At 40.6% G+C, this 72,089-nt stretch overlaps 4 protein-coding genes across 4 annotated transcripts; 1 reads left to right on the forward strand and 3 right to left on the reverse strand.

The window, feature by feature from the left end:
• Positions 1-8,134: 8,134 nt before the first annotated feature.
• On the reverse strand, positions 8,135-9,265 carry LOC119725244. Its single transcript, XM_038196590.1, has 2 exons — positions 9,157-9,265; positions 8,135-8,800 (listed from the first exon to the last, which is right to left on the reverse strand). The coding sequence occupies exons 1-2, from the start codon at positions 9,184-9,186 to the stop codon at positions 8,396-8,398; spliced, it is 435 nt and encodes a 144-aa protein (XP_038052518.1). The 5' UTR covers positions 9,187-9,265; the 3' UTR covers positions 8,135-8,395.
• Positions 9,266-13,472: 4,207 nt separating this feature from the next.
• On the forward strand, positions 13,473-14,231 carry LOC119725968 (ficolin-3-like). Its single transcript, XM_038197594.1, has one exon. The coding sequence runs from the start codon at positions 13,473-13,475 to the stop codon at positions 14,229-14,231; it is 759 nt and encodes a 252-aa protein (XP_038053522.1).
• A 5,625-nt stretch (positions 14,232-19,856) lies between these two features.
• Positions 19,857-43,255, reverse strand: LOC119725969 (MFS-type transporter SLC18B1-like). Its single transcript, XM_038197595.1, has 14 exons — positions 42,926-43,255; positions 31,197-31,454; positions 29,426-29,521; positions 28,794-28,867; positions 27,605-27,758; positions 26,542-26,610; positions 25,992-26,079; positions 25,359-25,501; positions 24,930-25,028; positions 24,309-24,400; positions 23,909-24,004; positions 23,385-23,459; positions 22,175-22,318; positions 19,857-20,710 (listed from the first exon to the last, which is right to left on the reverse strand). Exons 1-14 carry the CDS (start codon positions 43,253-43,255, stop codon positions 20,632-20,634), a joined length of 1,797 nt encoding a protein of 598 aa, XP_038053523.1. The 3' UTR covers positions 19,857-20,631.
• Positions 43,256-47,503: 4,248 nt separating this feature from the next.
• On the reverse strand, positions 47,504-51,689 carry LOC119725970 (angiopoietin-1 receptor-like). The gene is made up of 9 exons (XM_038197596.1): positions 51,509-51,689; positions 51,290-51,400; positions 50,782-50,948; positions 50,311-50,424; positions 50,059-50,129; positions 49,382-49,422; positions 49,131-49,227; positions 48,148-48,253; positions 47,504-47,585 (listed from the first exon to the last, which is right to left on the reverse strand). The coding sequence occupies exons 1-9, from the start codon at positions 51,687-51,689 to the stop codon at positions 47,511-47,513; spliced, it is 963 nt and encodes a 320-aa protein (XP_038053524.1). The 3' UTR covers positions 47,504-47,510.
• Positions 51,690-72,089: the final 20,400 nt, after the last annotated feature.

Here is a 72,089-nt window from a genome sequence, read left to right on the forward strand (position 1 = left end):
TAGTGAAATCTTGCTCCAAGTATGCCACTTTTAGTCGGTTGATGCTCACTGAATCTCGCTTGCCATTTACCTCAAGAATAAAATATTTATCTGTACGCTCCAAAACCTTAAAAGGACCTTTGTAAGGCGCTTGCAATGGTTTTCGCACTGAATCCACTCTTACCCAAACATGACTGCACTTTTTAATATCTTTGTCTATGTAAGATTTGGCTTTCGTGGGTCTCGTTAGTGTGCTGGTTGAAGTTTAACCATGCGTTGTTTCAATTTATCAACAAAATTGCTAGGATCTGGAACAGTGTTGTCTCGTGAAACAGTGATCAATTCGCCGGGCAATGTAAGAGTAGTGCCAAAAACCATTTCAGCGGTACTACAATTAAGATCCGCCTTGTGTGCAGTGCGAATGCCTAACAAGATCAATGGTAAGCTGTCCACCCAATGATTTGGATCATCAGTAGCTTTGATTGCTGCCTTTAATTGACGGTGGAATCGTTCTACTAAGCCATTGGCTACAGGATGGTATGCGGTGGTTCTTATTCGCTTTGCGCCTAGCAGTTGTGCAAGTTGATTGAACAGGTGTGACTCGAATTGTGAACCTCTGTCTGTGGTTATAAATGCTGGAACGCCGAATATAGCAACCCATCTACTGATGAAAAACTTAGCGACTGTCTCGGCTGTGATGTTAGGGATTGGAATAGCTTCTGACCAACGTGTGTATCTATCAATGATAGTCAAAATGTAAGCGCAACCATCGCATGGTGGTAAAGGTCCTACAATATCAATATGGATATGACTAAAGCGTGAATCGGGTTTAGCAAAAGTAGCTATCGGAGCTGCAATGTGTCGATGAATTTTAGCTTTCTGACACGCTAAACATGATCTAGTCCAATCTCTCACATCTCGATTTACACAAGGCCAAACAAATCTTCTTGTGATTAAATGTTGTGAGGCACGAATACCTGGATGTGATAGTGAGTGCAATGAATCAAATACCGTCTTTCTGAATTTGCACGGTACATAGGGTCGAGCTACACCAGTTGAGATATCACAAGTGATCATTTTCTCTGAAGTATGAGAAGGCACATCTACACATTGAAGGGAAGTTGATTTTCGAAGTTTTTCCAACTCTTCATCCCCTTCTTGTTCATCCGCAATTTGGTCCAAATCAATGATGTTGGAAGGTTCCACGTTCAATGTGTCTATCACACAACGCGAAAGTGCATCTGCGACTACGTTTTTTTTTTTCCCTTTATGTGACAAAAATCAGTTGTGAACTGGGATATGTAATCTAGATGTCTGATTTCACGTGGAGAGTACTTGTCCAGGTTTGTATTGAACGCGTGGGTTAGTGGTTTGTGGTCAGTGAAAACACAAAAATCGCGACCTTCCAACATGTGTCGAAAATGTCGCACACTCAAATATACAGCCAACAATTCTCTGCCAAAAGTGCTATATCTTGTTTCTGCAGGTTGCAACCGTTTCGAGAAAAACCCGAGTGGTTGCCAAGTGGAGTCAACTAATTGTTGCAGTACGCCGCCTACAGCTGCATTGGATGCATCAGTAGTGAGACTCAAAGGAGCATTGTGGCTAGGATGTGACAACAGTGTAGCTTGCGCAAGTGCGGCCTTACTGTTGTCGAATGCAGCAATTTCAGCGTTTGATAATTGTATAGCCTTGTTGTGCTTCTTGCCTTTGAGAATATCCGTAAGTGGCTGTATAATGTGAGCACACGACGGAATGAATCGTCGATAGAAATTCACTAAGCCCAAGTACCTTCGCACTTGTCGAAAGGAACTGGGAACTGGAAAGTCTCTGATGGCCTTAACTTTCTCTAGTATGGGAGTGACACCTTCGGCACTAACAAAATGCCCTAGGAACTTTACACTTTCTACCCCAAATACGCACTTGTCTGAATTGATAACTACGCCAAACTCATCTAATCTTTGGAACAGTTCATGGAGATGAGAACGATGTTCTTCTACTGTACTACTGGCTACAAGCAAGTTGTCAATGTATGCATATACAAACGGTAATCCACGTAATACTTGATCAATGAAGCGTTGGAATGTTTGCGCCGCATTTCGAAGACCAAAGGGCATTCTAGTAAATTCGAACAGACCAAATGGTGTTGTTATGGCCGTTTTTTGAATATCGCTAGGTTCAACTGGTATTTGATGATACGCTCTCGCTAGATCAATCTTGGAAAATATGACTTTACCATAAAGGATGTGGTGAAGTCATGAATGTGAGGAATTGGGTAGCGATCAGGAATAGTAGAACTATTAAGAGCGCGATAATCGCCGCAAGGACGCCAATCTCCAGTTTTTTTCGGAACCATGTGCAAGGGAGTAGCCCAACTGCTTTTCGATGGTCGAATTATGCCTAATTGGAGCATATGGTCAAATTCCTGCTTTGCAATTTTCCAACGAGGTGGTGCTAAACGACGTGGACGGGCATGAACGGGTGGGCCCTTTGTACGTATGTGATGGGTTACGTCATGCTTGACGTCGGTAGTACAGTATCGTGGTTTGGTAAGATTAGGGTACTGACTTAGCAAGGCGTGGAATTCTGATTTGCTAGTATCGATACTGAATGATGGACTTGGCGTAGTTGTTGACGAATAAAAACCTGGAATTGAAAGTGAGGTAGTAGAGTCAACAAGTCTACAGCGTTTTATGTCAACCAATAATGCAAAATGATCTAGAAAATCTGCACCTAATATGGGCTGGCTAACATCCGCTATGATGAAAATCCATCTAAAAGTACGTCTTAGTCCCAAATTGAGAGTCAGTGATTTTTCACCGTAAGTCATAATTGGTGTCTTATTTGCCGCTTGTAAGTTACATTTAAAAGGTCCATTTTTCTTAGAAATCGGAACTGGAAAAACGCTTACATCAGCACCGGTATCAACTAAGAAATGAATGCCAGTAGACCTATCTGTGACACTAATACGGCGACTTGCTCGATACTTGCCAGACAATTCCGCCGTTGTTAATTGTTGGCGTTGTCGTTTTCCTGCTTTTTGTAAGTACACGGCTGATTGCACTTATGGGCTTTGTCGCCGTAACGCCAGTGGTACCAGCAATGCTCACCTTCATGAGAAATTGGAAGGGGCGACCTTGGGCGACGTTCACGGCTTTTACTATCGCGGCCACGGTTGTCACGGCTGTTTGAGCGGTTTCTAGATTTGCTACGAATTCGGCTTTCTAGAGCTTCCACCTGTTTTGTCAGCTGTTCTACCTTTTCTCGTAAATCTGTTGTTTCAGAGGACTCAGAAATATCGGTATGTTTAACAACTGCCGCTGTTGCAATTTGCCCTATAGCTGGTGTGACTTCCATTATCTTATCTGCGATAATGGCCAGTTGATCGATTGATACTGTATCACCTGTGGGCGCGAGGATAAGTTGCGCATTTGTAGGGAGCCTCTGCAAAAACAACTGTTTCAGAATGCTCTCTTCTAATGAATGATCACCTAGTAATTGAAGTTGTGTGGGTTTTCGGTCGCCTAGCTCTTCTGATATTAGAAGTTGATGTAAGCGTTTTTGCTCAGATGCCGAAGTACGTTTGATTAGTTCTTCCTTTAACTTGTCATAAGGTTGGTCACCAGGAGCTTGTAAAAGTAAATCTCGTACTTCAAGGGCTATTTCTGGCTGCAAGGAAGACACAACATATGCATATTTTGTCTGCTGTTGTGTGATACCACGCGTCGCAAATTGCGCTTCAACCTGGGCAAACCAAACTCGCGGATCATTTGGCCAGTAGGGCGGCAATTTTAAACTAACCGCGTATTGTTGATTGCCGAGCTGTGCATGTGACGAATGAGGTTTCTCCTCCTCTGTCGCCATAGTCTGTTGCCTTAGATTTTATAGAAACAAACAAACAACCCTGCTGAATATCTGATTCAAATGGTGGAACAGGAATTTCAAAGTAATCAAATACAATGAATAGCACTATTGTGGCGCGTCTAAATGCCTTAGCAAAGTATGCGCATCCAATTCAAAGGATCGAAACAATTCGTTGTACCACTTCTTTTTTCAATGTGGATTTGGCATGCAGGCCGTCATACAATTGTGAGAAGTCGTTGCGTAACGATGTATTGTGATGACCTGATCTATTTTTGCGCTTGCTTGGCTTTCTGATAGAGGTATGCCACGAGAGTGTACGTGTGCTAATTCCTAACTGTACTTCGTTGTTGAATTCTCGAATACGTGTGTTAGCTTGGTCTAATAAAAAATCCAGTTGTTTTTGGTTATAGCTCAGTTCTTCAACAGACAAAATGGGTGAAGATAAATGCTTACTGGCCTGAAACTTGGCAAAAGATGCTGAGGGAATGGTAACAATTGAAATTACTGTTGTTGGCCTACAAGCTAGAATTTGCTGTTTATAGCGGTTAAACTTTGCAAATAAACCATCCAAAGAAAGGTTGGATTTTTGTAAAACCTTAGTACGAGAATGGGCACAATGCACAAATTCTGTAAGATCGTTTATACCGGCAGCTAGCTTTATGATAGTAAAATAAAAATCACCGAAACTACGCATTTAGTCAAAGTTGGTATCACAAGATCGTCAAGTGTGGCACCACGTTGAATGACGAAATCTATACTCAAATTACTGAAAGCAGGTCTTATATACTGATCAAATGAATAAGCCCTAGAATCAGCAACAAATAATTGACGAACTTGTGTAGGCATAATTATACTTCTTGTTCGAATGTCAGGGTCACCAATTTTGTGGGTGCCAAATTAGAATAATAAATTGAATAATTTCTGTGGCTAACTTTGCCAAAAAGATTACGTTATGTGGCTAACTTTGCCAAAAAGGGAAATAAAATTTGACAGGCTTTTGTCTATAAATTATAAGATAATCTGGGCAGTATTTTCTTGCCGATGAAAATTAAATAAGGTTCGTATTTACTTATAAATGCTGAAGAAAAAAATAAAAGGAACCACCTGGGTTATCGGTAAAGGTAATAATTAAATGCGATGTCACCGTAGCTCACCTATTAGCTGTATGCTACTGCCAAACCGGTTCACTACGGCAACGAAGCAAAAACTCACGGACTAAATATGAATGAAATAAGAAGACTTGAATTGCGGAGCGTGACGATGTAGGCCTGTCTTGCTGCCGGTTGAGCTAACACGGAACTGGGGGCTCGTGCATGGAACCAATGCTGCTTTATAAGACAAAGGACACGCTTGGCTACTCGCGTTGCGTAAGTGCAGCTGCCAATAATAATACAAGGAATTCAGGCTACTACACATTTAAGCCCAGGTGCTTTCGGGCGAAGCGAAGCCGCTTGTCGGAATCCTCCCCTGTGATGGATTTGTAAATATACATAGCAACCCCCTCAGTCTTTGCCTCAACGTGCTTCGTGCATTCCGCCAGGAGATTTACGTAGAGCTGCTTCTCCTTCACGTCTTCTGCCGTGAGTGGCCCAAATTCCTCGACGTACTTCCGAAGCAAAGACATGACGTAGGCTACGTTGCTATCGTATCCCGTCTCAGTACAGGCTTTCAGTAGCTCTAGTCGCCTTGGTCTGTGCACCTCCAGAGCTGACTTGGCCTGAATCACAATTGCCAAACGAACCGTAATCACTCCCTCCTCATTTATTACTGGTTTTTTGTTGTATATTTATTTTTTTCCGTGTTCTTTTCTTTCTTACTTCCTCTTTGCCTGCTCCCTTGGTTCGCATGTCTTAACCCTTCTCTTGTGTACTCGTTTTCCCTTTGCTAGCCCCGACCACCGCAATCCGAAGTCGCTAATTAAACCCCTCAAGTCTTCTAAACCATTCAAAACGGAAAAAAACCTCTAGTTTCCGGGGTTTTGCTTTATAAATAAACTCGGATTAAAAAATATGGCCGTGCCTGGGGAACCTGAGCCTCACAACGTTTCACCTTCGAACTGTGGTCTCTGGATTTTCCAAATAACACTTGCGTTTAATAAAACATAAACAGCCTCGAGTCGATTACATGCACATTTACAAAGTCAACGCCTTTTTTTTTTTTTTTTCCCCCCAAATGTATTTACATCATATATATATATATATATAAATATATATGTCATTTCAAACGCCTGCGATTTAACCACCTGGAGCCTGTTTAAACGTTCTTCACGTTCCCTTTCTCTTGACCAAACTTCGACTCCGTCAATGCTCTGCCCTGGCCAACTTTGCGGTGCTCACACTCCTTAGGACTCTCCACTTATCCACCGTCTTGAAATAAGATCCGGATCTATTCATCACTTACTAACCAATTGTTAAGCCTCATGTTGCACGCAACTTTAATAGCTTCACACCTCATTTGATGATTACCCAAATAATAGCAAATAGACGACTTTTAGCCCTTTAAACGCTCTCCGGTCGTACCTGCCCGTGTTACCCCAACCAAACTCCAAATTATATGCTAAACTGAAATATAGTTTTCCTTGGACGACTTTGAGCGTCCCCCGTTTGTTGTTTTTTGCACAGCCTTGAGCCTATTTTTTGCTCCGCAGGCTCCTCAGATGCGTCATCACCAGGCTTCAAACGTGCGATCTTACTTTTCAGCCAAACTTGTTCTTTACATGCCCTGAGCCTTTAACTTTCACGCTCTTCAAGCTTCGTTACGGATATTTCGGTCTGTATGACCGTACTGCACTGTACGCAAGAGTGACTCGTTTTGAATCAACTAATAAATGTCATGCTGCCAACTAAAATTTACATTTTTTTTTTTCTTCTTCTTCTTCTGGTTAATTGTTGGTTTGTTTTAGTAAACCTGGAGCCCTTTACCGTTCTTCGGATTCCTCTGGTCACTTTGGTTTGTTTCTAGTCAACCTGGAACGCAGATACTTCAGCCTCTGGCCGTTTTGGTTTGTTTTTAGACAACTCGGAGCCCTTTTACCGCTCTTCAAGTTTCCTGGTAGCTTGGTGTGTTTTTAGTCAACCTGGTGCACTCTTACCTACTTCAGCCTCTGGTCGTTTTGGTTGTTTTTAGACAACCTGGAGCCCTTTTACCGCTCTTCGGGTTTTCTGGTGGTTTGGTTTATTTTCAGACTACCTGGAGCCCTTTTACCGCTCTTCAGGATTTTCTAGTCGTTTGGTCTGCTCTTTAGACAACCGGAGCCCTTTTACCGCTCCTCGATTATTCTGATAGGTTGGTTTGCTCTCTGGACAACCTGGAGCCCTTTTACCGCTCTTCAAGTTTTTCTGGTATTTATTTATTTATTTATGTATTTTTTTTTTTCCCCCCTTCATTTTTTGACAACCTGGAGCCCTTTTACGCTCTCCGATTATTCTGGTAGTTTGGTTTGCTCTCTAGACAACCTGGAGCCCTTTTTACCGCTCTTCAGGTTGTTCTGGTAGTCTGGTCTGTTTTTGACAACCTGGAGCCCTTTTTACCGCTCTTTAGGTTTTTCTGGTAGTCTGGTCTGTTTTTTGACAACCCGGAGCCCTTTTACCGCTCTTTAGGTTTTTCTGGTAGTCTGGTCTGTTTTTTGACAACCCGGAGCCCTTTTTACCGCTCTTTAGGTTTTTCTGGTAGTCTGGTCTGTTTTTTTGACAACCCGGAGCCCTTTTACCGCTTTTCAGGTTTTTCTGGTAGTCTGGTCTGTTTTTTGACAACCTGGAGCCCTTTTTACCGCTCTTTAGGTTTTTCTGGTAGTCTGGTCTGTTTTTTGACAACCCGGAGCCCTTTTACCGCTCTTCAGGTATCCCCAGTCGTTTGATCTGCTCTTTAAACGACTCCCGGACTCATGGAACACTCTTTTTGTTCTCGAATTGGCCTTTAATCTTAGTTCATTTGGACTTTGTATGGCTTTTCTACTGAGTCTTGCACTATTTAAACACACTCCGAACTATTCAACCATGACAGACCCTGGCAAACCACGCCTTGCACCCAAACCTTTCCTTTAAATTACTTGTGTCCCGCTCTACAATGTATTTTTAGACCTCATAAAATTCGAACAGGACGACCCATGCATACACTCCTATCCACACCGACACTTATGGAATATCTCTTATAATACTTAATGCTCTGGGCTATGAAAAATAATTGTGTTCCATTTTCGATTCGGAAAGCTTTCTATCTATGGCGCATATACACGCTTTATTTTACAATAAATTATTGTAATTAATTTTTTTTTTTTTTAATATATAAACATTTTGCCTTATTACTGTCCATTAACATTAATATAACAATGATTATCAGTATATGCTAGCATATTATCCCAACTGCCACTACCAATATGATGATGGAAAGTATGGCTAATATTATTACTCTCATCATTTAATAATATTATTGTATGCACAATTCAAGGCTCTCCTCTACCTAAACTGCCCCAGAATCAAGACTAAATCTATGGACCCTGATGCGCAGTCCATCAAATATTATGAATATCTATTGAACTTTGAAAACTATGACGCTACATTCGTGAAATGTGTGTGGTTACCTGAGATGTCGTTGGAGCCGATGAAATCGGGTCCGGTTCACTGCTCGCCGCTGATGCAATCCCAGCTTCAGGCGGGGGCTGTGCTACGTCCACAGAGGCGATTTTTATTCTCTTGACCTTGGGTACTGCCGCATCAAGTGGCCCAGCATCAACCCTTTCCAACATCATCTCGATGTTACGCTTCTGACCTCCATTTGGAGCTAGCGCTAAAGCATGATCTTTCCAACTAGAACTCATATCTTTGAACTGACTCGGGTCGTCCCAACCGTCCTCTACTAAACACTCAAAACATCGGGCAGAGATTTTGTATCTCGAGCAGAGGCCACGAAAGATCTTTGAGCATGGCTCCCCTGCTGCACCGTACGCCTCCTCGCTTTCCTGGAAAGAGTGTCAAATCAGAACTCATCTAGTTAAACTGAAAGGGAGATAGATACCTTTACACCAACATGTGTATGTCTTCATGTTATTACTGGTGTGTGTTCTTCCTGTTAATATAACTGTCGTTATATTTATTTTTGCCATTGCCGTTATATATGTATTCATAACATAAATATCGTTATAAAACACTTCGTGAACACTTTTGTGTTTTTCCCCAAGAACTGCATCCTAGAGAACCTACTATGATTTCCGTAATTATTTAATTTAACCCTGCTTTACTTAAATCATCACTAAACTCCTTCAAATGCCCTTTAAAAGATCTGTGGTAATGTACATCAAATAGTGGGTCGGCTCACCTCTACAATATCGTATGCTTCGCTCATCATGGAAGGAGTAGAACTGTCTTATTTCAAACTGTATAGGCTACCTGCCCACTACAGAAGCACGCCTATTCTCAACGACTCAATGCTCACGTATCGCTCTGCACTATACGCTGTACGCCATGCATGGCATTTACAGGTTTCTATGAAAACAAAAACTTGAGCCCCACCTTTGTTCAAAGGCTAAAACCCGGATAGGCTGATTTACAACCAGGGCCTATATACCATGCCCGCTCGAGCGTGGCCCGCCAGCTCACACGTTGGTTTGCAATGCCCACTCCCGATCGACTTGACAGAGACGCCTTTGCGACAGCCATTACAATATTTTCTGCTTACATCTATGCTTGCGCTCACCCTGTCCGACTTTTAAATACTTAACCTTTGCAAAACAAAGGCCTACATCTGACTAAAATGAGCCTACCGCCATAGCTCTTCGTTCAAGGGTTTCCCTGTGCGCCATTTGACTATGATGGCGCTAAAGTAGATATCGCACTACCGGCATCCTTAAAATGAGGCCAATCCAAACCATACCTTCAAATCCACGAATTCAGGGATGTGGAATGCTATTGTGAAAAGAGAACCTCACCAACGTATAGTGTCCGTAAACTGAAAACCCTGATGCCCATTTCCATGCGTTTCGTATATGACTCGGAGACAGATCTATAGGACACCCAGCTGCGGTCCCGCCAGAATCGCGACTGATATAAAATCATTCGCCCTCTACGCTAGCAGCGATGCAAATAGTATTACTATATATACCTCATGAATATTCATCGTGCAGCCTTGGCATTTCATTTGTCCATTCCAGCAACTCAACTGTGTGAAAGTTTTTACTATTTCCCCGCCTCTCCGCATGCGCGCGTGACGCGCAAAAACTATGGAGGTACCGGTACTATCACACACCTGGGTCGCAACCTTAGATTTTGTTCCAGTGTAGTACAGTGTTTTCTTTTACCAACGACGCCTAAGCTATAGTCTGTGTAATAGAACACGGCGAATTCCGTGGTCACGCGCTTTGTATAATGTTACGTGATATGGGGCCGGTTGTTGTTGTATTACAATGGAGCTATTAAACACTCCATGGTATTACAAAGCACTGCATTCGAATTGACCAATCAAACCATTTAGTCCTGATTTGGGAATGAAATTACGTCACGATTTAGTCAAGTCAACTTCGATTGGCTTGTGCGCGGCTTGAATAAACTTGCACGTCAGGAGATGTCAGACGTTATACAGGATTTGGCTCCGTGGATAACGGGTGATACTCAGACTAGGGCTTTATGTGCGTACCCTGGAGATCGCCGGTGAGGACATCCAATTGTTTGTGCCAGTCTAGTCCAAAATGATCCCATAGCACAGTGGGCGCTGCCTATCAAAATGGCGACCGGTGGTGTTCGCTTTGTAATTTCTAACGAGGAAGAACTGGATGAAATAATTAAAATAATGACACAATAACAATTTTCTATTCTGTTTGTCAATATTTCAGTTTTTTTCAAATACTGCAAAATCAAAAACATGGTTGAATGGACCAATGAAATATCGCAGCTGCCTGATGAATATTTATGAGGTATGGTTAAACAGAAAAGAGGCAATGATAGTTGCTCTCTACCTGTTCGACTGCAGTAAATTCAGTTTCAAAGACTTTATAGGGCTCTGACGATGAATACATCGGTATTTCAATAGTAAATTTCGCGTACGATTTATACTTTCTTATAACTATTCAAGTACAATTCACTCTTACTAAGTAAAATCATTCAAGTTTTGACGGTGATATTTCTTTTCATCTTAAATCACATTGATTTTCACATTGATTTCCAAGTTTCAATTTTGTTTAATTTAGATATTAATACATCTGAATTAGATGTCCTTAACTTTAAAACGTGTGTCAATACGCACGTGCTACTCGATTATTTCCGAAGAATGAAGGGACCAGACGATTTAGAATAAACATCACTCAAATTTTAGATTGAAAAAACTCTGACAAAATAAACCAATCTAGTCGAACTCTAGAGGAAACTCCATCTATTCGATTGAATGAGTTTCAATCACTAGCGTCTGTTTCAGGCGCTTGGAGCTAATGTTTACTCGAATACATGTGCATTTGTTTTCTTTGAAAACCGTCGTCTACGTTTTCACGAAGAGCCACATATGTCAACAAATACCTTTTTTTATATCGATTTGTTCGCTGTTTGGATTTAAAACATTGTACTTAACCATTTTGACATTTTCTGTAAGCAAAACATCGTTAATTTCCAAATTACATTAATGATGCAAGGGACAGTAATCTCGATAATTGCATTGTGCGTTTTCACAAAGAGCCACATACATTTTTGCCCCTTGAACACGTTCAAAACCTATTGCACGGAAAGGCGTAAAAGCATGTCAACTGAAATTTTCGTTATATCTTTGTTACATTCTCAGCTTTGCGTGCGTACACACTCGCGCCTAACCTATGGAAAAGCACGTTGAACCGAAAGGGCCAAAATGTCACCGAAAATGTAGAAATCTTGAATTTTCGTTTTCACGAAGAGCCATATATCTTTACTCATAATGTTCACAAAATAACTACTGTATTAATTATAATCACTGTGATCACGTAACAATTCAGCTCTCATAGAATTATATGATGGTTTCAATACTGCACAAAGTTGTTGCAAAGTAGTATTTTTGGCAGTTTTAAAGTAGGAGAAACTTCTTTTGCGATTATCTCGAAAACGCTTTTTCTTAAAAATCCACATAATGTGGATCTTCGTGAAAACAGGGACGAAATGAGAGTACTCTCGCAATGTAAAATAGCAAAAACTCACTCAGTGCACTGAATGTAACAATATTGCTGGTAAATTCTGTATTAGTATAGTGCTTGCATCAAGTGCCATTATTTTTAAATGAGCGCTAGATTTCTAACTTTGCCTACCTGACTTTAGAATCGTCAGAAGATGACAGCAAAACGCGTTGTTTGTAGTTCATTGGCGGAATGTTTTTATGAGATATTTCAGCCATCTTTATGAAGAGCAGTGCCTCTTTTTAAATTAAAATGTAGCAAACATCATATTCTGGTTAAAGACATGTAATAAATAAAAGGTAAATGTAGGAACATACAATGTATGTAAACTGTGCATGAGTAACTGGAGAGGACGAGTGCAGCAGAGTAGTCTTTTCTTTTGAGGTAATCATTTGTTAACCCGTTGCTATGGTTACTTGCTCAAAGATCCAAGTTGATCGATACATTATGAGAACCATCTCCATAGAGGTACGAACACAAACGGGACAATACATCAATGCACTCACTCGTATACGCCACAACACTATGTCTGGTGGTTTGAATCAAGTTTATTGTTTCGGAACGTGCCCGGAGACGAGGAGTAATCGAGCGAGCCAGGAGCGTTGAAGACCGGTGGCTGTCAATATTACGACCAAGGTTCTAATAACATTGATTTATGCCATGGAGATACCTTCACTTGGAAATATTATGCTACGTGTTTCGCTGGAATTCCAACTATCACTTTGCGTTGACGTCAAAATGGAGGAGGTTTGGGTTTTGAGTCGCTCAAGTAGACAGGTACTTGTCACCTGTCTTTGGTAGGAGCATAAAATGCATGTAACTGTGCATGAGTAACTGGAGAGGACGAGTGCGGCAGAATAGCGTTTCCTTTGAGGTAATCATTTGTTAACCCGTTGCTATGGTTACTTGATCAAAGATGAAAGTTGGTCGATAAATCATAAGAACCATCGCTACAGCTAGAGGTATGAACAGAATCGGGACAATACATCATTGTACGTATTCGTATACGTCTCAACGTGATCAATATGTGTGGTGGTTTGAATCAGGTTTATTTGTTTCGGAACGTGCTCGGAGACGAGGAGTAATCGAGCGAGCCAGGAGCGTTGAAGACTGGTGGCTGTCAATATCACGACCAAGGTTCTAATAACAATTGATTGATGCCATGGAGATACCTTCACTGGGAAATATGCTACGTGTTTCGCTGGAATTCCAACTATCACTTTGCGTTGACGGCAAAATGGAGGAGGTTCGGGTTTTGAGTCACTCACGTAGACAGGTACTTGTCACTTGTCTTTGGTTTTATACTTTCTTTTTAAGCTTGCCCACGTCTCAAGGTACCTCTTGTGGTCATGCACTCTCACAGGAATTCAATGCTGCTGAAAATCGAGCACTAAGAAATGCCACAATTTGGTCGGGTAGAGTTGGTACTCTTGTCGGCTGTGTGAGCCGGTGCCACTCTTGGCAAGCTTGCAAATCAGTCAATTACTTCAAGAACAATCGCAGGTGTGATATGAACAATGTTACGGGAGTCAATGTGCCAAACAATTTGGTTGCAGACTACGGGAGCGTGTACTTCGATGGTCATGGAGGCACACCTGAGGTCTCCGTAGCGGCTTACAGCGATTGCCAGAGTTTACTGAAGGCAGGTTACAGCGTGAGCGGTATCTATACGATATTCCCTGCGGGATTCGCAGATGGTCTAAGGGTGTACTGCGACATGGAGACAGACGGTGGAGGCTGGCTTGTCATTCAGAGGCGTCAGGATGGCAGTGTCGACTTCTACCGCGGCTGGGCTGACTACCGCGTGGGCTTTGGGGACTTGGCTGGTGAGTTTTGGCTCGGAAACGACAACTTGCGCACCTTGAGTAATTCTACTGGATCTTGGGACCTTCGAATCGATTTGGAGGACTGGGATGGCAACACGGCCTGGGCCGAGTACGGAGATTTCCGGATCTTAGGAGATGATTACAGTCTGAGTTTTGATTCGTACAATGCGGACAGTACGGCCGGAGACTCACTGACATTCCACAATCATTGGCCATTTTCAACGAGGGACAACGACAATGACTTGGTATCGATCATTAACTGCGCAGAGGACGTGCATGGAGCTTGGTGGTATGTGGCGTGTTCTCAGTCAAACCTGAACGGTTTGTATTTTAACTCATCATGGGAACAGAATGGAGATAGGCGAGGCATAACATGGGTTTTATGGAGGGGTGAACTTTATTCCTTGAACAAGTGCGATATGAAGACTCGATTAGCAATATGAGATTACTTAAACGCGTTATTTCACTTTGACCGTCAACCTAAAACGACGTGATATATATCCACATTCATTAACAACACCAAATTAAAACAAAAACGCGTAAAGCGTGTCTCCGAATTCACTGTTGTTACCACTTTGAATTTTTTTAGGGCATTAAACTTTAGTCAAGATGTGACATGAATGCAAATGCGAACAACCAGCAATTGAACATATTTTGTATGCTTATTATCACGATAAGCACTTAGCAAACAAGATTGTATCAGGTATTCAAACGTTTTTCCACTAATGCCAAAGTTCAGTTGCTTGAGCATGCATTACTCGAAAAACAGATTACTGCTATAGACACATTGATGGAGATGTGACTGAAACTTAATGAATCTGACTATTTTTTTTTATCGGACTTATTTGTTCAGTGTCAAAGCAAAACACTCTGAATTCTCTCAAATAGCGACCGGATTCAATAAGACAGTTATACCAAAATGCTGTGCAATATATATCGGTGGAATTCAACTACAAGCCGGGACATCGCTTTGGCAAAATCTCTTTACTCTGATGATTAGTTGAATGCGGTGTATAATGAATTCATTTTTTTTTTACGATTGATTAGTGAAATTACTAATCAACTATTGCTTTAAAATACTCATGTAACAACAGACTTTCGACGTATGAAAAGCGGCTTATAAAAAGCGACAGAGAACAAATATAGTGGCCAAAAAGGAGACCACTCTGGTGGAGAACCGACGAGTTGGAACTCTGAAGGACGGAGGTTCGACACCAGCCGTAACTGAACTAGAATAAAGGTTATTATTCATTTGTCTGTTTTGAGGTAAGGGTGGACGAGTTCATCCAAAAAAAACCAACATTTTTAGCTAAAACAAACTAACTTCAACTTCGTTAAATAGCTTTGTGTAGTTGAGCAAAAGAATAATGTTCTCCGAGGAATTTTATGAGCTTTTCAGAGTGTGGCTTTAGCCGTTTGTTTACTTAGACCGAGATATTTTTGAGCGCTCAGCGCAGGGTTTATTAGTAAGGGAATAAGTGTGTGTTCGGGAGGTATAATAACACTCTGTTTAAGACCGGTTGGAGTCTGGAAGGGTGATAATTACCCGAGGCGAAGCCGAGGGTTATTATCCCCCATCCAGACTCCAACCGGTCTTCGCCTCGGGTAATTATCACCCATCCAGACTCCAACCGGTCTTAAACAGAGTGTTTAATACCGACCGAACATACATTCCCATTCATAAATACCTTTTTGGTCAAACAAAAATAGTTTCCGTCCAAACATCAAAACAAGTCCAAACTAGACATTGCTAACCATTTTGCTCAACAAATTTGCTTCATGTTGCATCAAACACCCCGCTGACTACAATATGGATTGTCCCTCTAGTTCATGTTGCATCAAACACCACTCTGACTATAATATGGATTGTCCCTCTACAACTCCCTACCTTAAAAGGAGATTGGCGCGCGCGTCGCGCGTACTGAGCGATGGCGCGCAGAATGCACCTGGGCGTTGTGTTGTGAATTTAGGACAATAAAATACTGACTCACTGGTAGTATTGTGCATGCTTATGTACGAGAGTATTATGAACGTTCAACCAAAAAAATATATGTTTAATGATTAAAGGGAATATACATCATTTGCTTTTGCTGTAATTTTCAGAAATGGATGGAATTGGGGGGTTGGAAATATATAGCAAATATAGTTACACTGACTTTTTTGAGGTTTTGGGTTCGAAAATGCTATAAAAACCAAGAAAAACAATCATTTTCCTGTAGTATGGTTCCCTGACTCCATTTAAGAATAAACAGAGCAGTTTACATATATTGGGGAATTGTAAGGTCAGGGAACTAGTCTAGCTGGCTTGTACCCGTTCATAGGTGTGTAATCGATTGCAAACAAGTGTGATGGTCAACTGGGGCCAGTATTTGGGAAAAAAACCATTTTTTTCCAACGCTGATCGGCCGATCAGCGTTGGAAATTGATACAAAAATACCAGTTTTCTTGAAAATGACAGTATGCAGGTGCCATGATTTTACAGGATGCTTTACACTGTCATTCACTAACAGTCCAGCAAGGTATTTCAAAATGATTTGGTAGTTTTATTTTTTGATGTTTGCAAATGTTGTATTTTCCCTTTAATGTAAACGATTAACATTAATTCATAAACACCTAAGACAGTTTAGCCATTCCTAGTGGTCGAAAGCCCGTCACGTGGCCGGTCTTAACGGATGGTAAAGACATGGCTAGCTGGTCTAAAACACTTTTCCAGTGTCACATGAAATTTCGACTCCTAAAAATCCTGTGCCTTTAATTGTTTTATTGGGTGAACATTCACAATCCTCATGTAGGCATGCGCAATACTACCAGTGAGTCAGTATTTTGTAGTCCTTAATTCACAACGAAACGCCCCAGGTGAATGCAATCTGCGCGACACCGCGCAGTACGCGCGACGTGAGCGCCAATCTCCATAAAAGGTCTTGTTTACATCTTATTTGCGAGCTGGACACTCCATTATTTAGCTAGAGGGATGTTCCAAAAACATGAAGTGAACTTGTTGAACAAAATCGGGGTTTTGTGACTGAAAATTTTAGATTTCTTGAACGAAAAGGTATTTATGAATGGGAATAAATATGTTGTTGGTCGGTATGAACTAGGCTTGGGTAATTATCAGCACCCAGACTCCAAGCGGTCTTAAACAGAGTAATTAAACCTACAAAACATCCCCTTAATAAGATGACAGCATCTCTTAGCTGGCTGTTACTTGCTTGCATAGATATAATGCTAACATTGCTATCACCTTTTGGAGGAAAATATATATATTTTTTTATATAAGGTTTTTAATTAAAAACTGTACAAGAGACGCTTGTAAATGCCAAACGCTATCTACTTGTAATTTTAAATGTTCGTTAATATTGTTGTGTCAACACTTACTTTTTATTAAGCCTCGATCGCTTTTGGACCACTCCCATTTAATAATATCGCTGGCAAAATTGTAATTAGATAATCGAATTTGTTTGGTTGGAAAGTAAAACAATATTGGTTGTGTTAAAATAAACTTCGTATATTAGTGGTAGTTACTGATTATGTAATTCGTAAAATTAGTCAAAGTTATTGTGAGGTTTGAAGCTATAATTTGATTTGAATGCGATGTACGGTGGCAAGGACCAAGGTTTGGTGTATTTTTTTTCTGAGGTGGTAGCTCATAAAATCAGCAATTGAGTCTGAAAAAATTATCATGTATCAATCTGATTGAGCACAGATTAGAAGTATTAACATTATTTGCACAATCTTGCACTTATAGAATCTGGTTCTCCGTGATTCGACAACATAATTTTATCTTGAATTAACGTACATTCAGCCCGAGTTTCAGATGATCGTTTGTAAATCTTCAAATTTGTTGTTGACGTTTTAAAACATATTTACTCATAACATAGTCCGTGTTCTCTTGTGTTAACTATTTTATATTTTAAAGTTGATTTAGTGCTGCATGCCAACAACTTTAAGTGATGCAGTTCGGTGATTCAGGAAAGAACGTTTCAGTTATATCGTAATGAATGGTAACCTTTACATATTGATTCAAGTGATCAACGTTCAGAAAGTTGTCTACGTTTTCAATTCTGCAAGGATATGAAGTAAACTTTATTTTCATTTTTGCGCGACAGGTTAAAAATATTGTTTTCTTTTTAGCGGCAGACAAAGCTGGTTTATTAATTTTGATATTTATAGAACTCTTCGATTGAGTAAGATTCGAATACTGAAAGATAATGCATGTAAAGCAAACTGTATCTTTTTAATTTTACATTTTAATGTGGTATCGAGCATGACTTATCACCAAGCCTGGATTGCTTTTGAACCACACCACTTAAACAATCTTGCTTGCAAAACTGAAATCAGAAATTTGACAAGTCAAGGGGTTAGTTTTGTCAGAAAGTCACTTCTGTTTTGGAATAGTAAAACTGGTACGTGACAGTTAATGATTAGGCAATTCGTCAACTTTCTTCGAAATTATGAACACGGTCGAAGGTATAATTTGTTTTGAATGCGATTAATGCTCGCAAGTACTGTTGTTTGGTGTTTATCTATGGCGGTAAATCGTACAGAAGATATAGAGTGAAAAAAATGTAATATATCAATCTAATTGTGCACGTTTTATAAGTCTAAATATTGTTCGCACTAGCCTTGCATTGTACATTGCTTTCGCGATTTTTTAAGATTAGCTTTGGCAAGATGGTAGTTTTGTAAAGGTTTTCTTACCTATTTTAATACTTGTATCACACAAATTACCAGAAACGAAATTCGATGACAACAATATTGATATGAATGACCAACACAATAAATAAAATAATTGCTTTATTCAAATCATTGCCCATCACCACAGAAGACGAGTTTACCGAATTTAGGACGAATCGGAATGCTTCCAACTGAAATATGCTGCATTTATTTTTACTAGATTTTGTTGATCAGACCAAATTTGGTTAACAAAATAGCTCATAGTTGAATAAGACAGTTGTACCAAAATGACGTGCAATAAATATCGATGAAAATCAACTTATTTATAAACTACAAACCAGGACATCGCTCGTGCAAAATCTCGAACGAACTTTTTAGTAACAGGTGTATCGTAATGTATGGTAACGTTTACAATGCTGCAAGGATATGAAGTAAACTTTATTTTCACTGGTTAAAACTATATTATTTGTTTGGGCGGCAGACAAAGCTGTTATATTAATTGTGATATTTAAACCCCCTTGAATGAGTTGCGATTTGAAAACTGTAAAATAATGCCTAAAAAGAGCAAACTATATCTAAATTTTAATATGGTATTGAACATGACTTATCACCAAACCTCGATTGCTTTCAAACCAAACAACTTCAATATTCCTGCTTGCAAAACGGAAATTAGACATTTGACAAGTAAAGGGATTAGTTTTCTGGGAAGATTACTGCTGGTAAGAATTGCTTTAGATTGTAAAGTTTGTTGTTGGCTTGAATGCAACGTGCACTAGCAAGAGCAATTGGTGGTAGCTCATACAAAAGCTATGGCGTGAAAACAATGTCATGTGTAATTTTCATATTTTCATGTTTATGTGTAGTTCTTTTTTTGTTGTTGCTATAATTATTACCAAATTTAGTGGTTGTTAAAAATATTGTTCGACAAATTATTCAATGGGACTTCTTTTCTTAAGCTGCAGAGGAGATATCATTATGACTCAATCCTGTCACATTTTAGGTGAACGTTTGTGATTTCTCAAATTTTAGCTGACTTTTCAATTACTTAAAACAGATTCGGAGTTCTCTAGATCTTAGAAGTGTGATACGTGTTATAGCTTTTGAAGTTGATTCAGATAGTCACTCGCAGCGCGGGACATATGAAATTGTTAGTTTTTTTTCATCTGTTTGCCCTTTTCTTTTCGTTTTATCAATATCGAGGTTTTTTTCTAAGGCGGCAGAACGCTTTGCCCCAATCTATAACAAATTAGCGGAGGTTTCCTACTGACACTCGTTCAATTGGGCCATGTTTTGTCGTCTGTGACCTTGAAAAACGAACTCTCCGTGGCAAAATCTTGGTGGCGCAGTGCATTGTGAATCGCCCAAATTGAATCTTAAGCGGCAGTAGTGGGGCTATTAAAGTCAAATAGCTGATACAATGTTACTAAAGCATGAAACTTCTCATGTTGGTTCTTCACTAAACTCATCATTAAGACCTACATTATAAGATTATGGAGCAGTATCGAGACAGCCTAGTTCAAAATCGCTCATATTATCCCGGACTGGGAGCTTGAGTGCTGAAAAACATGCAAAATGATAGCATGAAGTCTCAAACAATTTCATTTGGCAAAAAAAGGTCCTCAGTATTTCACCAACCAAGTTTGAAGATTCAATTCATTTTTTTAAGGGATAATTGTCTTCAATATGTTGCACATTATGAGGAAATGTGTACAAATAGAGACTATAGGCCTACCAGACATGCCAGATGTTTCTCTTTTGTTGGCACAGTTGATTCAGCACTAGATACTGATGGGTTGTTGTACTGTTGTTTCAGGTGCAATGTAATTGTCTTATATTGCATGTTTTCAACAAGACTTACCACGCCCACTTGTGGTCAACATGCAAATTGAGGTCAAAGTAAACATAAGTACAGTACGTGTATGACTCCACCCCGCTAGTTTAGTTGAATAATACAAAAGCGTGTGATGTTACTACCCCTGTCATGCGAGCTTATAATCATTCCTGAATCCATGTCATCTCCCAAGTTTGGGCACAACCATATTTGGAAGTCCAGTTGGCTCCCAGATAAACTCAACCATAAAAGTATGTAACGAAAAGAAACAAAAACATTCCAGTTACGCTGGACATTTGCAGCAAGATGGTTAATATACAGTTATACCAATTGTCAATCTACTTTGAAGACAGTAGTCTCATCTCCTGATCATTCGAGTTGTCCTCCGAAGAAAAAGCCTCGCGTGGTTCCCGCCTCCTACAAGGTAAATACAAATCAAAATGTACAAGTTTTTAAGAGGAGCCAGATTTACCTTTTGCTTGTATAATGTTCAAGATTGCAAATTTCACTTAATGAAAAGACTTTTTAACTTACAATTGTCCAGAGTAATGTCAGTGGATATTACATTTTGAGTGAGAAAACTCGTGACTCAAATGTGTACGTTGCAGACAAATCTCAAGTCTGTGTCCAATATGAATATTCTTTCGGAAACGCACAGAATTGTGGGTTAGTCAAACTGAAGTGTCACGTGCGGAAATGAACGCTGTGTCATATGAAAATTAGACTCCAATGAAAATCGGTTTCCTTTTATACCCACTGGTTAAACCCCGCGTGTACGTGTGCACAATAAGCACTGGCTGTTGCAAGAATAAGTCTTGCATGAATGCAGGAAAGTCTTGCACTGAAGAAATCGATTAAAACGATCCCTGTCAGACCTTAAAAAGGCGACGCCGAAAAATGTGACTCCGAAAAATGCGACGCCGGTGGCACATAATATGGCAAAAACCTGTTGGCCAATTGTCGAGAAAAACAGACAAATCAGACCAACCGATCCGACCATCAAGTATTAAGTAATATGTAGAAGCTTCTGTCAGAGCTTATATCATAAAAGAGTCTTAAATTCACACTTCATCGGCTTAAATGACCTTTGTTTGAGGAAGTCATACGTTGTTTCCAATCACGGTGGTCCATTCTGACCTCGTTCTCCATAAATTGTCTCATGAGGGCGCTATCAGCCGCTATATACCGTCATTATTCGTTCGGCTTGTGCTTGTGGATAAAGGTATGCAAGATTTCAAGTCTGTGTTTATATTGACAAATACAATCGACTGCCGTTATAACGAGCTCGGTCATAACAAAATCCCGACTGTAACGAACACATTCTCCCAGTCCCGATCAATGTGTGTATATAACTATTGGGACATATTTGGTTATTACGTGCACGGACATAACGAGACTTCGACTGTTACGACGATTTTGGCCGACCCAATGCGAGGAAAATCATTGTTCTCAACCCATTTACAACGACAGCTTTTCAGAACTACGGGCATTATATTGCAGCTTGTCAACGACAGACCTTTTGTCCCAAAACGGGTATATGCTCCCGTCTTCCAATTCAAGCAACACACTTCAGCTTCACCCATCAATGTACCTTTGAAAAGACTTCCACACAGCGTTATTTTCATCTCGCCGATCTGTATAAATAAATTCAATGGAACTGTAATAATCGCCGCAGTGGACGGCTGGTCTAGTCGCTAATCCCCCGCTGCGGTTTCCCTTAGCAGAACCAGGGTTTGAAGTTTGCTTACGACTGCGGTACCACGTTTCTAGATTATTAAAAACGGAAAATAGGGGCGCTCAGGAGATAAGTGTTGATATTGTAAGGACTAACCTATATAGTACTGCCTCCTTTTACGTTCTCAGTGTTTATGTGCAACCTACCCTTTTCCGCATCGAAACTCCCAGATGCCAAAAAGACACGTGATGATCAAAACAGCGAAAGAGGTACAAGCGATGGTCATAATCGAATAGCCGAACCCGTAATACTCTGTGATGACGCCCCCTAGCAACGGGCCCGTCAATGAGCTAATCGGATAAATCAAAATGTATTTGTGTCCATTTCTGGTGGTCATTCAAGAGATATACACTATCTTTAGTATGAAAGAAATTACTGTATTTGTGGGATGATACACATATTAAAGGGAAAATACAACATTTGCAAACATCAAAAAATAAAACTACCAAATCAATTTGAAATACCTTGCTGGACTGTTAGTGAATGACAGTGTAAAGCATCCTGTAAATTCATGGCACCTGGTATAGTGTCATTTTCAAGAAAAGTATTTAAAGGTATTTTTGTATCAATTTCCAACGCTGGTCGGCCGACCAGCGTTGGAAAAGACTGGCTTTATTTTCAAATACTGGCCCCAATTGACAATTGCACTTGTTTGCAATCGATTACACACCTATGAACGGGTACAAGCCAGCTAGACTGGTTCCCTGACCTTACAGTTCCCCAATGTATGTAAACTGCTCTGTTTCTTCTTATATGGAGTTAGGGAACCAGACTACGGGAAATTGATTGTTTTTCTTGGTTTTTATAGTATTTTCGGACCCAAAACCTCAAAAAAGTCAGTGTAACTATATTTTCTATATATTTCCAACCCCCCAATTCCATCCATTTCTGAAAATTACAGCAAAAGCAAATGATGTATATTCCCTTTAAAGGCCAATGGAAAAAGTATGTAACCAAATTATTGTATCAACTGTTCCTTTTTCTCATGTTTTGTTAATTTTACTTATACAGGTACTATGTAACTATGTTGGCAGCATGAAGAAGGAGGAGAAGGAGCATGTGGAGAACATGGTCGTATCTAAATAAAAAAATCTTTAGCAGAATGCATTCGGTGCACGAACTGTAGGTGGCACTATTTGGCCAAGTTGCAAAGGAAGTACACACTGCGCAAGCGGGATTTTTTGGCTCAAACTTTCGGCCAAACCGAGGCTGTGTAAGCTTTCACCATTGATTTACACTGGCGACTTTTCCCCCTTGCTTGGTAAATCCTTATCAGAAAAAAAAGAGAGCACGAGGACCTCGCTTTCAGGCATTCAGCAAACAGCGCCACCAACGGTGGCTTATTGACCCTCTTACCCGAGTGCGTACGCACTGTTCCAAAGGCCAGATATAACAGCAGTCAATCCTAATCCACTCGGTATGCCATACCACCTGTAGGATTGAGGTTATACATTGTATTAATCCAATCAATTGAAAACTTCTGTTTTCACAAGTACAATAGTGTAACTTCTGTACAAGCTTTACTGAGCTACTTGGACTTGTTATTCATCCTGGTGATTTTTTTAAACAAAAAACAGCAGCCTATATACATATATACATTAAACACAAAGTGAGCAAAAAAAAAGGCATTCCATATCTCTGAATTAAATATGCATATCATATGCATATCACTCTGAACGAGTGCATCATTTCTTTGACCAAGTCCAATTGGGTTTTAAGGACATTAAAACACTGATGGCTGTTATTTCTGTTTTTGTTTTTGCTTTTTTTTTTAGAATGTTTTTTTTCAGCAGTTTTCTGTGCTTCAGTTATGTAGCAATAATGTGTTATTATAAACGGTTACAAGAGTTAAAAACAAACAGTGTAGTAATTGCACTTACTCTGCAGAACGTAACATGTCTACGAACGTTGGAGTAGCCAACATGGAAAACGTTGCGGCTGCGATGGGTATGGTAACGCCAGGAAGTACCCCAGTCCTGTAGGAGATACGTTTCAGGTGTGTAAACGTTTTCCGAGCTGTTCCGACTGATAATTATACAGGAACGTTCGCAAATGTGTTAAAACAGGAACGTTACTTAACGATCTGAAAACTCTTCCGCGTTTTGTGACTAACGTGTTTTGTTCGTAAAGGAAATAACTTTTTTTTGGTTCATACTGCTGAAAACACCGAGTTGTCCCATATAAGAACGTTTGCTATAACGCACCAGTTCTGGACGCAACGCTGCGTGAGGCGTTTCGAGGTGTTCCTAACATTAACCGATTTTTGAAGGGTAAACTTACACAGGCAAGTGCAAAATCTGTGGTAGCCCTAACAGCAGAAACAGTCCCCCGCTGCTGGATGCACCTACTACAATCAGTGTTCTAGCGCATTTCTGACATGAGGAAATCAAAATTTTCAAATTAATTAACACAAAAAGTCCCAGTTTTAATATTGAGCTTTTTCTTATAATTTTTATTATTATTATCAGTATGAAGTTATATCCTTCAAATTAGGTTTTTGCCCTTCACCACTTATAATAGTTTATGCGGTACCCGCTGCTATGTACAGATCCAAACCAGCCAACCGATCCAGTTAGCTCGGTGGTCGAGTGGTAAGACATCTGCACTAGAAAGCAGGAGGTCGTGGGTTCGAGTCCCACCCGAGTCATTTTTTTCCAACTCTCACTGGGAGGTAACACACTGAGTATACAGTGTTTAAACGTCGGTGAAGGGCAAAAACCTAATTTGATTGATATCACCCCAACGCAAAATTCCATCTAATTATAATAAGTTACATCCTGCTACAAAATAATCTCGAACATTTTGTGTCAAATTCGGAGCGATGCATTGTCTTTCCATTGTCATTGAAAGTAACGTCTTAGCACACACACACAAGCCCTGCCGATTAACGTTTGCTCTTACCTTTGCGTCCGCAATGGCACCCCAGATCACTGAGAATAAGCCGTAGCCCAAACCCAAGCTAACAAAGAGCAGACTTATCGCCATCACACTAAAATTAAGCTATCAAGAAGAAAGTGTTAATCAAATAAAATGTGTATAGAAAAAAATATCTTCAAAAGTATTTTACGGGAAACTTTCGAGTAGGGATGGACTCTTCCTGCCTGTTAATCAAACAGTGCGCATTGACCAATAAGATCACGACTTTTGTGGTCACGTGACAACATAAGCGCGGTTAAACTCGGTCACAAGGACAGACAATTTACACACACCGAAGGTGATATCATCAAAACTATGAATGGCCCATTTTAACGTTGCCACTTAAACAGACCTTGCATATCTTAATTAAAAAAAAATGTTATTTGAAGAAAATGTCAATTTTGTCTCCATTACCTCGTCCAGAAAAATTGCCAGAGTTGGCTGCAGGGACGCGTAGGCTGCAAAGCCAACAAAGTTGGCGAATAAAGCAATCCAGACGGCAGGTATGCTGAGCACTCGGCTCACAGAACCAGACTCCTCAGCCTCGTTCCCTGATCAGAAATGGTAAATAACATTGCACGGAGTCGGCAGGGAACAACAACCTGAATCTGGCGCCCAATTTGGTCTGGTACCCCCATGTACGATTAATGCAAATACAAATTTGGTGCTTTACGTGTTTTATTTAATCACTGATGTCCGGGGTTATAATCTGATGCTAACTGCAGCTTAACATTGATTGGTCATTTTTTTCAGCCAATGAGGGCGCTGTCTTCCCATTAGGGCGGTAAAACAACAGACGTGAATCCAAGATTGCTTGAGGTAAGTTTACACGGATTCGGGAATTGCATCTTCGCCCACGAGTTTGGCACCATTTTGTACCTCATATTTTATAGATCGTCAGTTGCAGCGCATCTATTGAGGTGTGTGGTTTTGTTCAACAGGGACACTACGCTTGAGTAAACCAAAACCTCAAAGATGGCCACTGAATGCAATCGCTCTATCAGCCTTTTTTAATATCCACATTTTATTGGTTTTAAAGATTCAAACCTTGATTAGGCATCAAGAAGCAATTGACGACAACGGTCGACAGAACGATACCACCAAGGACGAAGAAAGGAATTCTAAATCCTGCAGCCTGGTAAGACAAATCAACAAAACCATTACACATGTGTTCATTGGGGTGTTTGTTGTTTGTTTGTTTGTTTGTTTGTTTGTTTGTTTGTTTGTTTGTTTGTTTGTTTGTTGACTCTGTATGCAAACAACAGAGGGCGCCTCACTCCCCTTACCGTATGTTGAGCAAGTTTGGACTCTGGGAAGACGTCGTTTTCTTGGTACAATAACACAATATCACATTTAATAAAAAGTTCAAGCACTTTGGCAACTTTACTTCAATCTAAAAATTTGTTCTTGGTTTCATCCAAGGCAAAAATAATGTCACGTGCAGTTCTTTTAACGTGCAGCTTCTTTCAATTGACTGGAAATTATAGGAGGTGGTATTTGTCTCTTCACTATTTTTTTATTATTTTTTTTTGTACAGAAAACAACTGCACTCATTGCGTTAACTCATTAACTCCGATTGCAATTTTTCCATACTTACGTGATACAGCAAGCCGCCTACTGCTGGCCCAATTGCAAAAGAACAGCCGACAGTCGTCTCAACCAGACTCTGTTGATTTAAGAAGGGGGCACCAATGTAAAAAGATAAGTTTACCTGAAGCTAAACAGGTGCTCTGAGGTGTAAACTCGCGTCCAGTGATTTGTGCTTTATTAATCAACTATAAGCATGCGCGGATCGCGTGCGAATGATTTACTCCAATCTAAAAGTCGTCACTTTTCTGCCGGAATACAAGTTTACGTTTGCCCCTTGCAGGACAGAATATTTCAATACACATACCTAAGACAGTTTATCCATTCCTATTGTTCGAGAGCCCGTCACATGGCCGATTTTAAACGTTTGATAAGGACTGGCTGGCTGGTCTTCAACACTTTTTCCAGTGTCACATGGAATTTGGACTCCTATGAAATCTGGTGCCTTTTGCCGTTTTATTGATTCAACGTTCACAATCCTCACGTAGGCATGCGCAATACCACCAGTGAGTCAGTATTTCATAGTACTCAATGCACAATTACTTGCACAGCTGCGTTCTGCGCCAAATCGCGCGCTACGCGCGACCTGCTCGCCAAACTCCATATAAGGAGGTTTTTTTTCTACGACTTGCGAGACTTGACACACCATAATACAGTAAAAGGGGTGTCAGAAAAACATGAAGTTAAAATGTTGAACAAAATCGTTGGACATTTATAATTTTGGACTTGTTTTGACTTTTGGACCGAAACGTTTTGATTTGTTGACCGATGCTGAAAATTACCCTAGACTTCGGCTCGGGTATAAATTATCAGCATCCAGAAACGAATTGGTCTTAAAAAAATAGTGTAAAAACGGCCAGGCATACTCATAAATGCACGCATTATTTCCTTTAATTAGTATGGTGGTCATTTTTCGGGTCATTGTGATCTGGAAAAGTGTCATTTTGACCCGGGAAACATGTCGTTTTTACCCGGAAAAGTATCAGGTCAAAATATGACTGGGATTCCGGGTCAAATCGGACGCGGGACCTTTCAAATGTAATATAATTGCCCATGAAATTAACTTTTTATACCACAGCCTTGCCAACATCGTCAGGGAATACAGAAGCTACGATGGCCGTTGATGCCGTCAGCACAGCAGCCGAGCCGAGCCCCTCTAAAATGCGAATGGCGAAACTGAACCCAGTGAAAGTAGCGATTGTGGGCATGTCGATAATAAACCTGTGTTAAAGCATAGGACAGAAAACGGTTAGTGCTCCCCCAGTTGTCAAAAGTTAAACTGTAGCCTAATGGGCCTTATTGAATTGAAAGTGAGGTAAAATCGTTGGAACCTGGGCAGAGAATTGAGAGCAGGAACATTACTAAATAATCCAAGTCTGCTTAACCATGCGAGCTGCGAAGCGTAAAGACTTACGCCGCGTAGCTGAGGTGCTCACGCGTGAGGCAGTTTTTATTTCGCGTATAAAATACTATTTTGTGGACACAATCCTTTCTCTAATAGTCTAAATATTATGAATGCAGGTCCTCCGAACCCACACAAGATTGAATCCCCTCCAGTAGGTCACTCACAGACATTGTGGCTGCACAGTCATGTACATAATTATACACTGCATGCACTGTGACCATTACATTGACTTGACCATTACATGTTGGATCGACCATTACATGTTGGATCCCCCAAAAAAGACGGACATGAAACAGTCGAGACAGCCTTTCTGTGGCTCTAGACAGCTGTCACTGGGCCAGCAGTAGAGGATGATTGATGACATTGTTGTGACGGCGGTATGTAAAGCACAGATACTTTTTTTGTGCACAAGTGAATGGGCTTTGGCTGGAGGCCCAACTTCCCCAGGGGCGGCTGACCCCCAAGTGAACTCCTACAAGAAAAGCGACCATACCATCTCAAACCACAAGGTTCACTTTAGAAATACAATGTACATGTAGTTTCAAGGGAATTGGGTGATAGCTTCATAAAAAAAAGTTAAGAAAAAAAAAAGTGCCTAGCGCGTAAGCCCCTGCGCAGCCCGCAGGGTTAAACGAATAATTTACACTTCGTAATTTTACATATTCCCTAATGTTTTAAACAAGATTAAAAAAAAAATGAAAGTAAAATAAGGATGCATTAATAGTCTGGCGCCACCCCATTCAGCAGTTAACAATTCATGAAATACACTTAGGGAACATGACAAAAATGGCTACCTCGTGAATACGGTCCATGAAGCAAAAAAAAAGAGGAGAGAACATGAAGAGATTGATGCTCACCCGAACAGAATGTTACATCCTCCCGTGAAAAATGAACCGGCGAGAAACACGAAACGGGCACCAACGATTGGTATCTAAGAAGCATATACATGTACATGTAATGTTAAAGTCAATGACTATTAGCAAAAAAGGGAAAATGAGCCGGTAGAGGGCGCTAACAACCAAATAGCGCCATCTTTTGGCGAGTAGAGAACAGAGTTTTTGAAAGAAATGGTCGGTTTTATTTTTGTTCCTATAGACCTTTCTACGCTTGGTTGGCAAAATTACGGGATGCAAAACTACGAAAGGTACAACACTGCAAAAACGAAGAAGAATTTTACAGAAAACCCAATTATTACTAGATTGTTAGAAATACAATATTGTCAACAAAGCGTCAACACAATTCCTACACATTCTTTTTTTACTGTGTATTGATGGCATTATGGGGACTTCTTTTTAATATGTTGCCAAACACGGCTTCAATTAATGCGCTTGTGACAGCCCATATAAAATGGCGCCAATATTTACAAACAAAAGAAAGGTCTACTGTTAGCCCACATTCCTCATTCAAAGATGTTGTAGATTAAACACGAGATGTTTTGCGTTCCCCTAAATAATGTCTTATTGAATTTTTAGACCAAACAGGGACTTACCATTTTGCCTATTAGGAGCGATCCTATGCCGTATGACAAGGAAAATACGCTGAACACCATCCCAATAACTGTCTGTGATATTCCCCTTTTCTTTGCCTGTTGCAAAGTGACAGGAAAACCATTTGATATAATGAATCCCTAAAAAGCGGATTTCATCCTTCAATCAACTACATGTATCTAAAAAAAAATGTGTTATTGAAGCTTGCAGATTTTAACAGCAGTATGGAGGAATAAGCCATTTGCGAGTTAAATTTGAATAAAATCTGGTACGCTGAAGTCAAATGGTTTCCATATTTCAGTTTTCATTCAACCAGACCTTTGAAATAGGAAAAGTAAAAAAAAAACATTACATTTTCGGGAATTTCTGGCCGTAATGGCCCTTTAAATCGAGCGCAGTCGCACGTGCACGATAAGCGCCGGAGGAAGTAATCGAACGCCGGTGTCATTATGATAATCTGACTCAAATCAAAATCGGACTCCTTTTCCTTATTATTGGTAAATCCCTCGCACGCGACAGGTCAGTCTAACATGATCCTAAAAATATCGTGTTATCCTACTTACGCAAGCGCAATACTACCATATTAGCAACCATCATACTACCAATTAGTAACCGGGACTAGATTGTAACAGGGTACTCGTCTGTTGTTTAAAGCTATAGTCCATCATTTGTAATTAGTGCATTTTGTTCGTTTGAAGCAACAAAAGTGTTCAAAATCTAATGAAGGATACTAAACAACTTAGTTGATGAAGTTTCAGCTCAGCTTCAGCTTTATATTCCGAGAAAAACAGCATTCTAGGATCTCAATTTGAAATCAAAAGTTGCTAAATCATGTTTCGAATTGTTTTTAATTGCAGCTTTACGCGATGTCGCGCACTGATCCGACGAATTATAGCAACCGCGCGCGCCTGTGTGTCGTTCCAATGCTTGTGGGCGCTGCGCCGAATAACAAAACGAACTGCTGATTTAAATTTTCCTACGGTGCTTCTTAAGACGCACCGTTGGAAATGCCTTCTTTCGTTGATTTCTTCAAAATGAGAGCTCGCCAGAAAGGATAATTTCACAGGGAGTTTAGTCCCCTTACTATCTTTCAACCAGTATGTTTTTCAACAATAATTACGCCAGTTACTTTTTTGGATAGCTGCAAATGATCGACTCGGGCTTTAATGTCCTTGGTCGTAAATGATACATGTGCATCCATTCACTCATTTCAATAATGGGGCTTGCACGATACATTGATTTAAACAAAATTAGAGGATCCTAATAACGGCCGATCCTTTTAGCAAAGGGCGGATCCAGGGAGGGGGGACAACGGGGGACATGCCCCCCCCTAAAATGTTGGTACACCGTACCAACATCTTTTCCGTTTAAAAAAAATTGTGGTAAGAAATTGACTCAGATCGCACGACAGAGCTTTTTGAATCTAAAAAAAAAAAAAAATTGGGCCTCTTGAGGGGGACCCGAACCTCACACCGTAATTTTTGTGTACCCACTTTTTATGGGGACCAACATTTTTTTGCCCCCCCCCAAAAAAAAAAAAAAACCAAAAAAAATATGTGTTCTGGATCCGCTCTTGTTCTTGCTTGACATAAGCAATTGTAAACAGTTAGCCTTTGGCTAACTAAAAACAATACAACTTACAAAAGTATTTTTGGTTGGGGAAGGAAGAGGGGCATTATCAGTATTTTGGTGGGGGACCTGGGGGCACGGCCAATTTATTGGGCCCCGTGCCCCCCCCCCCCCCCCCCCCGTGGCTACGCGGGTTGAACTTACCTCAATAGGGTAGAACACCGTGATGACCGAGAAAGCCATCATGTTAGTAAACGCGGCCAAAATGGTGCCCACAATGGTGGCTATCTGGTGGGATGTAAACCTGCTCTTCGCTGGTTGCTGGTCACCGTCGGCATCAACCGCTTCCTCTGGAGTTGCCAAACCTCTGGGCGGAGTCTCCATTGGAGAAGGCACCTGACTATTTGCATTTTTCTGCGTACCCTCCATGTTGCCGTTTTCGTGTGTTTGAAGCTCCATGGCCTGTCCAAAAATGTCAACATAAAACAAGAAGTGTTTACCAATTTAGTGTTAGGTTCTGTCAAAGCAGTACTTCAGACTAGCGTAGTGTCACACTATCAAAAATTCCGATCGGCTATATACAAGTCGTGGTTTTAAGTTCTGTAACGTCATCATTAGCCATTTATTTCCTTTATACAGCATGCGCAGCTGTGTAGTACTACAATCGCGGTGATGGCTTTCAGGTAGGGTAGTATTTTACGATCACATTAATTGCAGTGCGTGGTTCATTATAATTTCTCGATCGTTTGAATTAATGAAGCGCGTCTATTTAGCATAAATAGGAGAGATGCATGTATGTGTATTTTTCAATGGCAATTGAATTGAATTTATTCCAGTTTCCACTGTGACATTTACCGACATTTCGTCACCGTTTTCACGAAGAGACAAAAGTCTGCCCGTTAAGTGAAAAGCATGTTTTGAGAAAATCGCATTTGAAGTTGGTCTCTTTTTGCATCGCACATTTCCCTATTACCCGGAACTCTTTTTAATTCACCAATGTTACCACACAAAAGACCAGATGTTGAATGACTAAAAACTATAGGTTTTCCCGGACAATTTCGGAAAATGTGCGTTTGAATTTGTAAAACATAAATTCAATTTCGCGCCGAGTTTGAGAACGACGTACATCCCTGTTTCATTTTCGCAATAACTAGCATTCGATTTCATTTTGCATCAATCAAATGAATGAATGTGCATAACGTTTCATTTAAGGGATTACAAATACGTGATTAGGCTTTCGGTTTGACGGATGCGTTGCCGATTATTACGAATGTGCAATCCAATTCGCAGAAAATCGATTGTCTATTGTGACACAGGCTGAATTGAACATTCTTTTTCATTTGTTACAATTTAAATTCGCATTTGCTGCATTCAGTTTAAATAAATTATACAGGCCTATACAAATCATGATACAACTTTGATTCATTAATTAATTATTCATTAATTAATCAATGTATGCCTTATTGATCATTAATGTGTTTGTTCTTATATACACAAAGGCCTATGTGAAATGTAGGCAAATGAAGTGTGAAAATGATATATGATATGACCAATATGAAATCACTCAAAATAATCTTGTAGCCATATTATTGAGACGGTAAAGGGACACATCACGTGTCATGTTACATGGGATCTGCATGGGGACTGTGTGAATATTCAAAAATTCAATCATTCAATCAACCATTCCTCAACTGTTACTTTAACACATAAATGATTTCCAATGCTTGACCAGGCATACGTTAAATAACACTGCGAGGGAAATCGGCTGCACATTTAGCGAAAAAGATTGATGATAAATTAAAAGGAAAACAGGATTGCAGATGTGCCTTCGATTTCGCGCTAAAATGAAATGTCAATACACTAAATGCAGTGCATATTCGGGAAATCGTACGCTGATTTTTTACGACTGAATGCACTTTCACGGAAAAAGAATTATCATTTGTTAAATAGAAACAGAGATTTGGAACGTTCATTCTATTTCGCACGAAAACGAATGCTTCTTTTACAAATTCGTGTACACATTTTCCGAAATTGTCCGGGAAAACCTATATTAAATTATTTCCAAAAAGAATTAATTAACATTGGTTAGTTAGCAAAGAAACACTTTTGTCTCTTCGTGAAAACGCTAAAATGTGTTTTGCCCTCCACGCAGTCACTTTTCTCTCTTCGTGAAAACATTACGCGCTGTACGCGCAGTGGCGTAGTGGGGTAAAATGCACTTTCGCTCTTCTTGAAAACGGTACGTGCAGTACGCACAGTGGCGTTGTGCAGTAAAATCATATAGCTCTAGGGCAAAATGCACTTTCGCTCTTCGTGAAAACGGTCAAGTCGATCAAGGGCAGTGTTTTCCCCTACATTCGCGCATTAACCGTGTACACAACTAAGGTAGATGAGGAAACACGCATTATTTTGAAACTTAAAGCAACTTGGTTTCCACGTAAAATATAATTATGGTCTTTTTGACAAATCATTAGTCTCTTATCCGGCCGTGTAACAGATGCAATAAGATTATATGACGTAATTTATTATGTGTTACTGCAGTAGCTATAGGGTGCTTTCGGGTTACTGTGTGATGGAAAATTTAGGTCAATGGGACTGGGTATATTTTGTTTACATTAATTTTGTACAGTTTTTTTTTTTCCATTTAAACTGTTCTCATTTATTTGTTTTGTTTCCACACATTTATGATCAAGTTACTTCAAGAGTACCCTTCAGCTTAGTGATAGACTTTTCATTTTGTCTGATACCATGAACGCAAAATATTATCAAAATGAAGTTTTCATTACATGCCATTTGCCATTTTCATTTTACTGTTTTTCCAAATTTTTTTTTGGCTTTCGTGAAACAAAGGGAATTAAGTTCTGCATGTAGCACTTTCAAAATCTAGGATATGAAAGCCCAATTCATCAGCTTTCTTTTAGTGCAAGAATAATAATCAAGTCATTCGTGTAATGTTCACGTTACGGAATTGTAAACACAACAACAGTTTTAAAGTTCAGTCCAGAAACCTTGATAAATAATGATAAAGGCCTATTTGGCTTAAATTCAAGCCAGTTCTAAATTAAATGGTTGTGGTATCCACTAATGGTATCAGTATAGCAGGAACACCTCTCGTCATGAGCAGGCAATCGGCAAAGGAGAAGAGATGTACAAATGTATTAAATCCATGTCTTGAGTGTACTTCTCTCTTTCCGTATTAAAATATTACAAGATTGAGGAGACGTGAAATGTGGCACCAAGGTGCGGCAGAACTAGGGGGAAGGGGGACTTGCCCCCCCCCCCCCCGGCCAACAAAAGTGCCCCTCTCTGGGTCCGTAAATGTGCCCATTCGAGATGAAAACAAAACTGCCCCTACGAAGTCATGAAAGCATAATCATGATTGCGCTTAAATATTGTCTCCTCTCATGTAATGAAAAATTGCCCCTCAAAAACACAATACCCCTCGCGTGAACCTTCTCCAGATTTGTAAAACTTCTCGATAGCGAAAACTACCCCTCGAAAGCACAAATACCCCTCTCGCAATACTAAAATTGTGCCCCTCTCGAGATTTGAAATTGGCTATCAAAAATAAAAGTGCCAACAACTTATCGAGATGGAATACTGCCCCGCGAAAACATGACAAGTACCCTGCTCGCAACATTATTATACTGTGCCACTCTCAAGATGGAAAACTGGCCTTTAAAAAAAACATGTAAAAGTGCTCCTCACGCGATAAAAAAAAATGGTTACTTACCGGCCATCAAAAGCAACATTGCCCCTCTCACGATAACAAATCGGGTCCCTTTGCATAGGCTTAGCTAGTCAAATTTAAGGGCGGACCCAGAGAGGTTACTGCCGGGGTGTGCTGGAGGCCGAATGTCTCTCTCAAGTGAAAAAAAGTCAGGAAAAGGCTAGCATACTGTCAATTTTTTGAGTTAGGAAATTAAAATGTAAAAAAGTTTAACGCAAACATTTCAAAAAGTGTATTTCGCTGTTAGTAAATTTGTTGCTAGTAACTTTTTTTGCAATGTGAACGAAAACAGTTTCATAATTTTCTCTTCTTTCACACTGACGGGAGGTGCCTTTTTTCTGAGGAAGTGCCGCCTTTTATTGATGCCCCCCCCCCCCTGTTTGAGAAGCATTCCACAAATACAAGCTAGTATTATTAATAACAAATGATCAAAGCACTTGTTTTGTGCAAGTTTCCAAAACGTCCTCCTGGCAATTGAAATCTTCACATTAGCATGCTGCTTTTTGACGAGTTTTATTTTCTGAGTATTTATCTTGATCGTTTTCTGTATACATTGTTACAAAAAGTTTAATGATGAACAGAAACACTTTGAAATAATTGACATGTTTTCATTTGGAGTGCTTATGAGACATAAAAAAATGATCAAAATAGCACGTTTTAGCGGTGTAGCAGTCACCTCATTACTCAAAACATCTTCAATTAAAGCCATATTTTCCATCGTTTCACGCACGCCTCCCCCAAATAAGGTGCACTAAAACAAAGGTAAATGACAATCCAGTACTGTCCTTGTCACAAAAACTTCCTTTTGTTCTATTTCCGTTTATGGTATCAGACAAAATCAATATTCCATCAGTAAGCTGAAGAATCCTCTTGTAGTTACTTTGGTGGGGAAAAAAAATTGAAAGAAAAACTGTACGATTGTAAACAAAAAAAGTTACTGTCAGTAACCCGAAAGCTCCCTTCAGGTCCTGCAGTAACACACAATAAATAATGCATATCATCTTGCCGACCGACCTGCATCTGTTATTTAAAAAATGCCGAGGAATACGAATGAGAACCCACGATTTGTCAAAAAAGAGACCATAATTGCGGAAACCAAAATCTTCTAAGTGGCAAAATAACGCGCGTTTGCTCATCTACCCATAGTTGTGTACACGGTTAATGCGCAAATGTAGGGAAAAACACTGCCCTAGATCGACTTGACCGTTTTCACGAAGAGCGAAAGTGCATTTTGCCCTAGAGCTATATGATTTTACTGCACAACGCCACTGCGCGTACTGCACGTACCGTTTTCACGAAGAGCGAAAGTGCATTTTACCCCACTACGCCACTGCGCGTACAGTGCGTAATGTTTTCACGAAGAGAGAAAAGTGACTGCGGGGAGGGCAAAACACATTTTAGCGTTTTCACGAAGAGACAAAAGCGTGATTTCATTGATTTAAACTGATTTTGACAAAACAAAAGTTTGCCAGGATGCTCGTTATTGTTCACTTATTCAATTAAGACCAAAAACAGAATTTCGAAAATATGAAGATTTCTGGCCACTTTTCTCTCTTCGTGAAAACGGTGACGATTTAGTCCAACAATTTAGCTGTTCACTCTTTCGCTGGTGTCACCTTTCATAATACCATACCGTATAATCTTCGTCATTGTATTGTATTATTTGAGTTTAATTAAATTTAATCTATTGTATTTTCTTGCGCGTTACAAACACAAATTTAACCTTTGGGCGACACAGCGTCCTACGTTATCCCTTTGAGAGACATGTTGAATTACTGGGTGACATTCCAATGCCCTAATGTCTGAGCCCCTATGTAGAGGCAAGTTGGGGGAAAATGCTGTGCACAAATAATGCGAGAGTCTAACTTTTTGCCTAATATGGATTTCTATTATATTTTGCCGTTAATGTTTTTCGTCCTACATAATGTTTTTTGGTTCCGTCGGTGTTAAGTCTTTTATTTAGTTTTTCGTTTTGGATAAAATTTCCGTTTTCCAAGTACAAGTGTTCATATATTTACCTTTGCCTTGACCTTATTATGAACTTGAATACAATTAATAACGAAAATGTGCATGGCGGATGATATAAAAATGATAAAGTCTGCAGGTAATTCCATGTACTTGAATATTAAGAAAAAAATATCCGGCTTTGGCCCAATGCACTCCGTGTTTTCGATGAATATGTAAATCATTTGTAAAGCGCTCAACCGGATAAGGCTTAACGTGCAAAACTATAGTGCGGCATTCTGCCGGCGAGGGAACGGATATTTGTACCAGTGGTCCGCTGTCGGCTGCCATCGGCGGCCCGCCAGCGGTGCTACCGGTGGGCCGCTGCCGGGCGATCGCGGCTTGCGGACTGGGAATTTAAGGTTGCAGGGCAGTAATTCGGTCCGAAATTGCCTGCGCCGGCCAAATCACGATTTGCATGCCCTCAAAATCTTCAGTATTTGAGCATGCTGAGGGCCATGAACTTGAGGGTTTGTAAAAAAAATATGGGTGGAAGCCGTGCACAGGACTGTGAACTTGTAGTTCCGTTCAATTTGGATGAATTTTGGGCCCTTAAAGCGTTCTAATTTGCAATGGAGTGTAGGCATCTTTTTTCAACTTGGCGATGGGCTTCAGGACTTTTTTCAGGGGTGATCATCTTCGGATGGAAATTTCTCCTAAAAGTCATTAGTTAACCCCCTAAAATTGAAAAGAAAATGAAAGATGATGAAATAAGCTTTAATTTGATGTGTGTTTCGATCACCTTGGAGAGTTGAGAGTATTTTTCCCGAATTTCTGAAGTGTGAGCATTTACCATTAGGGTCTATGGAAGTTTATTTACTGGTCTGCTACCTTAAGCTATGACGTTCAAAGCTGGTCTGCTACCTTAAGCTATGACGTTCAAAGCAAGTACTCAGAGCTGATTGGGCCGCTAGTCATGGATGCAAAACGTTCACCGCTATTCACCGTGAAGGTGAACACCACCGCAGTAAACACTAACACCTCTCCCAATACTTCGCACACTCAACCACCTTTGGCTGATGCTACTCCCAACGCACAGCTAGAACATACAACAGGAAACTAAACGCTACCGCGCCGTGTGCACACAGTTAGCCGGTGTAGCGTGAATATCCGAATCCGTGAAATGTAGACTCATTCATTGGTAGTATTGCGCACGCGTGAGTACGATACTCTGCTATTGTTAGGATCGTTTCGGGAGAGTGACATCTCAAGTGCGAGGGATAATTGGGAAAATGGGGTCCGATTGCCATAGGAGTCAGATTTTCATGTTACACCGGCATACGATCTCGGCTACCCGCTATATAGAAATTAGAGCTTTACTCCGGCACAAAGCTAATCCCCGTAAAACTTAACAATGGATCACAAAATCTACAAAATTCGTGCTTACATACATGAACTCTCTTCACCTAATGCTGCACTAGTGACTAGTGTTCACTAGTCACTAATTGGAGTACTAGTAATCCAATTGATTGTCTAACCATATGTGTACGTCTGCACAGCTACACAGAACAATGCTGGGCGCAGTGGAGTCACGTACATTATGCTCAATCCCGTGACATTGCTCACTGTTGGAATGTTCCTAAATTGTGGTAGTCTCGTAACCAGCCTATCATTGTTTATAGAACAATTTTGCTACACAGGCCGAGCAAAGCCTGGAACATCCACGTCAAGAAAAGCTTTAACACAATATGAAAAATGTCTCCAAACTTAACTGTTTCTTTACAATCCAATGTAAAACAAAAGGTGTTACCCTCTCTTTTATAAAACGATACAAAACATAAGGTCCTTCCTTTTTAATTCAATAAGAAAGCTTAAAGAGGGAAAGGGCTGACTGATTTTGAAACTTAAATATGCGCAGCATCTTGAAGTCTGAATTTATACAATCATAAATCAAGTTTAAATTTTCAAAAATACACTAAAAATTAACTTAGTGTTGTTGACTTGGAAAGTCGATCCTTTGAAGGTACGTCAGGGTGCCAGGCAGTAATTAAGGCGTGTTGCAGAGAGCATGGACTTTGTGTGTGTGTGTGTTTGTTTTCTTCAAAATTGTTGCCCACAACAAAAGCTTTGGTTTTCTGTTTCTTTTTTCTTTTCTTTTTCTTTGTTTGTTTTTTGGGTTTTTTGGGGGAGGGGTACACTACTTAACCCCCTATTAGTACTCGAAATAGGCCACGTAAAATTCACCAAGGTCAAATCTTGAGAATTTTTGTGGGAGGGGGAGGGGGAAAGCCTCAAGCCCCCCCCCCCCCCCCCCCCCCCCCCCGGCGCTCCACTGCAATGTGTACGTTCAGTACTGCTGGTATTTTCAACCTTTTCGTCTTTCAGAAATTCCCCGTACTTTGCGACCTTGGTCCAACCAAATGTGCCGGACAGATCTCTGTCAATAAATACGTGATGATTGATTGACAAATCCTATTCACAAGGATTAACGAAACGGGCAAAGAGAAAAAAAAACAACGTCTCTACATTTTGGCGCGGATGAGCGGTTGCCCCCCCCCCCCCCCTCCCCCATCAAAAGATGGATACGCTGCTGGTTACAATTTAATCCACTAAATAGTTGTTCATTAATATTTACATGTTTGAAGTAAAAGCACAGTCTGAGTGTGACCATATGGATTAAATATGCAGTTTTCTCTAATATGAGCTTAAAATCTTCACTTTTATTGACACAAAGGAACAAATGCTTTAAGGCAAAAAGGAACAAACTTACGTTTAAGGCATTTGCCTCTTTCTGGAAAAAAAATCATCAATGGTTTATTCAAATTTTATATCCAAAATAGCCCCGCACCAGTGTACCAAAATAACTTGATGATAACAAATTGCAAAGAGGGTTTTTGGACCACAATAATCTAAATTATGTTTCCTAGTAAGAGCGTTTTAAAAATGAAACTGTCCAACACTTGGAAGTGAAAACACGGGTCAATTTTACAATGCATTGAACATGTGTCACAAGTATTCCCATACGGTGCCTTTGTTTCACAAACTGCTATGCTTTTTGCTTTTGAACTTTGAGAAAGATCCTGTTTTTATCCAAACGTCAGGTTTTCTAACAATGATCTTTGTCAGCACACGTTTAACATAATACAATTCACACGGGTGTGTAGGAATTAGTTATACTGTCCTACTTTAACTCCGATCGAGTTTATTGCAAGTTAAATGACTCACCAAGTTGAAGTATATAAACAGCCAAAACTGGGCCGAGTCCATGCACAACGCAACGCGAACGGGGCAACTGCCCGCGCCGTGAATGCGGGGCGAGTTGGTTTTTTAACTCACGTGGTGAATATGCACACAAAGTTCGGTCAATAAACACTCACAAAAATCCACGAGAGAAGCTTGGATTGCTCACTGGAATAGCTCTGCCGATGTTCACTAAATCATGTAAAGAATTGTGTTGATTCTAGCTCCAAGCGAAAGTATAGGAAATGCACTGTAAATATTGCGTGTGTGACAGAGAACTAGTATAGACGAACGATAACGAAACGACACTCCATGAAAAAATGCATGAAGGTTGACCTCTGAACTACATGTAACATATATACAAGATGCGTTAAAGGCGCAGTACAGTGAAACTTAAAGTGAACGCTACAGGTACATAAGTGCAAGAATGCAATTAATGTTTGCAATACATTAATCTGCGTTTCTACATTAATAAAGAAAGTAGTGTATTCAAGTTGTAAAACTAAGAAAGCGTAGAGGTAAATGTTGCAATAGCGTTGTTCAGGTTTGGGGTCCAAGCTTTTGCCAATATGATATTGTTTTTCTGAAGAAAAAAAAAATTTCGTCGGCACAGAAAAATAAAGCCACAAGGTATTGTAGAATTGTAAATTGCTAACAGTTTTAATTGCTAAAACAAAACCAACAGGATCAAAATGTCAGGGTTTTATATCATTGCTTCCTGCTCCCCAAAACTCTTTTTATAAGCAACCGTACGTGCCACAGTCACCTGTACTCTTGGTCTAAAACTAGATTCGGAGTTTACCGCCACTCCCTTTTTGTGGTAGGCGTAGTCAGGTAGCCGAGGCGGTAGAGGGCGCTACCAACAAGATGAATCAAATTAAGTCCAACTAACGTTGGCACTCGAAACCAATCAATGCTGGTAATATTTCGCTTGCGTTATCTCCATGATAATTTGCACACGTGAGTTGGGCTCGGAAATTATCGGGTCCCATTGCCAAAGTGCCCTATAACTCTACCGCCGCACGCAGCTTGACCATGCCTGTGTGGACGGTGATTCTGTCCCCCGGTAAAAGTGTCCGGGGGGACAGAATTACCTAGGTAAAAGTGTCCCCCCTGTCCCGTTAATTGTGCCCCCCTCCAGGTAATTCTGTCCCCTCCAGTTAATTCTGTCCCCCTGGTTTTGCACGCATAAGTTGTTATATTGATGTTATTATAATAAATTCAGCGCACAGGTATAGATATTTAGACTTTTCCACGCTTCATCAATAATTATCAAAATGAAATTAACGTTTAGATGTTAATCAACCGATCTATGTTTCTGCAAGAAGGCACGCGTAGTAATACTCAACCTATCGCTAGCGCGCACGCGCATCAGCCGCCGATACGCGTTTGACTGTCATGGCGGACTTCAATGAGGAGAATTGGCAAAATTATACGCGACACGGGTGACCGCGCCGCAGGCCTGCTGCTGGTGCAATGTTGTCCCCGTCCCCGGCCGCGGCCCTGGCGCGGCCCGTAGGTGCGGTATCGCGCGCACGCCCACCATGCAAATCGTTCGCTCCCGAAGTCGTCATCAAAACGGGAGTTGTGCTTTGACGTAAGCATCATTCCCGAATTTAGCAAGGCGCCGCGCAAAAACAGTTAATAACTTCACTAATATACAGTCTGGGTGCTAGACTTGTGACGTTGCACGGGGACACATTTACCAGGGGGGGACACATTTAACGTCGTGCAGGGGGACAGATTTACCTAGAGGGGGACAGGTTTACCTAGGTAAAAGTGTCCCCCGGACAGATTTACCGGGTCACGACCCGGTAGATCTGTCCGGGGGGGACACATTTACCAGGGGGGACAGAATTACCTGCCACACCTGCAAGAGGTAGGCTTGGAGAACAAAACTACAATCACGTCGCCTTTATCACCCTAATTGCAACAATCAATTCTGGCTATTCACAATGCAGTGCGCCACCAAGAGTTTGCCATGGAGAGTCCATCTTTCAAGTTAACGGTCGACAAAACACGGCCCAGTTGAATGAGTGTCAGTAGACAATTTGAGCTAATATGTTTATAGATTGGAGCATATCATTCTGCCGCCTTACAAAAAAAATCGTACTCCAAAAAAAAAAAAAGGGCAAGCAGATCCTCGAATCATACGCTTACGAAACTACTGACAGGAAAAGTAACAATTTCAAATGTCCCGCGCTGCAAATTTGTCGACCATTTCCCCCAATGCACTGGGAAAAAACACTCTCCACGGCAAACTCTTGGCGGCGCACTGCATTGTAAATTGCTTGAATTCCTTCATCACCATGATCACCTTCATTGTATTTTATTTTGCATGTCCATACATTCACCAATAATGACGAACGACAATATCAGGTAGTTCTAGTTCAGTGTTATAATCACTGTGCCGCTCGAAAGCCAGTTTGGTATCACTAATCCACGCTGACGTAAATTCACCGGTGGGTCCTGCGAGGTAATCTGTAGGCCTACCTTCTTCTGTCTTGAGATCTCCATGTTTCACGGGGTGCACAATATGAAGTTCTTAGAAAAGACTCCCGTCAAACTTAAAATGGTAAATTGTGACCAGCTTTTGGCCGTGGAAGTACAGGTGATCCCTGCTGTCACCATTATCCTCGGAAAAGCATTCCCATATGCGCTTTCCATCCAGATCTACTACTGTTGTGGCCGGACAGACGGAAAATACAGCGAGCAGATGGCCATTAAATATGCAGCCGGTCGCTATTGTTCGGGGTGCATGCTGTGGTAGTCGAGATCGTAGTGGTAGTACCTCCTCTTCCTCCGAATCCTTCTCTTCCTTTTTGTAATCGGTACATCAAACACCTTGATACATTCCCCTGATTCGATGTTCCAGATCTTAGCAACAAAATCATCAGATATCCCGATGACAATACCTTCACAGAGGTGGCACGAAACCACTTTCTTCATACCATGACGTATCTTCTGTAAGCTACAACCACTGCGCGCATCCCAAACTTGAATTACATTGTCAATGTACAGTCCAGCTACGATCTCGTCCTACGCCAAGAAGAGTCGAGCCGCCCTTGAGGATACAGCGACAGGTTCCGTCTGCAGCATTACTGACAAAGACGTCATTGTCTACAGTGGTGTGATATTTATCATGATATTTGGCAGCTGCCGCACTAACGATTGTCTCACCGTCAAAGAACAGATGTGAAACAGGGAAACGAGGGCCCGACATGACTTGCAGCTGCTCCCCAGTCTTGTCGGAGTAGGTACGAATCTTACCGTCCTTGCATCCTGCAGCAATCTTTCTTCTCACTGATGTCCACTTCGATGAGATGTTGGCGTTTCCCACGGGAGACATCCCATATCTGCAAAGTACCGTTGTCGATACCAGCTGCCAGACAGTCTCGATTTCAGAATAAACTGAAAAAAAGAAATATGCATCGCTGTCGATGTTGGTCCAAGTTTAAAGCTTGTGATGTGTACAGTTCAACCTCGTTTCCATGGATTCGATCTTGATATGCCATGCTGTTATCGTTTTATAAACCCCGGGCCTTGTGTCCCACTATTTGGAATATTTGAATTAGGAACGCAGTCTCGAGAAGCAGTTTTTGTAATATTTAAGGTTTGGGTTTTGAGGGTTTTTTGGTTGGTTTCCTTCTCTTTTTTTTTTTGGGGGGGGGGGTTAGGTGGGGGTACCCAAACCGTTTACGCATTGAGCAATTTGGAAACAAAGTCATGCTCGTACAAGATGTGAAGTGAAGGGGATAACGCGAGAGCGCATGGCGCAATATTTTAATGGTCGAGCGGTCTTCAAAATGCACGCAAATAATAAGCGTTGTTTATGCACTCCTCACGGCCAGTGGTTAGTGAAGGAAAGTGCACGCACCCACGGATTTGAGGCTGGGACAGGTTAGTCCTCAGCCTCGTCCCTATGGTGTCGAGCATTAAGCGCCCCAACTACCTGCTCTCTCATCCTGGTATTGGATCATTTGCATGTGCAAGATGTTTGAACACGAATGCAAATAAGGAAAAGTCTGGTGCCTGCCTGTGCGTTACATTAGCGTTTTGTTTTGTTTTATGCGGTGTATTGGGTAAACCTATAATTACCTATATTTGGCGTCATCAGGCAGCAAATTAAAAGCGATATTCTTTGAAAGAGGACCATTTTCTGTGACCCTAAAGGAGCCGGTTTATTTTGGCCATCTCACAGCCCTTAGATCTCAACAATCTTGTGAAAAAAATTATGAAACTGGGTGCATGCATAGAGCAACTTAACATGAACATACCTAAACAAATTCATGACTATGGGATAAAGGATTTAGAATTATGGCTTATTAATTATTCATATGCAACAATGGTAATAATGCTTTGTGTACACTATATTTATGTGGAAATTCACTTTTCACGAAAATTGTTTGGCTGCGAGGCAACCCATGGTCGGATCTTTATGTTGAGGCAGGAGTGCGGCAGTTCGTCAAAACGCCGGTTTTCTGCCGAATGTAACTCGGCAATTCAAGATGGCGAATCAAGAGAAGAAACGTGATTCCGCAACAAATTCCTTCTGCTAGAGGAAAACCACTGTACTTCAGCAATCCATTCTTTTTTGGCCTTCTTAGGGAGAGTTTTATTTGTTTGCTCGCTAGTTCTGAACTACTTCTCGCTCGAGAAAAACTCACAATATCCAGATATTGTCGGCGTTTAGCAAAAAAATACCGGATGGCTGGATCTGCTGCTCAATGCGCATTCAGAAAAAAAAAATGCGTTTCGCGTATCCAAGGCAACCTTCGAATTCATACTTTCACAAAATAAACATGACTTGGAGCAAAACACTGTGACAGAAGTCCCAATTTCTCCGAGGCATAGGTTGGGGTTTTGTCTGTATAGACTGGCTAGAAGATATTATAATTTCACTGTTGCTGAAATGACTGCTGTAGGTGCGTCTACTCTCCCAGCCATCGATGCAGAAATTTGTGAATCCATCATCAGAAATATGTGGGACATATCAGTCACTCAATTGTTTCCCCCAAATAGGCGTGCTATTTGCATGCCCGTTTTAAAACGGGATCACTGCGTTTCTGAATGGGGACGTGCAATTTAAATTCGACACGGCAGAAATACGACGTTCAGATTTCTGTCGCTCTTCTGCCGAACTTTAAAACAGGAGTGCGGCGTAGTTGCTGCAAACGTCGAATTTTGCAGTGACAACAGTTTACAACACATATGGCAAGTTACGACGTGTCTTTTGGTCATCGCAAAATACGATGCATCCAGTTTTATGCCATTACCATTAAATAAACAACACAATAATACCGATACATTGTGTGTGAAATTGCAAATTGACTATGAATTGAATTAAATATGAATTTATACGAGTAAAGTGCAGTGGAAAACTCTAAGTCCTTCAAACGTATCTGATCTCTAATTTGAGAAGAGCAAAACTAGGAACTATAAACGATTTACGATTTAAAATCACTCTCATCTCAGATTAAAATATATGCCTATAACCTGAAGTGACAACTCGATCTACACGATTGAAAGCCATTCGGTCTTAATTATATTGTCACTATCATTTTAATGGTTGTATAACATGTTTCCTGGTATATAGGCTAGTGGTTTGGGTTTTCACTCTTTGCAAATAAAAGAGTAGGCTTACACTACGGCAGTATCCACATTTATTTCCTTTAATAACCACCTAGTTGACTTACCACTCAAATTTGCTAGCTGTTGATACTATTGTTCAACTATTAGTGCAGGGCTGAGGAGTGTGGAGGGTAAATGGCGTCCAGTGCTATAAACCAGGGCTTGTTATAATTATGTTGCAATATTGAGATGCTCGTATTCCCACAATCAGCCTTCTTACTGCATATCTTCATTGACCTTTCATCCTTACGTCAAGATGCACGCGCGTAGATAACAAATTACAGATATTTGCCCGTTTGCATATTAACAGCAAACAACAGGCTGGTCAGGTTGAAAAAAAAAAAACATTAAAAACACTCAGGATTTCAACTTTGTCGCTGGCGGTGAAACATGCTGCTTCAAGTAAGAGCGGTACAATCGGTATCCAGCCTCGAAATCAATTATTAAACCAGGTGAGTACATAAAAAGGGTAACCACAGAAAATACATACACAAAAAAAGACACATAACCTTGTGTGAATCAAATTACAGAAATGTTCTCCATCTATTTTGTTTGACACCTAAGGACTGAGTTAACTTGGGACCGAGTTGACCTCGACCGAGTTGGTTTCGAGTCAACTCGGTCCCAATCCATGTCAGTTCAACTCATTACAAAGTCAACTCGGTACCTGGTTAACTCGGTCTCAGGTCCACTTGGTCCCAAGTCAACTCGGTTCCACATCAACTTGCTAGGGGAAAAATGCTCTAGCAAGGCACTAGGAGCGAACATCAAACTGCGTCATGTTAGGGGCCGTGCCATGTTAGGGGTACATCAACAATACGCCATGCCGAGGTTACGCGTTCCACACAAACCTGGCCTGATAATTTTAAGTGTTTAATTGAATATCAATTATACCCCTTTTTAATGCAATATAAGCTTTACACGAAGCTGTTAATACAAATGATATTGAAAGCAGAAATACAACGGCCCAACACTAGCATCAAAAGTACAAACGTGGATAATTTTTGCATAACGTTTTCCTAGCAGCAAATTATAACCATTTAAAGATATCTGCGTATATACGGCTAATTTCCAGTTCATAATTGTTACATAGTTCCAAAATAAGATATAACCTGCCACCAAATTCAAACAAACATTTCCGATTCCTCTTGTCGTGAAACATTTTCAAAAATATACAATAAACTTCATTTTCAAAAATTTACAATAAACTCTGCCGTTAAAAGCAGGCTTATACCAGTCAAGTAATATATGGTAAACATGAAATATGCAAGTTCCATGTAATTACATTTAGATTTTTACTTCTTTTTCTTTCACCCTTTCAAACGAGCACTGAGGAGATTCAATGCTACGTTTCTCCCTATTTAGCAACAATTTAATCAAAATGAATGAAATATGTCGAAACTACAGATTCAGTAGATATAGGTATTTGAGAAACATTGTATCTTCATTTTACCACGACACATAGCGAAATCTTGTTGAAATCTCCTCCTTCCAATTTTTTTTCTATACTTTTTGGCTTCCAACCTCTTGGTATTTGGTTTGACAATTGAGAAAAGAATTCACATTTGCAGATATGTAACCAATTGCAAACTAAACTAAAGTTGGTAAGTAGGGAGCAGAATATAAAGGGAAACAATAATTTTGTTCGCGGCGGTTTTGAATTCAGCATTTCGAGAAAATGACGACAATTCCTTAAAACATCAGTAGGCGCAAGGATTTCACAAGAGCACTGATCCCTGTATTTACATACATTAAATGATATATCATGTCGGTTAAATGTTTGCAATTGCTGTCAAATACCTTTTAAAAAAAAACGGAACGGAACAATGACTAATAGCGAGCTCAATTTAAAAAAAATATCGATATGGATTGCAAAATAAACCATGCGTTTTTACGCGCTTAAAAATGTTGAAAGATCTGCTGCAGCCATGGTTTACATTCTCTTCAGCTTCGATGTTTACTGTTTTTTTTTGTTAGTTGTCATCAAACTCTGGGCGAATCATCATGTGCATGTATTCCTCAGTCTTCGGTAGCATTCGCATGTACGTCTACAGAGAGAGAACACGTTCACCATAATATGTGTTGGAATCAATGTCTTATTTTGGACCTTGCGAAAATGTGATATACACAGGCCCCCACCTAACCACACAAACATAATACATAAAGATACAGGAAATGGGTCATTTGGGAGACATTCTCATAGACTTGTGCACAACATTTTTTTTTAAATTTCATTGTGCCCTAACCCAATTCCCTTGTCCCTTTTCACGAATTTCAATATATTACTAAATAGACTCCAAGCCACCAATTTAATCTAATTGCGACATCAACATTTTGCCTCTGAAGGGTGGCTGTGACATAAGGGAGACATAAAAAATGTCTCCCTAATAACTGATGTCTCCCAACGTGTGAAGAAATTACGATGCGTATCTCCTAAATGTACCTTTACACGTATACCAGTAATAATAATGACAATGATAATAATAACAACAATGCACACCAAATTTTACAAACAAGTACACCCTTCAATAAAAATGATGTGCGCCTATGAATGATAATGGTTTAGGCATAGGCATGTCCAGTTTACTGCTTTCACATATCAACACTCACTTGCTCATTTGGGTTGTCAGCCATACTCGTCAGACGAGTCACTAGTTGATTGAAACTAGGCCGTTTGGCCGGGTCTACCTGCCAGCACATCAACATCAGGTTGTAGCTACAAAACAACATGTTTGTTTGTCATTTACAAACGACAGTGTAGCTACTACACAGAGTAGTTTTGTATTTGAATTGTTTACAAACGACATTAAAGCTACTTGATACATTAAAAAGTATCTTTATTTGTAAGAAAAATGATGTGAGAGTAACGAGAACTTTGTTTAGGAACTATAGGACAGGAACTATAGGACATAACCACATACTGACAGAAAACAAGGTAAGCTCAATATCAGTTTCAAACAAGTGAACTAGTTAAAGGGAATATACAACATTTGCAAACATCGAAAAATAAAACTACCAACTTTTTGCGAAATACCTTAATAGGATGTTGGTAAATGACAGTCTAAAGCATCCTGTAAAATTATGGCACCTGGTATACTGTCATTTTAAAGAAAAGTGTTATTTTTGTATCAATTTCCAACGCTGATCGGCCGATCAGCGTTGGAAACAACTGGCTTTTTTTTCAAATACTGGCCCCAATTGACCATCGCACTTGTTTACAATCGATTACAAACCTATGAACGGGTACGAGCCAGCTAGACTGGCTCCCTAACCTTACAATTCCCCAATGTATGTAAACTGCTCTGTTTCTTCTAATATGGAGTCAGGGAACCAGACTACAGGAAAATGATCGTTTTTCTTGGTTTTTATAGCATTTTCGAACCCAAAACCTCCAAAAAGTCAGTGTAACTATATTTGCTTTATATTTCCAACCCCCCAATTCCAACCATTTCTGAAAATTACAGCAAAAGCAAATGATGTATATTCCCTTTAAGTTAAGTTGAGATGATACAAAACAAATAAGTATTGATGCATGGACTATTAGATATGAAAGCATATGTATATGTTTAAACCTAATAATGAACACATCTTACATTTCATCATCACAGTTGCTTGGTTTGGTCATCCGATATCCAATCTCCAACCTCGACATCAGGTCCTTAGTTTTTATGTTTTCATAAGGAGTGGCACCTTGAAGGAACATTATTCAACGAAACAAATAATAGTGAGAGAGCATGTAGGCCTACAGCCCAATACTGCGTGACTTATTAACTGAGAAATATTGCCTTTTGGGAGTACCCATAACACGGGAGATTCTTCCTTCATTAACAACGCCATACATTACCTAGGGTCGCAATTTCCCAGAGAAGGATTCCAAAGGACCATCTGAAAGATGAAATGATAATAATAAACGTCATGATGTGTGACTTGTTTGAAGTAAATGAAATTGTTTGCAGAGTCGTAGCAAGGTCATTCTTAGCAGGTTGGGGGTACCATGAACACATTGCACTCGGCTTATCCGTGCGGATAACGATAGGTAGCGTTTTCATGTTAGCACAATTGCCGAAGTTTGCGCAACGTTTTAAAACGGATTACGTTTCGATAGTGCGAAGTACCAGTGGTCCGAAGTACCATTGGTCCAAAGTCCCATTGGTCCGACGTCCCATTGGTCCGACGTCCCATTGGTCCGACGTCCCATTGGTCCGACGTCCCATTGGTCCGACGTCCCATTGGTCCGAAGTCCCATCGGTCCGAAGTCCCATTGGTCCTACGAAACATAATACTGTGTAGTTCCACTGGTTCAGGTTAACTGACCCTAACCCTAACCATAATCCTATGGGGCGTAGGACCAATGGGACGTCGGACCAATAGGACGTTTGCACCAATGGGATGTATACAGCAATGGGCCGTCAGACCAATGGATGTATACAGCAATGGGCCGTCGGACCGATTGGACTTCGGACTATAGAGACGTCCCCTTAATAAGGGGCACTCGTTAAAAAGGGATACGATCTTACTTACACGTCACTCTTGGATGAGTAGGCATTATAAGTCAACGACTCCAGCGACAGCCAGCGAGTAGGAACACGAGTCTACGAAGAAAATATAAAGTATACTTTCGCTTGAGAACAAAAGACCAGGTCAAACTTGAAAGCATTATTTCAACAGTCTCGAAAGCTGCTGTAAATGATAACTGCGCAGATACAGACCAATAAATATATTCTCTTTCGAAAAGCAAAAGCAAAGCAACAACTATTGTGGAATTTCTTTTACCTGTGATGTCTGCACGTAGATATCTTCCCCTCGCGATAAACCAAAATCAGAAACCTTGGCAACCAGTTGATTGTCAAGGAGGATGTTTCTTGCCGCCAAATCACGATGAATTACCTGCGACAACCAAAACATGTTTTAATAATAAAAGGTTGTACAGACACTGTCTCAGTTTAAAAAAAAAAAACATGTTGATGGTATTCATTTTGCAGTATTTGAGTATAATTATTAACATTTATCGACTTTTCCCTGTGGCATGGTTTGGATTCCCAAAAATGCCAAATTCATTTGATTTCCATTTGATTTTCCCATGATATACGGGTTAAACCATTTCATGTCTCAAACTAAAATTTCTGCGTCTTCAGTTATGCCTTTTCGCTGATTGCCTGCCATGCCTGATTACTTTTGAGGGATACTTGGTTTCGTTTATACCAACAATCATTATTCCACAAAGAACAATATACCAATACTAACTCTCAATGCAGCAAGGTGTTGCATTCCTTTGGCAACATCCAAAGCAAACTGAATTAGTTTCTCAGAAGACAGAGTTGACTGTTCATCGTCATCCTGGGATCGAGCGTTTCTCAGGTAGGTGCGCAGATCACCGTTGGGCATGAACTCCAAGGCCACGTACAAAATGTCTGGTGAATCAGGAATGTTTTATCTTGATTAATGTACTCGAGGTTTGTATGTCTGTGACGGGTTCGGGCAAGACTTTTGAGAAAGTTGGAAAGGTTCAAAACTATCATTAACGGCCAGTGTTGTATTGAAAATTACCGTGTGTATTGTCTTTTAAAACTGAACATTGTGACATGCAATCATGTGTTCCCCAAGAGAGTTTGTCAGACGGAATAATTTGACTCGGGGAATGGTACCATTACCATATTCTAACCAAGTAACATTTCGTTTTAAATTTACCATGTAAACACTTAACATACTTGGCACATTAACACTCACATTTTAAACTACCAATTTCACTTACCATCATGTTGACAAGCACCAAGAATACTGACCACGTTCGGGTGCCGTCCAATTTTGGTCAGAGTTCTGAATTCCTCCATGAAATTCTGTCGATCGTTATTCGACTCGGAAGCTGTGAAAAATGTAAAAAATAAACAAAACTTTAGCAATAAAAGTAACTGACAGATTAGGCTCCTAGTCAGTATTGTTTGAGATATCGAAAGATGTACACTCCACGTACCCTTCAGTGTCTTTATAGCAGCCTTGAAAACTTCTCCTTCAACCTTCACTGCTCCGTCTCGAACTTCACCGAAATTTCCCTTTCCCAAAACCTTTTCGCCGATCATCATATTTCTAAATGGGATGTTCCAGCTCTGGGCCCAAGATGGCAGACCTTCATCCTCACAGGTTGGAGATGACATATTAACTGCAACTACTTCCAATGATGATGTGCAATCACGAGCAACGTTGTCATAGTCTGATACCTCATGTGGAGATATCCGACTCTCATAGTCCGATACCCCGTCTGGAGATATCTGATTATCAAAACTGATCTATGAAAAGCAAACATGAAATACATCGACAACGCATTTAAGGGGCCGGGTTATCTCTCAGCGCGGGGGGGAGGGGGGGTACCCCCTTTAGATCTCGGCCATCGATGACGAACAACTTTAAAACTCGGTACATGCAGAGAGCAATTCTTCATGAACATACCAAGAAATTTCATGACTAAAGGTCAAAGGGTTTTAGGAATTATGGCTCATTATTTATTCATATGTATGAATGGCAATTCTGGTCTGTGTACACGACGTATGTGGGAAAATTCAGTTTTCACGGGGCGTAGCGCAGGAACAACTTTCGCTGCGCGATAACCCCTCGTCTGATTTTTATGTTTTTGGTGTCAAAAGATGCGCAAAGCTTGAGGCTAAAACGTTATAAAAGATTGGGTCGCGAAAAAAAAAATCAAGGCTATCGTGGAAAAAAAGTCGAGGGGGGGGGTTCCGCCCCGGCACCTTTAGGGTTTGAGCAGAGTGTGCCAACTTCAACATTACAAACGAGTTATTACTGTGTTGTGGAGCACAATAAAGTATAGAATTAATACGGATGTGTGAAATTGAAAGACACGAATGCGTGTTGTGTAGAACATGCGTGAGACGATGCTCATTTCTCATAATCATGATCGATAACACCAACCAATTCCAGGTCTCCTGCTGGTTGTCTTCTACCTTTTAGATGACGCAGAAAAACAATTCCCACAATCACAGCCAGGATAATCAAGATAATGACGACAGTAACGACTGGGATCAGAACTGTCCTGCTACCAGTTCCTGCTGATACAAAAAAACACACAATATTAATATCATGGTTCTAATTGACGGTAAGTTTGAATAATACTTCCCTTCAAGGGCAAATTTGTTTTACCTCAAACACCACGGAATCGTTCGATGTATTTCAACCAGCACAAAAGAGCTCATTGTTTTACCTTCGGTCTTGGTAATCGGTAGTGTAGTTACTGGTGCTAGGCTCTTTACCGATGATGTTGTTTCTGTCCATTCCGTAGATGGTGCAGCTGATTCAATGGCTGAAAACAACGACAAAAATTATAAAAATATCAAAGAGGCTTGATAAACTTTAGTATAATTTCAATATACACTTCACGTCATTTCCGATTTAAAAAATAAATAATGTTGTGCTGGAATATCGTCCAGTCATATTCGAACGTTGAGTTTTTGAGGTGTCAAACCAGGAAAAAGAAAAGAAAAAAAAAACACGTATACACCATCTGTACAATTAAGTAATTTAGATGGAATTCGGTTTGATCTAGGCTTATACAACGTCACATCTATAGTTCTCACTACAAAGGAGAGGAGGGGGCAGCCAGTGGGCTGGGCCGGGTTTGGATATTGGGTGGCATATTTATGTTACACCTGTTAATGGTCACTTATATTTCCGGGGAAGTGGGCAACAATTCTATTCGTGATGGTGGAGGGGGTGTTTCTTATGTACTTAGTAGAAGTTAAATGTCATCATAGCAGTTGATGTTAATTATGATGATGGGATTGTAGAGCAAAATATTGTAACACGTTTATTTGCAGAAGAGAGTAAAACTAAAAGAAAGGACACATTTGAGCACTTCCTAATTATGTCATGCACCACATGTTAAATATATTTGTTACAAAACCGTGAATATGAAATCAGGTATACACGATTTATTTTAATAATTATGTATTTGCATTACAGGGTAGTACTTAAACAAAACTCAGGGGATATAATTTTCAAACACCACGGAATGGTGCGATGTATTTCAAGCAGCACAAACGCGCACATTGTTTTACCTTCGGTCTTGGTAATCGGTGGTGTAGTTACTGGTGCTAGGCTCTTTACAGGTGCTGTTGTCATGTTGAATGATTCAGATGTCAATTCAGTGAATGGTGCAGCTGATTCAATGGCTGAGGAAAAACAACACAAATTAAAAAAAATATCATTGTCACGACACTTTAACCCTAAAGGGGCCGGGTTATTTTGACCATCTCTCAGCCGGGGGGGGGGGGGATTCCGCCCCCCCCCCCCAAGATCTCGGCCATCGAGTGACGAAAAATTTTGAAACTCGGCACATGCATAGAGCGACTCTTCCTAAACATACCCAAGAAATGTCATGACTATAGGTCAAAAGGTTTTGGAATTATGGCTAATTAATTATTCATATGTACGAATGGCAATTCTGCTCTGTGTACACGACGTATATGCAAAAATTCAGTTTTGACGGCGCGTAGCGCCGGAAAATTTTTCGCTACGCGGCAACCCGTGGTCCGATTTTTATGTTTTGGGTGTCAAAAGGTGCGCAAAGCTCGAGGCTATAAAGTCATAACAGCTCGGGTCGCGAAAAAATTTTTTTTAGAGGCTATCACGGAAAATGTTGAGGGGGGGGGCGGATTCCGCCCCCCGGCCCCTTTAGGGTTAAAGTAGAAACACAATCTAACAATCCAAGTTTTATTGCTAGAGATAAGCATTTGTTGAGTTACAAACGCTGGGCGTTCGGCAGGCAATTTTTTTTTTTTGAACATTGCCAAATGAAAAGGACCAGTTGTTTTATTTTTTTTTTAAGATGTTTTTGGGGGTTTTGTTGTGGCTTGATAAATTTGAGTATACATTTAATTTACACTTAACGTCATATCCGATTTGATAACCTTACAATTAAAATGTACCAATTGAATTTTGATTTGGATCAGATGGGAAACTTGTTGTACAGTGAAAGAATTTCTGTATATATGGATATTAACATGGATGTTTAAGTGTATGTATTATTAACACCTTAATCCGGTAGGACGATGACACGGCAATAGGAAACTCAATGTCAAAATATCTGATCTTACTATTTTGGCTCAAAAATAGTAATTAAAATGGTCAATTGAGGGATATGCATTGACAAACAATGAGAAATGTGATAATGTTCTAATTCTTCCCTACAGTAACTTTTGACTGATGACATCATCCATTTGATATACTGTACATTCATTTGCGGATGTCTGATTATCCATGGGCAATTTGGTCAATATTTGGAAAAGATTTTTTTTTTTATTAAAAACAAGTTTAATTTTCCTTGATGTGCATATAGAGGGCGCCCTTTGGAGTGATTACGCCATCATGCGGATTTTTTGTTTGTTGGGGTGTTGGGGAGTTTGTTTGTTTGTTTTTTGAGGAGGTTGTGTTTTGCAATTGAATTAGGTGAGCACCTAATTCAAGTTTCGTTGCTCTTTTAGTAACACCAAAAATAAAGGTAAAAAATGTTGCCTTGGACTATGTACAAGACATTACCATGAAAGAGAACGGTGCTCATTTCATCTGAAAAAAATAAAGAAGAACCAACATGGTTTTTTCTAGTCCGAGGACGGCTGCCTGACCTAAAATGTATATTCGTCAGGACAGATTTTTCAGGTCAAGGAGCCAGACTTCATGTACCTATTAATATCAACTGACTTCCAGTTTGATGACATCACATCATTATTGTGCCCATCGTCAATAATGAAGCTGACTTTGTTTTCGCAAAGATGATCCCAATAGGCACAATAGGCTTAATTGTCCAGATAATGTTTATGGACAATTTGGTAAAATTGGGCAACTGTTTTTAAATAAAAATAAAACAAGCTTTGACCTGCTGCAGTGGGCGTCCATTCGGAGGACGACGTCACTATCAATTGTTTTGATTGTACAGTTTCTCACTACACAGTTTCTAAAGGCCCTCGTCAAGTTCTGTTGCGCCCGAAATAAAAATGTTGCAAAGGGCAATGCCTACCAGGTCAACATAGAAACAACCTCAGCTGGTACAAAGTTCGGTTAGAAATATAGTTTAAAATATTTTGTAAAATTTTGACCTTAAATCGCTTGTGATTTGATAATTATGTGATGACGTATATTTTTTTATTGTTTTTCATTTTTGTTTGTTTAATACATCTTTTAATGTGTTAGACATCCCTTGATAAAGCTAACTCAATCGGCACGCTGGTGGTGACGGACTTCTCCAAGGCTTTTGACTGCGTCGACCATACTTGGCGATCCAGAATTTGTATGACCTTGGTGTGAGGAGTGAAATAATCCCCTGGATCTGTAACTTCCTCACGTCTTGGCGGCAGAGAGTACAATATCACTCTGCACTATCTGAATGGGAGACCCTTTCATGCGGAATGCCGCAGGGCACTAAGCTTGGCCCTATAATTTGTATTGCTCTTGTCAATGATGCTGCAGAGAATGCGATCTGCCACAGCTTCAAATATTTTTGAAGCTGCGGAGGTCCGTCCCGCCAGCTCGCCCCTCAGCCAGATAGACTTGGATATTCAAGCCCTTGATGCCTGGTCCCAAAAAAACACCTCTTGCTCAAACCCTCTAAATGCAAGGTGATGCAAATCTGTTTCAACAAGCTTCCTCCCGCCCCACTTGATCTGGAAATTGCTGGGGGAAGCTTGAGACAATGAATGAGACTAAGCTCTTTGGTCTCACAATACAATCTAATCTATGCTGGGACTTGCAGGTCAATACCATGATCACTAACAGTAGCCGTAGGTTATATACACCCATTCGGTTGAAGCGCTTTGGTGTACCTGTGGAGAATTTGATCTCGGTGAACATTGGATATGTGCGCCCTGCTGTTGAGTATGCTGCACCAGTGTGGCATGGTAGCATTAACACCCATCAAACGCAGCAAATTGAACGAATCCCAAAAAGGGCCTGCTACATTATCCTTGGCAATAAGCAACCCCCAAAAACAGGATATCTGCGTACTTTTTCGACTAAGTTAATACTAACAATTCATTAGCAGTGGCAGAATTACCAAGATGGTCCCTTCTGCAAGCTTGCGATCAAGGCCATACTGTCGTTATCAGTACTGTTTTTACAGCAATAAACGAACCCCGTTTTTTTCTGAATTGGTGATAATTTTGTTAATGAAAAATGCCAGAAATGGCGATGTCACACCATCGTTTCCTGTTTAATTTCGAAGGGCAGGTAGTCGTACTGGTCGCGTAGGATATTTGAAATGAGAAGGCGGGGGCAATGAAAAAAAAGGCAAGACACTTTTCCTACATTTTTGCAGAACTTGTCGGAAAATTCTGTGGAATATTCGGTCAACTAGCTGTTGTTAATACAAAAAGGGAAAATATTTTGTAAGATAATAATACAGACATACAAAGTGAATAAAAAAAATGACCAGGATTAATATTATTTTTCCTTTAAGTATGTTTTTCTGTGTTTCAGAGCGAGGGAGGGGGGGGGTCGACCCCTAAAACCCCAGATGTATCTGCTACTTTGTAATACAATTACTACCTCCATCGTTTGACATATTGCCATAAAAGAGAAACAACGTTGGCATCCGTGAATGTTTCTAACAACCTCGAGGACACATTGCATCCCAAGCTGTGTCTGCCATTGTGAGTATAACAAATGATATATTCTTTCCAGTAATGCTTTGTTTACCTGTAAGCTCGGAGCACTCCACCCCAGCATCTTCAAAGTGCCAACAGTCTTGATCCTCTACCCCAAGATGTGAGCAGTGAAATATGGAACTCTCTTGCCCCGTGCATCCCACCTCGTCCATCTGTATCGGTCCCTGTCCCTGGCCGTACGTTGCGCCTGTGGCCGCCGTCACGGCCGCTCCGAAGCCCAACTCACGGCAGACCACGTTGGCGTCGTTCAGGTCCCAACTGTCGTCGCACACGGTGCCCCACTCGCCGTTAACGTAGACCTCCACTCGGCCTTCGTAGATGGACCCTCCGTCCCGTAGACGAACTGCCAGATAGATATTAAACGAATATAAATTGGCAATTTTCAACAAAGAAAAAGGCGTCTGCGTAGTTTTCGTAGCATTAGCATAGTAACTGTTTCCAAGATGGTCCCTTTTTGAAGCTTGCGATCCATGTCATACTGTCGTTATACTGCCTTTCAGGAAAACAAACCCCGTTTTTTCGAATTGCTTATCTTTTGTTAAGAAAAAAGCGAGATATAGCGATGTCACGCAGTCGTTTCCCGTTTAATTTCCAAAGGCAGGTAGTGGTATAGGTCGCGTAGGATATTTGTAATCGAAAGGTGGGGCTAAGAAAAAGGCAGGACACTTTTTCCACATTTTTGCAGAACTTGTTGGGCAATTATGTTGAATATTCGTTCGACTAGATGTTGTTCAAAATAAAGGAAAAATATTTTGTAAGGTAATAATATAAATATACAATAAAGTGAGTCAAAAAAGAAAGTGACCCAGGTCAATATTTTTCCCTTAAAAACTAATTTAATTTGAAACACAAATGCAGCAAATTTGCGAAAAAACCTTTCTTTTTGTTCTGATTTTGTATTTCGTCTTCCCCTTCCACTTCCTCTTGTGCCTCCAGTCCAATAGACTTTGTACACAACTTTGTTTGTAATTACAGCCTGGCCAGAGACTTACATCGTTGAAAGAAGGTTCACATGTTTTCCACTTTCAAACTGGAAATGTTGCTACACTATCAGTCAATTTTTGTTACATTATCGGTTACAACCGATAATGTAACAACAATTGACGGATAGCGTAGTAAATTGTACTACACTACCGGTCAATTTTTGTTACATTATTGGTTAGTGATGCAGTATCGGTTAGTTTTTGTGACATTATCGGTTTGCGATACATTATCCGTTGGTTACTACATTATCAGTTGTAACACCCTCCGTATCATAGGAAATGCCGATGCAGAATTTCACCTTGAGTTGGCGAGACAGTTGTTAGATCGTCGCGGGGGTATTCAGTACTGCCAGCTTGTATGAGGTCGTCCGTATTTTCAATGAGAATTCGGGGGCAATGACAAAAAAGGCAGGACACTTTTCCTACATTTTTGCAGAACTTGTTGGAAAATTCTGTGGAATATTTGTTCAACTAGCTGTTGTTCATACAAAAAGGGAAATTATTTTGTAAGATAATAAGACAGACATACAAAGTGGAAAAAATGACCAGCATTTCTATTATGTTCCCTTAGGTATATTTGTGTGTGTGTGTGTGTGTGTGTCAGAGCGGGGGGGGGGGGTCCGACCCCTTAAACCCCAGATGTATCCGCTACTTTGTAACACAATTACCTCCATCGTTTGCCATATTGCCATAAAAAGAAACAACGTTGGCATCCGTGAATGTTTCTTACAACCTCGAGGACACATTGCATCCCAGGCTGTGTCTGCCATTGTGAGTATAACAAATTATATATTCTTTCCAGTAATTCTATGTTTACCTGTAGACTCGGAGCACTCCACCCCAGCATCTTCATGATGCCCACAGTTATGCTGCTGTATGCCATTATGTGAGCAGTCAAAGATGGAACTCTCTTGCCCCGTGCATCCCACCTCGTCCAGCTGTATCGGTCCCTGTCCGGGGCCGTATGTAGCGCCTGAGGCCGCCCTCAGGGCCGCTCCAAAACCCAACTCACGGCAGACCACGTTGGCGTCGTTCTGGTCCCAACTGTCGTCGCACACGGTGCCCCACTCGCCGTTAACGAAGACCTCCACTCGGCCTTCGTAGATTGACCCTCCGTCCCGTAGACGAACTGCCGGATAGGCAACGGATATCAATTGGCATTGAGCAACCACAAAAAGGGTATCTGCGTATTTTTCGTAGAAGATAATAAATTCGGTAGCAATGGCAACCTTTTTTTCAAAGATGTTCTCTTCTCGAAGCTTGCAATCACTGTCATATTGTAGTTACACTGCTTTTGCAGGGACAACAAACCCTTTTTTCCGAATTGCTTATTTGTTTTGAAGAGAAGTGTCAGTGATGTCCCGCCATTGTTTCCTGTTTAATTTCCTAGGGCAGGTAGTCGTATAGGTCGCGTATCAATGTTTGTAATCGGACGGCTGGGGCTATAAGGAAAGCAGGACACTTTTCCTAAATGTTTGTAGAACATGTTGGAAAATTCTATGGAATATTCGGTCGACTAGCTGTTGTTCATAAAAAAATAGAAACTATTTTGTAAGGTAATAATAATACAGACATATAAAGTGAATATAAAAGTGACCTGGATTAATATTATTTTATCTCTTAATATTTTGAGTGTGCCAGAGAAGGGAGGGGAGGGGGCTCGACCCTTAACCCTAAAGGGGCCGGGGGGGGCGGAATCCGCCCCCCCCCCCCTCAACATTTTCCGTGATAGCCTCTAAAAAAAAAATTTCGCGACCCGAGCTGTGATGACTTTTTAGCCTCGAGCTTTGCGCATCTTTTGATACCAAAAACATAAAAATCGGACCACGGGTTGCCGCGCGTAGCGAAAAATTTTCCGGCGCTACGCGCCGTGAAAACTGAATTTTCGCATATACGTCGTGTACACAGAGCAGAATTGCCATTCGTACATATGAATAATTAATTGGCCAAAATTCCAAAAGCCTTTGACCTATAGTCATGAAATTTCTTGGGTATGTTTAGGAAGAGTTGTTCTATGCATGTGCCGAGTTTCAAAATTTTTCGTCACTCGATGGCCGAGATCTTAGGGGGGGGGGGGCAGAATCCCCCCCCCCCCCGGCTGAGAGATGGTCAAAATAACCCGGCCCCTTTAGGGTTAAACCCCCATCTGTATCCGCGCCTGTGTAGAGGAAGTTACTGCACCATCGTTTGACAAATTGCCATTAAATGTTGGCAGTCGTGATGTGACGGTTTTTTTTAGGACTCATTGTATCCTAGGCTGTGTCTCAAGTGTTATGCGTCCCTAGGCCATTGTGAGTATAACACATTATGCATTCTTTCCAGTAATTCTATGTTCACCTGGCGTAGGCCCAGAGCACTCCACCCCAGCATCTTCATCATGCCCACAGTTATGCTGCTGTATGCCATTATGTGAGCAGTCAAAGATGGAACTCTCTTGCCCCGTGCATCCAACATTGTCCAGCTGTATCGGTCCCTGTCCCTGGCCGTACGCGGCATTCGAGGCCGCTGTCACGGCCGCTCCGAAGCCCAGCTCACGGCAGACCACGTTGGCGTCGTTCAGGTCCCAACTGTCGTCGCACACGGTGCCCCACTCGCCATTAAAGTAGACCTCCACTCGGCCTTCGTAGATGGACCCTCCGTCCCGTAGACGAACTGCCAGATAGGTATTAAACGGATATTAAATGGCAATTTTCAACAAAGAAAAAGACGTCTGCGTAGTTTTCGTAGCATTGGCATAGTAACTTTTTTCTCAAGATGGTCCCTTTTTGAAGCTTGCGATCCATGCAATACTGTCGTTATACTGCCTTTCAGGAAAACAAACCCTGTTTTTTTTTAAGAATTGTTTATCTTTTGTTAAGAAAAGAGCTAGATATAGCGATGTCACGCAGTCGTTTCCCGTTAATTTTCAAAGGCAGGTAGTGGTAAAGGTCGCGTAGGATATTTGTAATCGAAAGGTGGGGCTATGAAAAAGGCAGGACACTTTTCACACATTTTTGCAGAACTTGTTGGGCAATTATGGTAAATATTCGTTCGACTAGTAATAATACAGATATACAATAAAGTGAGTCAAAAAAGAAAGTGACCCAGGTCAATATTTTTCCTAAATTTAATTTAAATTGATACACAAATGCAGCAAATTTGCGGAAAGAAAACTTTCTTTTGTTCTGATTTTTTTATTTCGTCTTCCTCTTCCACTTCCTCTTGTGCCTCCAGTCCAATAGACTTTGTACACGTCTTTTCTGTCCCCGATTTTTGGCATTCATATTTTGCATACATCCTTCAAAGTTACCATAGGCAAAGTACACATGGCACAGTTGTATGCAGAAGAGTTACCTCATGATGTCGTAATCATGGGTCAGATTACAAGCAACAAAAGATGTATAGACTTAATCTTTGAACATCAATATACAATCAACCTTGAGAGACATGAACTTGACTCTTGCGGGAATTGATAGAATAATCGAAGCCCTTCATTCTATAACTTTTGTGTCAAATCACATGACCCTTCCGGTCCAAACCGAAAGTGTTTTATAATTTGAAAGTGGAAAACAAGTTTCTTTCAACGATGTAAGTCTCTGGCCAGGCTGTACTTACAAAACAAAATACCGGTGACGTCATAACATGTTAGAGCGCCCCTAGCGGCAGGTTGAAAAATGGAAAAAATGCATAAACAGTTGTTCACTTCATAGCTAAAATCAATTCATAATTGATGTATATAATAAGCTTCATGGAAAGAACAAGTTGAGGATAATGACGTGACGATGACGTCATCAAGTATCAGTTCATAATCAATTCAATATTTTTAGATTTAATCTTTGAAAGTCAATATAAAATCAGCCGTGAGAGATCTGAACTTGACTTTTGCGGGAATTGATAGAATACTCCAAGATCTGCATTTTTCATATCACGTACAAATTAAACTGACCCTTTCTCCCGGTCCCTTTGTACGTGGTGCATAGCACCTCGACTTTGTGTTAAACAGTCATATCCCTCCTCACAGCAGTCAACAATTTTTAAATAGTTACAAGCGGACTGGGTGGATATGGTGGTGCAATGGGGTCTGGAGTGGAACACGCCCCTGAAGCAACTACAAATTGGGAAACAGGAAACTAGTTTGACCTGTGTACTGGTCCAAACTCCCATATAGCCAAGATAATAGCCATTCTAGAACGAGAGAACGAACGACCTTCCGAATCATAGAACATTCAAATGCAGGATTTCACCTTGAGTTGGCGAGTCGGTTGTTGTTAGATCGTCACGGGGGTATTCAGTAGTGCCAGCTTGTGTATGGTCGTCCGTTGATGGGGACGTAAGAGCGGCATTCGTTAGTGTTTCTAGATGGAGTGATGGCGAAAGTCAAAAATATGTAATTATTAACGTATCAGTGTCCTCTTCTATACTCGACTGACCGATTGAACGACCGATTGACCGACCGACCGACCGAACGAAAGATATACTGACCGACCGACCGAGGGACCAAACGACCCTCTGTTACAACTGATAATGTAGTAACCAACGGATAATGTATTACCAACCGATACTGTCACAAAAACTAACCGATACTGTATCACTAACCGATAATGTAACACAAAATGACTGATAGTGTAGGAAATGTTGCTACACTATCAGTCAATTTTTGTTACATTATCGGTTACGACCGATAATGTAACAACAATTGACGGATAGCGTAGTAATTTGTACTACACTACCGGTCAATTGTTGTTACATTATCGGTTAGTGATGCAGTATCGGTTAGTTTGTGTGACATTATCGGTTGGTGATACATTATCTGTCGGTTACTACATTATCAGTTGTAACACCCTCCGAATCATAGAAAATGCCAATGCAGGATTTCACCTTGTGTTGGCGAGTCAGTTGTTGTTAGATCGTCGCGGGGGTATTCAGTACTGCCAGCTTGTATGATGTCGTCCGTTGATGGGGACATACGAGCTGCAGTCGTTGGTGTTTCTAGATGGATTATTGGAGAAAGTGAAAAATATGTTATTATTAACGTAGTGTCCTCTTCTATACTTGACCGACCGATTGAACAACGTATTGACCGACCGACCGACCGAACGATATACTGCCATATACTGACCGACCGACCGAAAGACCGAACGACCCTCCGAATCATAGAACATTCAAGTAAAGGATTTCACCTTGCGTTGGCGAGTCGGTTGTTGTTTGATCGTCACGGGGGTATTCAGTAGTGCCAGCTTGTGTCTTGTAGTCCGTTGATGGGGACATAAGAGAGGCAGTCGTTGGTGTTTCTAGATGGAGTGATTGAGAAAGTGAAACGGTGTACATCATTCGATAAAATTGTGAATACATATAATGTTACACGAAACATGTCAATGACTTGTTTTGATATGATTTCTGAACAAGCAGAACCTGGTTGAATTGGATGGACTGTGTGGAAACTCAGTAGACCGGGTGAACACCTTAAGTATTGGGTTGATGAACTCGTGGATTACGTGGATGGGGTGGATTTACCTATGAAGCGGACTTTGTGGATTTGGTGGTGGATTGGGGACTGGAGCGGGAAAACACCCCTGAAGCAACACAGAATTGGAACCAGGAAACTACTCTGACTTCTGTACTGGTCCAACCTCCCATAAAGCCAGGAGGGCGGAGGTCTAGAACAAACTGCAGCTTAGAAACCGGCTGTTTTTTGTTGTTGTCGTAATTACTAACATATCAGTGTCCTCTTCTATACTCGACCGACCGACCGTCCGAACGAACGAACGAACGACAGACTGACAGACCGACCGGGAGACCGAAGTCACCGAACGACCCTACGAATCATACATATTCAAATGCAGGATTTCACCTTGAGTTGGCGAGTCAGTTGCTTCATCTTCACGGGGGTATTCAGCAGTGCCAGCTGGTGTCTTGTAGTCCGTTGATGGGGACACACGAGCGGCAGTCGTTGGTGATTCTAGAGGGAGTGATTGAGAAAGTGAAAAATATGTGTAATTATTAACGTATCAGTGTCCTCGTCTTTACTCGACTGACCGATTGAACGACCGATTGACCGACCGACCGACCGAACGAAAGATATACTGACAGACCGACCGACCGACCGAGGGACCAAACGACCCTCCGAATCATAGGAAATGCCAATGCAGGATTTCACCTTGAGTTGGCGAGTCAGTTGTTAGATCGTCGCGGGGGTATTCAGTAGTGCCAGCTTGTATGAGGTCGTCCGTTGATGGGGACATACGAGCGACAGTCGTTGGTGTTTCTAGATGGAGTATTGGAGAAAGTCAAAAATATATTTTGTTATTATTAACGTAGTGTCCTCTTCTTTACTTGACCGACCGATTGAACGACGTATTGACTGACCGACCGACCGAACGATATACTGACCATGTACTGACCGACCGACCGAGAGACCGAACGACCCTCCGAATCATAGACAATTCAAGTGAAGGATTTCACCTTGCGTTGGCGAGTCGGTTGTTGTTTGATCGTCACGGGGGTATTCAGTGGTGCCAGCTTGCGTCTTGTAGTCCGTTGATGGGGACATAAGAGCGGCAGTCGTTTCTAGATAGAGTGATTGAGAAAGTGAAACGGGATACACCATTCGATAAAATTGTTAATACATATAATGTTACATGAGACATGTCAATGACTTGTTTTGATAAGATTTCTGAACAAACAGACACTGGTTGAATTAAATGGACTAGGTGGAACCCAGTAGAACGGGTGGATCGGGTGGATGACCTTGGGTGGATTGCGTGGATGAACTCGTGGATTACGTGGATGGGGTGGATCTACCTATGTAGCGGACTGTGTGGGTTTAGTGGTGGATTGGGGACTACAGCGGGAAAACACCCCTCGAACAACAAATAATTGGAACCAAGAAACTACTTTGACTTCTGTACTGGTCCAACCTCCCATAAAGCCGTCCGTTGATGGGGACATACGAGCGGCAGTCGTTGGTGTTTCTAGATGGAGTAATGGAGAAAGTGAAAAATATGTAATTATTTTTGTAGTGTCCTCTTCTTCACTCGACCGACCGATTGAACGACGTATTGACCGACCGACCGAACGATATACTGACCCTGTACTGACCGACCGACCCTCCGAATCATAGAAAACTCAAGTGAAGGATTTCACCTTGCGTTGGCGAGTCGGTTGTTGTTTGATCGTCACGGGGGTATTCGGTAGTGCAAGCTTGTGTCTTGTAGTCCGTTGATGGAGACATAAGAGCGGCAGTCGTCGGTGATTCTAGATGGAGTGATTGAGAAAGTGAAACGGTGTACATCATTCGATAAAACTGTGAATACATATAATGTTACATGAGACATGTCAATGACTTGCTTTCATTAGATTTCTGAACAAACAGACACTGGTTGGATCGAATGGACTGGGTGGAAACTTAGTGGACCGGGTGAACACCTTAAATGGATTGGGTGGATGACCTTGGGTGGATTGGGTGGATGACGTGGATGGGGTGGATTTACCTATGTTCACTTATCGCATTCCGCGCAATCTAGTTTGCGCACGCGTGCACATTTTTAAAAATAGCGGTCGTACGCGCGCGTACACGCGCCTCTTTATCAGATTATGAATATTCATTCATCAATTACTCACCATTTATTTTAATTATGAAAATATCAGCTTGTGAAACCAGTTCATGAAAATTTGAATTTTAATATGATTTTTTTTTTCTGATACTTCATCAAATGTGGGCATTTTTTAAAAATCCAGATTTTTTTCAGGGAATTCTCACTTTTTAAATGAAGTGAACGAGGGTGTATACTTCATTGTTTTCCATACGGGAAAGCAGCTACTTTTTTTATCGTCAAAATTCGTCCTTGAATATCGCATTTTGGCGACATTTTGACTCTAAAACGCATGTGACTCGTTTTGAGCATCAAGAAATGCACACTGGGAAGTGGCTGAATGAGTACGAAATGTTACATCTTTCAGGAAATAGAGAATTTTGTGTTTTCAATATATCTCGTGTAAGTCAAGAAACCTCGGATCTGCCATTCTAAACCACGTACAACGACATGTTATGACTTGCATGCAAACCGATACTAGTGGGAAGACATTTTTCACCGTACGGACCACGCGGTTAGAGTCGCCAGGCATCACAGGCACTGTGCAGTCTGCAACAGCGTACCGGAAGTTGGAGCTCGCGCCCCCACAACACACATCGCTTGTGACGGGTGGTTTTACCGTCGCTTGGAGTCGAGTTTGAAGAGCTATACGGGTAAAATAGGGTTTGGTTCTGTTCGGTAAAATACGAAAACTGATTCAATTGCAAGTTGCCTTTGGAGATAAAGAAGTAGAAGTTAGCATAATTCATGTAATTCCAACGCTACTATTTTTAAGGGGGGGGGGGGCTCAATGAATTATTTTATTGTTGTGGAAATCGTGTCGTTGAAATCGTTGAAAATAGTAGTCCTGTGGTATATAAAACAAAAAAAAAACTAGGCCTACACGACTTTTACACCCAAACTTAAACAGACAAAATATACCAAATAATTCATGTTTTAGACCAAGTCGTTTTCCACTGAAAAAAAAAAGAATAACATTGACATTTGTTATTGACGCTAATTGCACAAAGTGTTGAAAGTGCTATACACACTAAGTGTTTGTAGGGCATGTAGGTGTAAACTGGACAGAATAAGTGTGGAGGGTTGTAGTTGTGTAATGATAAGGATTTGGGATATTTCAAGTTTCTTACAGATGGCTTTTTGGAGCAGGACGTTAGACCTTCATAACAATTTGATGTCCTGAACGAGAGAGGGCGCTATTTTGAAATGCGTGCAGTCAAAGATACTACAAGAGAGGGGAAGATAGGAAAACAGGAAGTACTTGCTCAAAGGTCACGATGGAGAAGGGCGCCTCTCACGGCAGGTAGGTAAATACTAGATTTCTCCATGCACTCAACATAAAAACCTAGTTAAGCAGAGCCGCTAAACTACAGCGCAAATTACAGTCCATTGGCAGAATGATAATCTAAGGCCATGGCAGACCGTGTTCATTACCGTTATCACCCCACTCGTGGGGCAAGCGATATTTAGACTAAGGGGCCATCTAAAATGTAAAATGTTTTAAATTTGGATTTTTGTTTCCAAATTGTGGGTGGGTGGGTCAAGGTAAATAATACAAAATCCAAATTCACTTTTCATTAAAAAAAGCAAAAACAAAACAAGATCTTTTGACTTGCCTGTACTTTGCGCGATCGTTCCGATTCGCGTTTCTTTTCCAACGTCGTCCCCATTTACAGACAATGACTTCTAGTATAGTAGCGCCCGCTAGTGCTGCATGCATATGGTATACTAGCGCATAATGAACAAGTATGACAGGGCTGCCAACTCTCACGCATTGAGCATGAAACTCACGCATTTCAGGTTAATCTCACGCCCATACGGGATTTCTCACGCTAAAAAAATAAATCAATAAAACTCCAAAATGATGTTTATATCATGATCTTTTTGCTCAAAAATATTGGTTAAAGTAGTCAGAAATTGCCTCAGATGCGCGCACCGCAGAGCGTCTAGAATCCATTTTTTTTTCGGGGCTCTTAAGCGGGCCCCGTACCCACGCCAAATTCTCACCAGGCTCAGCTCTTACTCAAAGTTGGCAGGCCTGAGTTCGAATGCGGCATTTCCACGACGATAAAAGTGGCCGCCATCATGGATGTATGCGAAATACCGGCAGCGTATTTTTTTTTCCTAGGAGAGTTAGGGGCAATGTCATGAATAATTCAGTTTTTCCTTCAAATCATTGCAAGACTTAGGTTCTCGTTCTATTTTCCCCTTAATTTAAAATTATCTCAGTGATAAATTTGGAGAAGAAAAATAGCTGATGAAAATGAGCAGCGACGACGTGGATTCGAACCAGGGATCTTTGTATCCATAGCTCATCTCGCTATCCCATAGGCTACTGTGTGGTAGCTCGACGACAACCTTTCTTTAAAATGCTTTAATGTATTGTAACTAGTTGAGTAACTAACAACAATGCTGTTGATGTCATTTGTCCGTTCTTATGGATAAACATGAATTATTCATGACATTGCCCCTAACCCTCCTAGGAATAAAAATTACGCATACCGGCAGATCCTCCCAGTTTGGACAGAGCAAAAGCTGATCGTGATGCACAACCATTTTTTTTTAAGCACCGGGCTGCGACACACACTGATGAAGCACAATTTCTCAGGCCACCGATGCAACAGGGGAGCAGCTTCATCTTGCCGTCACTGAACTGGACACACAATGTGCATGGGTATGCATATGCATGGACACACATGTACATGTATTTAAAAGTATATTTGTATGCAAGTGTATGTAGGCTTACATGTACATGTATTTGAACTTTATTGACAAAACAATTTTTTTTTAAGACGAAAATAGGGGTGGGTGGGTGGGTCAAACCATTTTGGAAAAAAATACAAATTTAAAAACATTAAACATTTCGAATAGCCCCTAAGAACGCCCAAAAATCCATCTTGAACTGAGCAAGCAGGTATATTATTGGGTGATATTTGAACACTGTCTTGAATTGCGTCTTGATGAACTATGGAAACAGCGCTATCTTATCGAACGTTTAAATTTGTTAAGGAGAATGGACGAAGAACTGTAGATTCGTGCTAAGAATGGACGAGGCGCAGCCGAGTCTATTCTTGAACTAATCTACAGTTCCTTGTCTATTCTCCAACTTAAACTATGAAAACTAAAATTAAATGGTTTATACAATATGTCAACATAAACTTTAACAGAGGGATATCCACTGAATTTTTTTTTGATAGTGCGAATTTAAAAACAAACGATAAAATAATATAAATACTAAATAAAAACGTTACAAGAATTTAAAAAAGACAAATATATAACAAATTATATTGTAATTTACGTAAAAAGTTATAATCGCTACTGTACATTAAATTACAGAAAAAAAATGTAGTATCCAGACGCCACTTCAGCGGTTGTGTACAAAGCCAATGAAGAGTGATGATTTTTTTGTTAAGTATTTCCTAACAAAATTGGAAATGTTTTTCACCTCGGTCCCAGATTCATGTCTTTTCATAATTTTTGTAACGACTGACCTTTAATGAGATGATAAATGAACAAAAAAGTGGCGTCAGGTTGCAACATTTTTTCCTTAATAAAACATCAGGGCGTGTCGAATAAAAAAAAATACAAAAAGAACAGATTGTGGAACAAAAATTAAGGAATTAACAAATATTAAAGGGAACGTCAAATTAGTAGGCTAGTTATTGAAATCAGGTACACGACAAATTTATTCTTAAAATAATCTACACTTTTACCAATAGTGTGACGTCACATCAATAGGTTAAACGATGCATAGGACAGTAGGATGCGTTCGTCCTGTCACAATGTGCGAGTACACATGCATGCGCACTGGGGTGAGTTATGCTAAAAGTTTGTAATTTCTACGACCAACAAGCACATATATAATATTTTTTACTTGGATGGTTCTGTAGGTAATGTGGAAGAATATTGTGCAATACATCTGGATAACACGACATGACAAGGGAAATGACGGTGTACGGAGCTATTAATATTCCGATCATCATGGGACGACCACCGGTCTCCGTAAGACACATGGATTATTAGTTCTCTTGGATCAATAGGATTTACACAATTCCCCATGGTTGAAACAATCATCGGGCTATATATCCTGCAAGTACGCTGTTCACCGGTGAGTGTTTGTTTACCACAACTTAGAATACATAAAATCATTTGTCAGCGATAAAACTCGACTAGAACCAACTCTTTCATGTATGTACACGTACACCAACTTGTCCGCGCGATTGCACAATGGACTACCGGGGTGAGTCATTCGCAACAAATCTTACGGGTTGCTCCATTCTGAACGATGTCCGCCGTGATCGATAATATTTTACTAAAAGAATAATTCTTCAATTAGACAATCATAATCGTTCAAAACATTTCAATAAACGTACAAGTCAGTTTTATCATACTATTACATAAACATTGTCGATTGTTATCGCTGTTTTTTAAATTCGCTTACTCAAATGAACACCACTACAACACAAATCGATCAGTCCACTTGGCTCCTCAATCTTGCCCCACGATTTATGCTAATCGGGCCAAATGCAGCGTTCTGATTGGCCGAGAGGCCAAATGATGACGTCATACCGATTATACACACGACATGCACTGCTCCGAGCTCAATGGTTCATATACTCAGTGCGAAAGTGAGTGCGCAAGCTAATTTGTGACTTCAAGGCAAGTATTTACGGCTGAAAATGAACATAATTATTTCGACTTGGGCAATATTCGCAGCCAATGTTTCGTGACGTCATTCTTCGCTTCGCAATCGCGTGAAGTATGAACTGGCCTTAACATGGTGGTTATATGACGCAGCGTTTCGAACCCAGAAACATTAAGTCATTGTAAAAACATATATATGTACATTGTGCTTGTTTTGTTTATTGCTCAAATGAAACAAAATTATCCCCAAATAGAATTTCGAATAAATTTGCAAAACATCGGCAAAGAGTCCTGGTGTAAAAGTCGTAGTGCTACTGCTACACCATCAGGTCAACCAGACTAGCAACAATGCAATAAATCGGCACTGAATATGAAAACTACAACGGTGGTCAAAAAGAGTATCCCAAAATAGAAATACTACCACACCCCTACAAGATTGAGTTTGCAATGGCTCTACATCTGACAATAATAATGAATACAAAATTTCACGCTTGAAAGAAAAAAAAAAACCTCACACTTGTATTCACATTATCCCCAAGACTAAATTCAACTGTCCGGTTTTGGAGTGTTTGGTGTCAAAGAACGTGGAACTCAAAAATATTTATTAGAAAACTGGTTCCACTTAACGTGCATGTTATAATTAAGGAATCAAAACATTATGGAGCTATACTCACGCTTGAAAAAAAAAAAAACATAGCATACAATCCGCAGTTCCGAAAGTAAACTTGAATCTACGGCCCGAATTCAAACGTCGAATTTCTGCCATGTCTAATTCAAATAATGGTCCGACATTTGAATTTGACACGACAGAAAGTCGACGTTTGAAGCAACTGCCGCCTTTCTGCCGAAAGTTCGAGAGTCTTGCCACTCTGGACGTCAAAAAAAGCGGCACGTGCAAACTTCTGCCGTGTGTAATTCAATTGGCACCTTCCACATCCGAATCACAGTGGTACCGTTTTAAAATGCGAATGTGGCTGCCGGATGTTTACGTTTCGGCGTTGAATCATTTTTCCGAAATCGTATTAAGCATCATACAAGCCGACCGGTATTCTTGACTAAACTCCGGCAGGGTCGGGAAGTTGTGACATTTTCGCGAGAAAGACGATCAGCGCGGCAGTACTATTGAACAAACAAACGATGACAAATCTCCTTGTTAAAATCACTTCCAATGAAATTGAATGTGCAGGAGAGGGCGCCTCTTTCTTGCATATAGATGTTGTCGCAGTAGCATGGTGAAGGCCAGAAAATAGGCCAAAAATTGCCTATGCTGGCCAAATCACAACATCTATGCCTCAATTGCTTTGCTATTAGAACATGTTGTGGGCCACAAACTTGAGGGTTTGGGGAAAAAAAGAAAATGGGTTTCGGATGAAATTGTATACATTATTGTAATGGAGCGCAGAAATCATTTTTTTTTCAAACTAGCGATGGGCCACTGGACTTGAGGGGTGGTCATCTTTGGATGAAATTCTCTTTAAAAAAAACCCATAGAATTTGCCCCACAAAATTAAACAGGAAATGAGAGATGATGACATAAGCTTTAATTCGATGGGTGTCTCAAATACCTTGGAGAGTTGTGAGTATTTTAAAAAAAAATTGGGAAGTGCGCGTAAGTACCACTGAGGTCTATGGGAGTCTATTTTTGGCCTGCACCCAATATATCACGTGCAGCCTTGGTCTGCCATCTT

The sequence above is a fragment of the Patiria miniata genome, unplaced genomic scaffold, assembly GCF_015706575.1.
Source record: "Patiria miniata isolate m_02_andy unplaced genomic scaffold, ASM1570657v1 HiC_scaffold_19, whole genome shotgun sequence".
In the NCBI taxonomy this organism is placed as follows: Eukaryota; Metazoa; Echinodermata; class Asteroidea; order Valvatida; family Asterinidae; genus Patiria; species Patiria miniata.

Bases quoted from the DNA above. Each gene is read 5' to 3' on its own strand.
- LOC119725244 (XM_038196590.1), bottom strand. From the start codon at position 9,186: ATGATGAGCGAAGCATACGATATTGTAGAG. The intron at 8,801-9,156 runs GTGAGCCGACCC...CACTCTTTCCAG, and splicing joins AAGCATACGATATTGTAGAG to GAAAGCGAGGAGGCGTACGG.
- LOC119725968 (XM_038197594.1), top strand. From the start codon at position 13,473: ATGAACAATGTTACGGGAGTCAATGTGCCAAACAATTTGGTTGCAGAC.
- LOC119725969 (XM_038197595.1), bottom strand. From the start codon at position 43,255: ATGTCTCCCGTGGGAAACGCCAACATCTCATCGAAGTGGACATCAGTG. The intron at 26,080-26,541 runs GTAAGTATGGAA...TTGTCTTACCAG, and splicing joins TAGGCGGCTTGCTGTATCAC to GCTGCAGGATTTAGAATTCC. The intron at 25,502-25,991 runs GTTTGAATCTTT...TTTACCATTTCT, and splicing joins CTTCTTGATGCCTAATCAAG to GATCAGGGAACGAGGCTGAG.
- LOC119725970 (XM_038197596.1), bottom strand. From the start codon at position 51,689: ATGTCATCTCCAACCTGTGAGGATGAAGGTCTGCCATCTTGGGCCCAG. The intron at 49,423-50,058 runs GTAAGTAAGATC...TTCATCTTTCAG, and splicing joins TACTCATCCAAGAGTGACGT to ATGGTCCTTTGGAATCCTTC. The intron at 48,254-49,130 runs GTAAGATGTGTT...GTTGTTTTGTAG, and splicing joins AGCAACTGTGATGATGAAAT to CTACAACCTGATGTTGATGT.